Source organism: Dicentrarchus labrax, unplaced genomic scaffold (assembly GCF_905237075.1).
Source record: "Dicentrarchus labrax unplaced genomic scaffold, dlabrax2021, whole genome shotgun sequence".
Lineage (NCBI taxonomy): Eukaryota > Metazoa > Chordata > Actinopteri > Moronidae > Dicentrarchus > Dicentrarchus labrax.
In genome coordinates this window covers 13,566,063-13,627,010 of record NW_026136717.1, presented here as the reverse complement: position 1 = coordinate 13,627,010, position 60,948 = coordinate 13,566,063, and the positions used below count along the sequence as shown (strand labels likewise).

The window sequence follows — 60,948 nt, the reverse complement described above, 5'->3', positions numbered from 1 at the left end:
CTGTTAGCCGGTAGGTTTGCAAAAACTAGTCTACTGCGGGATTTTTTTTATTTTTTTTTATTTATTTATTATAATTTTTAAAAACTTGGTGCATTTTCCAGGTGACACCACACATTTCTACTTCTGCTTAAAAAAAAGACTGATTCTTATTCATTTTGACCGGCTGTAGCTGTGTGACACAAATCTTTTTTTTTTTTTTTTTGTCGGGATTCCCCCCCCAAACACCCCCCCCCATCCCCCACCACCACCACCACCACCACCTTGTGCTTTAAACCTTCATCCCCACTCCCAGTCCCACGGATACGAAAGACTACATTTTTTTTTTTACCTCGTGTTTTTTTCCACCATGAGTTACATCCACAAGGTATTGAATGTTTTGCTACGTGGACTCGTCATCTATGCGGTACTGGGCTTGGAGTGCACTTACTCGAATGATCTACCCAGCCAGACATCTGATGCTGCAAACGTAGCCACCACAGGTAAGCAGTAATCCATGTCGGATACAAGTGTCTCCTATGTATTTACGCATGTACAGTATTACCCCCCACCTCCCTCTCCCTCTCCCTCTCCCTCTCTCTCTCTCTCTCTCTATCTCTCTCCCCTCTCCCCCTCATCATCCTGTTCCCTGTGGCTTTCTCGGGAAAGCCGAGGAATGCCCTACGCAGGGGCTTTAGTGGAAAGTGATGCATTCAATGTCGACATACACCTTTTTTCCCTTTTTTTTTTTTTTTTTACCTCCCCCCATCATCCTCTCCCCCCCACTGTACATTGCTGAGGAATGCATGACATGACAGGAATGCAGGATGCATCCTCACAGAGGGCACGGGTATTTTACTGTAATGGTGCCCTTCATGTGTCACCAAGGGTGTTAGTGGTGAGAGATGGGATACAGATCTTCATGGGATCAATCCATAAATCCATGCATGTCAGGTCCCTTCTAATCAAAGGGAGCCCCGGCTAAATGCCCTCTGTTTACATCAGTAGGTGCTGATCATTGCCAGGAAGGCCACAGGTGACCCCCCTCTGAAATTGTGCTATTGACATAACCTAATGAGAGGAGGATTTCCATCTATTTGCATCTGTTTCAACCAGGAAATATTGATTGGTTGTTCGCTTAACAGGCTTTTGTGCATGCCAGGTGCCTCAAACCCACGATCAAAAGCCCAGGAATGGAGAGAAAAATGTGTAGAAAGCTTTATTTCTTTTGTTTTTATATGTTTGATTATTTAAGAGGGACGATTCAGATAAGCATTGCTACACGGGTAGACGTTTGGCAACAGATATAATGTAGACAAGGTATGTATCTGAAGCTAATTTGCAGCTCATGTCCGTGGTTTTGATTTTAAAATGTACGTTTAAACATGTGGATAAGGCCTATCTTCAGGATACAGACCGATACAAAGGATGTGTGCATGTGTAAATGTACATATGCACACAGTCGTATACATTGACATATAAGGCCACAAATAAGTGTAAGGGTGTATGTATATATGGAGGCATACATATACAGTGCAGTGTCTGATAGTGTGTGAATGAATCAGATACTATCAGAGATATCTGAATAATGCCATGCTGATATGTTAGTAAGCTAATGTTTCAGTCTATTAGCGGGGGTTTGTGTTGTTTTATGTTATTTAAGATGTGGATTGCTTCCTTTCCTTTTCATCGAGGTTCTGCTTTCACTACGGGAACCACTTGTTTTCATCCACACAGAGACGGCCTCCATTATTGTCAGTGTGATTGAAAGTGACTATAGACTAAGGTCAAACAAGACTCAAGGTATAACTGGTGGATAGGAAACAGGATTGGACATTCATAGAGATATTTTCAAAAACGCCATTTTTGCCAACCTATTCTGACAACCCTGCAGAGATTTTTTTTTTTTTTAAGGTTGTACTTGAAGCTTTTTACTTCTTTTTATGCACGGGACGGTTTGTTACAACTCAGCTGTCTTTGTTAACTGAGCTCCGAAACAATACAAAGCTCCAAACACAAAGCAGGATCTAAAGGAATAGTTTGACATTTTGGGAAATATGCTTATTCACTTTCTTGCCAAGAGACTATTTTTTAGCTGAGACCAGTTGCCGGGCAACCAGAGGAGAGTCCAGGAAGTCGCCGGTCCCAGCCAAGAATTAGACGGGGAATTTGCGTATGCACGGATCAAAAGAACAATATAGAAGGTGTTTTTGAATTAGTGAGCTTTAGAGGTGCAGGTAAAATTGTCTGTTTCCGGTCTTTATGCTAAGCTATTAGCTAACTAGCTGCAAGCTTTTAGCTGCATCTCTTGGCCTCCATCAGAAGTTGAGGTTTGCTCACTTGTCAAGGAGATGGTACAGCTGACTAGCCTTGAAAAGAACACACCGATTATGATCTCCCCTCCAAGCTCCACCCACTGATGAAGGTCAACCAAATGTCGCTTAAAGACCCAGAACATTTCCAGAAGAATTTTCTCTCTCACAATTTCTGAGACCAAAAACAAACCTTCAGGCTCAAACCTAGTTCTTACTTATACAAGTGTGTTTAATGAAACATTTACCTGCAGCAGATCCGTCACTTCCCTCCCCTTACATACCCTACCCATAAAGGATAAGTCAAACATGTCAGTTTTTTTTTTTTTTGCATAGATTCAATAAAGGTAAACTTTAGCACTTTGGGCTGTTTGAACAAATACAGGTTGTATTTTACTGCCAACATTGACAGAACACAGTTAGGCGCTGCAGCTAAAGACACACAAAAGCCCTGTAAGTGGAAGTCTGTAGACTCATCTCTATATTCATGTTCATCTAACACATCCACCCCTGCCTGTCTATTAAGGCTGCTGGAGAAAGCAATAAACCTCGCTCCAGATAGCTGTTAAGCATTCATGACTGTCCGTTTACAAGCACGAGGCGGCTCCTGAAAATAAACCGGGGATATATACATTGATTAATAAGGCAAACGTGCACACAACAGCTCGGCAGTGTAAACACGGCCAGGGGACGATGCGAGCCCTCTCTCCCTGCAAACAATGAAGTGCAGTGGAGATAGTGGTGACTTAATACAGTGTCAGTAAACATGACCGCAGTGTTACCCATTTCCCAGCCGGCTCCCTGGAAAGGTCAGCTGCCTTTTCACTGGTCTTGGCGTCAGGAGAGGAAAACACAACTGTGTGTGTGTGTGTGTGTGTGTGTGTGTGTGTGTGTGTGTGTGTGTTCATGTAGCTCCTGTATATGCAGAGTTCCCTTTATTAACGGCAGATTAACAGCTGCCTCGGTGAATCTTGAATTGTGTTGTGTTTTTTTTGTTTTTTTTTAAAGCTTCAGAGGATGACTGTGTAACTTTTGAGAGAAGAAATAACTCATTGTTCCTCTTACAAATGAAAAAGTTGAATTCACTGGGAATGAAAGGCACCATTGCTCAGTTCAATACACTGAGGGGGTTTTGTTGCTACGGCCTCAGTTTGTCTTTGTGAGCGTTAGTTAATGTAAGCTAGCTTTAGATAAATCTTGTGCTACTGTTGCTGTGGCTTAGAATTTCAGCCAAATGCTAAAACTGTAGTTTAGCTGAACTCTAGTTTAGCATGTAGCATTATAACTTATATAGTGTGGCTTTAATGATACGAGTAACACTTACTCTTGTATGTTCAGAAATGAGGTTACATTGCTGAGCACTTATATTTGCGAATGACTATTCTTTTGCCTGCAGGTATATTTGCACACACGCACACACACACACACACAGACACAGACACAAACACACAAACACACACACATACTTCAGTGTGTGCCATCCAGTAGTACTGAAGGGATCTCTTGCCCAGGCAAATGAGGTTAGAGATGGGGCTGTTGTTGTCATTGAAGCAGTTAAGGGTTCAAAGCTGCCATTTAGCATGCTGTGAGTGGTCATGGGTTGAGACCCTTGGGGGCAGGGGGGTTGGGTTTAACATTTGGTGGGTCAGGCCAAGCTCCCTTGTGATTTAGGATCTTCAAAAGAGCAGAACAAAGACATAAAGCAGGGGATGGTGATGGAAGAGTGCAATTTGTTGTACATGAGCAGTTGTCATCTTTGATGGGAAATGAGTGGTGTCAGGTCTGAAAAGTGTACAAATTTGGATATAAAATGTTACATTTTAACACCAACATGGCTAAAGAGTCATCCTTGTGTAGATTAGATTCAGATAATTGTACCATAGTTAATAGTTGGTTATTTCTGCAACCAAAACTAGCTGAGGTCCAGAAGAGATATGTCATTTAAAAAAAGGAAAATGGCAGATTTTTTGGTCTTTCAGGAGCAAAGACAAAGATAGACAGGCGCTGAAGTAGTAATTGATTTCAGTGTTGCAGATAACCAGCTGCACATGATTTGAATCGAATGTCACGGCGTAGAGTTGTTTTTGGGCTGGTGTTACACTCATTTTGCAGTCCATCAGAGTTGAAGTAGTATGACATCTTTCAGGCCTTTGTTCCTCATAGTGGGCCTTTTCGGTTGCGTAGGGGTTCCTGATTTATTGTAAACCCACTTGCATGCACTGCAGTATGCATCAAATTGAGTGTTTTATTTAAACATGGGCCAAATTCAGAGCAGATGCAAACAATATGAATCATAAATCATCTCTGTGGACCTTGAGGAAGAAAAAAGGGGGTTAGAAATTTTAGACAAAACATGCTAAAAATTAAAAAGAAGATGAGGCATTTGTTGTTGTTGGATGGGTTGAATGTGAACGTGGTCTTCCCTTGTTTTAATGGTGGTGTGTACTTAGCTTGTTTGGCGTTTCAACAAACAAAGCCCTTCCCCCTGGCTAAAGGGAACATCCAGTTCTCAAGTAATGTGCCTGCTGGATGATAGTTGTCTCAGATACAGGACCTCCATTTAGCATAAGCTTTACGTAACTTACAGATGCAGAAACTGACTGCCGCAGGTTCAATTACAAAGACTCAAATGCAGTAAAGAAAACACGAGGAGACCTTTCTCACACTCTGCTTGTCACACACTGTCCTCACTTAATATTGTTTCGTTCATATAGCTAAATCAGAGGTGACATTGGCTATCTCAGAGCAGAGTTACTGCATTAATAAAGAGATTTGTTTGGAAAGGGGGGTGGTACAACATTTACCTATCTCGCCAGTGCTTGCTCAAGTACTACAGGGAGCATAGGGATTTTGCATTTTGTGGTACTTCCGTCGCTGCTGGCTGGCCTCTGTTCCATCAACACACACACACACACACACACACACACACACACACACACACACACGCTTGAGGGAAGCCAGGCTTTTCCTACTTACTGCCTTAGAGTGAGTTTTGGGTTCGCTCCGGGGGCTAATAGTGACAGAGTGTCAAGAGCGAACGTGGAGCGAGTCATAATGTCCAGGTTCTGTGTTGCACAGCTCAACCAGCAAAGCCACTTCCTTTCCCCGACTAGAACATACTGTTCTGAAGAGTTCTTCATTAGCCAAGAAGAAAAAAAAAAATATGACTATGCTTCAGAAATCAAACTTTACCCAAAAGCCTGCAACTAAGCCAGAACAGCTACTTTTATGAGAAGTGAGCTAAATGCATTATTTTAAAAAATATTTGCAAATTTCATTATTTAAAGCTGCACTAATAGATATTTTTATTACAACAGTGGATCAAATTGTTATGTGTAATAAAAGAGGTCGCAGAGAGAGAGAATGCAGTTTCTCTCAGATGACAGATTCTAAAACGCTCCATACTTTTAGCATCTTTTATGTCATTTTGGTTTTATGGACAGCAACTTTATATATACTGTATATACCAATATTTGGGTTCAGCCTCACCACTCTCATCAACCTCGTTCACAACCACAGTGGGTAGCTGTTTTTAGCAAAAAAAAACCCTCTGATAAACCCACTGTACGCTATCTGCACAGCACCAAATGGCAGACAGGCAAAGTTAGCAACTAGCTGTTAGTAATAGCTTAATAGCAGCGCATTTAGAGGATTAAAAGACGGACATTTCCCTCAGGTGGAGACCAAAACCGAGTATTAGACTCCAGAGATTTGGATTAGGTCCCCAGAAACATGATTCATGATGTCAGTATTGTGTTTACAGCTTGTTCCTGCCCCCCCAAAAATCAATTAATACAGCTTAAATATGAAATCCACCTGTCAAAAGAGAGCATGGACTCAGTTAAAGATCATTAATAACCTCAAACAAAAGGCCGGTGTTGCACTGACGCCGCTCAGTTGCCCAGTCGGCTTCACCCAAAAGTGGACAGCTGCTGCCCATCTCAATCAGGGGCTTTAGGGTGGTGATCCAACCTAATGAGGCCGGTCACCAATCAGAAAAGACCCCCCCCTCCCCCCCGGTGTATTTATAAAACCACTGGGAAAGGTTTTCCATTTGCATTTTCCATCATGCTCCCTGTTGTGGCTGCTGCTGACCCAGTACTGACATTGACACGGCATGTTCAGATTTAACTTATTATAAGTGAGACCAGCCTGACTTTCAACTGGGCTCACCGGGGAGATAATGGAGCTTAATTTAATGGTTTACCCCACTGTGCCCACTGTCACCAGCCATGGCAGATAGCAGAGATTGGAGTTGAAGTCACTAACAAGTGCTGAGACAATCAATGACCTGAGTCACTGACATGTAGGCAATGTTAAGTTGCTTTGAGGAGCTATTGTTCATTTTTTTGCTTCACTAAGATGCAGCTATTTAATAGTGCTGCTGATGATATTAGATTTTTGCCAATATCCAACATTTTCCAGCTCATTTTGGCTGATACATGCACATATTTTTTTCAATCTAATTGCAGAGACAATCAAGACTCTCCTGTAGTGGAATTAACATATTAATATGCCTACTCCTATTGTGATTGCAGGGGCAGACATAAAATAGATCCACACATTCACATTTGAACTGTTAACATTCATCCCACATGTCTCCCTGAAACAATCCTGATAACAACCGGAGCAAATCTGACCTACCAAAACAAGTAAATCATCAGGGATCATGTGATGGTAAATGAAACAACACCGATGGACATAGTGTGCTCTTTTTCACGCTGTTATATAATAATAAATGAGCCCAAATTAGTAGGCTACACATGCTTTACAGACCATTGCTTCGACTCAATAATGTATTAACTGAATAAATTGATTCCAAAAGAGGATGACACCCCTCAGGTAAGGCCACATCCAAAAGATAGCTACGATTGGGGAACATGTAGTGGCTGAACGTAGTCCACAAATCCCGACATCTTCAACTATTGAAAAACGGCTGGCTGTCTAGAGCAATACACTCCATGAGTTTCTGATTATGCCATTGGTCCTGGGGTGGTCACGGTCATAGTTTTAAGCTTTGTTTAAGGACTGAAAAACGATGTTAACGACCGCGATGACAGCTCTTAAGGCGAGTCATGTTGAAAGAATGGCCGACGGTGCGCAATCATTGCAAATAGCATCTTTGCTATCCGTTTGGGAAACTTTTTAAAAGACCTCCACACTGGAGACTTGTGGGCACCCTCGTGCTGGCTGACACAGCGTCAAGTATTTAGTTAAAAGTATCATTAAAACGTCAGCGTATCAGCATGTCACATCAGAAGGAATGGCTTAATTTTGAAGCCTTTACCGGCCGATACAATGGTGTGCCGATATCAACGCTCATCCCTACTTCTAAGACATATTAGTTGCTTTAAATCAAAACTTCCGTTGCATAATTTCTTCTCAAACTTCGTGTCAGTGCCAGATAACTTGCGCTGAAACAAATCCTTGTTTTATACTTTCAAATCTCTAATGTATCCTTTTGTAGATAATTCATTCATAAGCAGACAACACTAGCAGTCAGTAAGCTGATTCACTCATGCAGAAAGCGCCTCAGTAAGAGATGTAGGTCACTGTACTCAGCTGTGCAGTGTTTCACTGCTGCGAGTGGCCTACAGTAGCATAACTGTCTGCCCTCACCGAGTCCAGAGGGGGCTATTGTTGTCCTGCCCCGCCACACTTCAAGGTGTTGATCCCCCAAGTTGGCAATGCATGGGCGCCTAGCTGGGTGAGCCCTTCGGAACGGATGCACCCAAGCTGGCAACACTACATGCCGATGGGCAGAAATTAAGGATATTTAAATGCAAACACATATGTTGAAAAATAAATTGGTCTAGGTTCCCCTTTTCTTTCTCACTTCCTCTGGCCATTTTTTTTTTTTTTTTTTTACAGTTTTCTGACATTTTATACAGTACACAACGAATGGTCTTATTGTAGCAGTACCCGTTAGTTGCATCCATAAGACACAGAACGAAATTCACTGTTTCAGCTCTACGCGTTTACAGAATAAAAGGTTGATAGGGGTCACAGCCTCGTCCTGTTATGTGAGTGGCATCCTGCTGTGATAATACTCGTCACCTTAACACAGGAAGAAGCCAATGCCATGCCCTTCACAGAGGCCTAAAAGTGTCACAGCGGCTTTCTCGCTTTGCATGTCATTTCCTGGCTAATCACATGTATTTACTGAAGCATTTGTATTCTCAGTGCTGCAAGCGAAATATTACATTTTATTTGTTTTGAGCTTCATGAGATTTAAGCTACAAATTCTATCTTTTCCCTTTTTGTTTTCCAATGTGAGACTACCTGTGGAAGTCAGTGAAAGATGAACAGATTTCACATTTTAGCGACACAGCAAATCAGCCGAGCGATTTACAGATCTATATTCTGTATACATATATATGTATGTATTTGGGTGGGATTTAAAGTTAGATTTTGGAGTGAGGACCAGTCCCCTCTGATTTCAGGGACTTTCCCTGGCAAAGGGCACGTGATGCTGGTGGCTGGGCAAAAGGGGCAAAGAGCGGTGTGGATTTCTTTGGTATGCCGTCCCTTCTCAAGTCTGTCTCCGCCAACGTTGGTGCGCTGACCTGTGCTCATAACAAGCTAATACACAAGTCGAGACCAAACATAATTGGGAGACCCGGATGCAAATGTAATAAATAAAAAGCAGCGTTAGGATGCATTCTCTTGTTGCTTCTGAGAGCATTCTTATTAGAGTCTACTCATCAGTGTTGTATCCAGATGAAGCACCAACAAACAAGAGACATACAGAGTTAGCTGGTGAACATAGTGGAGCATTTAGCAGAACAGAGGCCTCTGGAGTTGGTAGAGACCAAAACACAGCAGAAGAGCTAGAGAGTGAATATTTGAGTATGTTACATTAGCCATAAACACAACTTTAAACAAATGCTAATTTTGCTCCACATCTGCTGGATGTGTAAATAAGTAACTGTTTACTTATAATATGTGCTGGGTTTAGCACGTCTTTCTGCTGCCCCCACATGACCAAACATATCAGTTAATGCAGCTTTAATGTTTTATAGGATTTCCAGGGTTGCTTTCCATTGATTAAATAGATTCTTATTGATCGCATGAGCTATAAAAATCAGCCTTGAGAAACTCCCAGTGAATGTAAACTTGAAGACTAGTAAAAAAAAGAAACACGAGATCCAACCATCAAGCAGTTGTTTTTTTATCCTCCCCCCCCCCTCATGTCTTGGTTGGACTGCTAATCCGTCACAGTGCTGCTAACAGTAACATGTCCGGACCAACAGGTGGGTCCTCAGGAGCCACTTGGCCTTCTCTTGAGCTGTTCCCAAATGAGCCCAGTTTATATTACAACATCAAAGGTCCCGATAACAACAGAATGACTTTCATTTGCTTTCTTCTCCTGTCTCTTCAGCAGCGAGTGGGTCAAAGGTCTACCAAAGGTTTAGGCCCTTCTGTCTGCGCATGATTTGTTTCTGCTCTGTTTTACATCAGAGACAGTGGCTCAGGTTTTGTTGTGAGATGCAGTTGGTAACCTTATTGCCAGTAACAAACACAACATGTTGACATTTTGTCTTTGTGTTGCCGCCGTTAATCCTCTATATTGCATAACTTGCATAACTCAGCTGCTTTCTTTTGTTCAGATTTGATAGGTATCGTTGTTTGGATTTAACTCCGCGAATTTACTTTGCTATTGTCTGAAGTGTGCCGATTATTCTTCGCTTCCATACTGGCGTCCATAGTTAGGAGCACTGAGTTTAAAAAAAAAAAAGAAAACCCCATCAGAATCCTGTCAAGCAGGAAGGTAAAAGACATACACAGGAAGCTGGCGGAGATCCAAACCTGCTGTCTGCTGTCAGCTACAAATCTCCCGACCGAGACATTCCCACGCTAGCACGGTGACAGAAGTGTCCAAAACCATTAGATTCATCTTCTAGGGGCCACTTTTAAAAAAATGATAAAAAAAAAAAAAAAACCTGTGTCCTCGCTCACTGAGCACTAAGACATCAGCTTGTTTTGACAAACCTTGTAAGCTTAAAGGCAGCAGGGAAAGTTTGAACAGGCTGTTCTCAATGTTTCTTTCCTTCACATAAATGTCATTTTAAATCTTTCTTTTTCAAGGCCATGCAGAGGTCTGAGCCGTGGGTTCTGACAGTCCAACAACATATCCGACAAGATGTAAACATTAGTCATAATAAATCTTACACTAAGCAAGAGCAGTGTGCAGTATTTTGTTTCTTTAACCGCTCTTCACCTGCTTTTTTTTTTTTTTTTGAAGGTGCAAATATTTTCCTTTCACCGTTTTCATGCCACTAATGAGCTCAGGCTTCTTTTGTGACAATGTGCTTGTAATATAATACTTTATATCTGAAAGATAGGCCTGATAAACCAGGAGCCGTGTGGTTAAAACTGCAGTTGTCGGGCGCCCGGTTAGCTCAGTGGGTAGAACTGGCGACTGGAGTCCTTGCTGCAGCGGCCCAGGGTTCGAATCCGATCTGCGGCCCTTTGCTGCGTGCCATCCCCTCTCTCTGGCCCCCTTTCCTGTCTATCTTCAGCTGTCTTATTATGACATTAAACCACTACTGAATGCTAATGTGGAAACTGACTGCAAATACTACAGAATGTAATGCTTGAATTATTTTACACTGAAAACCATCTGTTTTCATTTTCAAAAGCTTTTTATCTGAATTAGTGGTAGATATTTCAAATAGGATCAATTTATTATTATTTAATAACAACCAAGTTGGTCAAATGATACTGACCAACTCGATTGTTCAAAAAGGCGAAATTAAAAGGCAACATAAATTCCAACTAGGGTGCTTTTCAAAATAAAGTATTTGAATGCTATAAATTTAGTTTTGGTTCACATTTAGGGGTAACTTCAGTTTTTTTTTAACCTGGGCATTGTTTTTTTTAACTTATTTTCGGTTCTAACTGACTAATGCATGTTAGTCCAGTAGATTGCCTTAGCCGGCAGCTGAGGGGACAAATGCGTCCGTCAAAAGTACGTCCACTATTTTGGCACGGTCTGATTGTGTCAGACAGCGTTATTGAAAGTATCCCTACAGAAATAGACCTTTTTCGTACCTATTAGTTATTTAGACTCCTATATATAATAACAGGGCCCAGATTTAAAAATGACCAGAATTACCCTTTAAGTATTCATTACTGACTGAACTTCCCAATTTGGTGTTCAGCTGTTTATAAGATTGAAATGATTACAGATGGTATTTGCTCCCATACACGTCCGGTTTGTTTCTTTTATTTGTTTAGGCAATTTTTGACAAGGTCAGGGAACACGAGGTACCATATCCTAAAAGAGAGGCTTCTCAGAAGTCCAGTGGGAGAGTCTTAACCCTCAGCTTTCCTTTCCTCAGGCTAGGACACACATGGGGAACACTTAATCCCAGTTGGGGTTATCCAGGCTGCATTTTCCTTGTGTGTATGATTTGGATTAAAATAATTGATTTCGCCTGCTAAACACTGCTTACACAACGTTGCATGACCAGTGCATGTTCTTCACAATGCTTTTCAGTGTGCATTGTTAAATGTTGAACTCTAGCTTGTGATCTCTTTCTCAAGCTAACCGTCTGCTCCCCGTCTCGCTTTCTATAGACATACAATCCATTAACCTTCTATCCGCAAGAGCATGTCGGAGGCCGAGCAAGCTAATTAAACGAGCGCTCTGCCTCTTTTCATCCTCCACTACTGCTTTTTTTTCTCTTCCTCTGGTGCATATATCACACATCTCGTGTCCGTGGCTGTTATTGAAACATTCCTGGGACGCCCGGGCGCAAGGAGCGTCTCCTTTTCTGGAAGTTTTTAGATCAGACTTGATGGGCCTCCACACGTTTTGCTCTTTTAAGCTGTGGCCTAAGCAAAGGATTACTGATGCCCATTAAGGTGGTTTAAATGAGTTAGGGATACTCTGTTTCAGTGGAAATGACTGGGTTCAACAGGTCGAAGACTTAGAGCTCCCTATCCCTTATTGAACCCAAGATAGGGAAGCAGAAGGCTTATTATCTGTGAAGTATTTTATGTGTTTTGGAGTCAACTTTTAGAAATCAGATTTCTATTCACATGCTGAAACGTCACACTAGTTTCCCTCCTTCGCTGCCCCGCCTGAGTTGATGCAGCTCTGCCTCCACCTGTACTGTTTGCCTCTTGCATTCAGTAAATTGCGACAAAGATAATACAGTTAACAGTGGATCAGGTTTAGTCGAGACATGTCGAACGGCCGGAGCCTGGATGCATGTAGCTTAGTGTGTGTGTGGTTTTGCAAGACTTTGTTTTGGCTGGAAATGGGACTGGCTCCGTGTAGGTGGCTCTTAAGAAACCTGTATCATGTTCATTGATGCTTGTGGTTTAAAAAGGTTTTGACACCCACATGAAGTAATTACGTGTTAACGTTTTGGCAATGTGCTTTTGTGTTTGCTTACCGATGTCATGCCCGAGGGGAGTTCGCAAGCTCACCTGGCAGCATAGCAGCAAATAAATGATATGAATAATGCTTTCTTTTTGAAATCATGTTTGATTTTTTCTCCCCCCCTTCATCAAAGCCTTGAGCTTGTTTTTTTTATGTTTCCTGTGTCACTCTGTTGAATAAGTGAAGGAGGTCAGTTTTAAAATGTGCACTCGGTTTAAGAGCTTGTGCAAACTGAGAGTAACATACAGACACTTTCTGTATCTTGTTTCTTCATCTTCAACTTTTTTTTTCTCTCCCTTGCCCTCTCTCCCCCTCTTCAACTCTCTGTGATAGCTGGTGGCATTTGTAGGCAGCTAATGATATTTGTGTCTTATTAATGGCTGCTGATGAGCTGAAATGGTAGACTCTCCAGAAGCTTTATTTACTTGCCTTTAATACTGACCCGTCAGCTTGACTTATGACACTGCCATATGGGCACTGGTTACAGGGGACAAGTCTGGTGCACATTGACATCACATTCCTCCGCCCCCTTGACTTTCACACAATTTAGAGCATCTAATTATGTGTACTGAATACAGTGCAATTACGGGTTTCTTTTATTAGCCTTATTCACGAGACTCACAGACATATGACTTTTAAATAGTCGTTAGACGGAGGGGCAGACATGTGAGCAAAGGTTGCCTAACTCGTGGCTGCTGAGGCAATTAATAAAATACAAGACTTTATAAGAACATACACCTCCCTCATCATCCATATGGTAAGAGCATACATCATAAACGCGTCGAAAGCTGATAGGAGTTTGGCACGGTGGCTGTGGATCTAATGAACTGCTGACACGGTGTGGTAATATACTGTTTGGAGGAAGGTGCACTTCGCTGTGCAGAGAGCTGGGCGACATCCAAGCTGCAGGTCGCCTCAACTTGTAGCCGCCATTGTTACATCAGCGCAAAAGGGGTCATGTAGCGAGACTGGAAGAAGAAAAAGGTTCAAGGCCAAGTGTCTGACATGCTGAAGTGTTCCTGATCGAGACGGCAGATGTTTTCCTGAGAGAAAAGACACATTGTCTTCAGAGCTCAAAAGCATTTCGCTCTATTCTGTTTCCAGCTGACCTGTATTGTTAATTGCAGAATATCTGGCATCGTCTGTGTCACCATTATAGAAATACACTGCATTTCTCTGGATGTTTAAAGGTGAAATTGAGTCTTCCAATAATTGACCAATCGTAAGCTTCACATCCAGTTTACCCAACCTGAGGAAGCTGCAGTAAATTTAATCTAAATATAAATTTTGTGACAGGGAATATGTTTTCAGGTGCCAATTTTACCTTTTAAATCTTTTTTTAATCATTTTTTGTTCAAATCAACCAAATGGGATTTTCTTATGAGGGTTAGGCCTACATCTTTTTATTCATTTTACTCTTTGCAGTGTCTTCCTTATCTGGTGGCACATTCACTTATTCCTAAAAAACACTATCTCTAAGTTAAGATTTTGGACACATCTGTTAAAGAACCAATGTAGAGTCACACAACATTCATTTTGTTGTCTATAAAATAAGATACTGTGGGAATTTTTGAGGGCACTATATCGCAATTTCACACAGAGAATTAGGACAGCCAAATAAAATAGCTGAAGGTAAATATAGAGCGCTATATTGCGGCTGTGATTGGAGCATTGAGTGAAAAGAGGACAGGGCATAGGATCATGTTAGTCTTGCAGTCTGTGTGAAGCTTTGAGGCTACATACATGCTGGAGCTGCCCAATTGACTCCTCATACTGTATGTATGAGAGCATATGCACACGCTTGTTGGGGGAAAGAAGCATGACATATAAGGTTCATTTAAAATAAAATTCTGTTATGGCTTTTGGGTGTTTTCAACTATATTTAAGATTTTTAAGGCTAAAACTGGCCTAATTAGGCTTCCACCACTAAGAGAATGACTGTTTGACCCCAGCCTTTGTTCTGTGAGTATCTAAGATATGTCAGAAGGCTGAAATATGAAGAGGTGAAACGGGGAGAGTGAGCTTACTGTCATCTGTTTTAGCCATGTGGCATGTTTGCTGACATGTTCCTGCAATCTGCTTCCGCGTTACTCCATCCTGGTCCGACTCGTTGAGTCTGCCGCCGGCTGTGCTGCCATTCGGCACCATGCTAGACACTCAAGAGCACGTATGTGTGCATGCAAGGTCTTTGATGTCTGTGACATGTCTGCTGTGTCTGTTCTCATGAGAGGGAGACAATGTGTGTCTGAGTGTGAGCAGGAAATAGCTGAGGACACGGAGAAAACTTGAGCAATTTGCGGGTAAGAAGAAGCCATCAGCGCCCCCCCCCCCGGCTCCCCAGAGTTGCATGTCAACCCCATCATATCCTGCTGTCTTAATTCCACGTCGCCTCTGCCCACACCCGCCCGCTCCCGTCCCACCGCACAGATACTCTTACACTGAATCTGGCTCCTCATCCAAGATCGGGTTTGAAGTGGAGAGGGGATTTGTGTCCTTCTTCTCCCAGATGGAGAACTCACTCTGCTACTGTTGGAGCTCTGAGCTCGGCTTCCTCTGTGGGACCAAGCAGCTGCACTTATTTTGACTTAAATGATTTAGACTTTTTGAAAATGTTCGGCGTGAATTCCAAAACTTCAATCTAAGTTTCATCCCTTATATTGTGCTGTGCATTTCTTCTTCTAAGAAGCATATCAGCAAAATGGTCCATGAACATGCAGAGGAACTGACACAACCTCTTTACTGTCTCCTTATTGTTCCTTTATTGTCAAGAAATCTCTCAGTACTTTTAGACTTACCTACACTGCCTGTGGCAGTCAGTCAAGCCTATTCGGTTCTAAAGAAAAATTCAGTGGGACGCAAATATTTTTTTAAAAAGAGTTGTAATTTCCTGTGACAATTAGACATTAGTTTTACTCATCAGTAGTACATTGCATTTGTTGGGGACTACTTACTGCTGCGGGTTAATACACATTTGGTGCATTACTTTACTGAGTGTTCACAGAAGCAGGGCGGTGTGTGTGGGATTGACTCAAAATCTAGTAAACTACAGTATATGTCTGTTAAAATGAAATACTTAAAAGAGTGAACTGAGTTGAATAAGAGCACATAAGATAATCTGAATGCAAGAAAACTAATTTTACTCCTGTGCTGTCACTCACATTGCCACATCAAACCTGCGTGAGAAAGCGTCTGACACTCTGTGAAGATGTCGTTCTCGAACACTTGCACACACCAAACACCCAGAACGCAGTGGGCTTGGTGAGCTGTGAGCTATCTATTCAGATGTTTAAGCACAATGTCCGCATGTCTCAGGGGATCAGGTTCAAGGAAGTCCCTCCAAAAAAATGACTGTAAAGCACATCAGACAAACATTCCTCCATGTCTTCTTGTCCTGTCTCCTACTTAACAGCTTTCAATGAAAATAGAGACAGAACCTTCTCAATGGCATGCATATATTGTGCAAAAAAACCCCGCCTATTTTGAAGTGTTGGGATTCACTTTAAAGGTAGCAGCTGACAGGTAAATGCTTTTGTTATCAGATTCTTTTGAACCAAACCTGCCGCCCTCTGTGACAGCTCGCACACATTTGTGAGTTATGGCAAAGTGAATTACTGTACAACATGCTTTTCCTGCTTGTGTTTGCCTGCTGTGCGCTCGTGTGTGTGTGTTCCTAACATCCGCTTATGCGTGTGTTTGAGCAAGGGAGACCTCTGCCATTGTTGGGCTTTTACATCCTGACAAGTGGAAGCCTGATGGGTTAAAAATAACCCAGCGCTTTCCAATTTTGTCATCTTTTGGGACTGCTTCGCTCGTCTGTTTTGATTTTTTGCGTGCGTCCCCCCGGAATGCTGCGGGTCACTGACGGCCACTTCCTGTCACATGGTTACTCATTGTAGTGCTGGCAAATGTCCCAAAACATACTGAAACATACTCAAAAATAGGACGGCAGGGAAGGAAAGGCTCGTGCTGTCACATTTCTAAAGTGCACACTAGGTAGCCCAGCTTAAATACTGTCAGTGAATGACAGCATTACTTTTTTTGTCTTATCTTCGAATTATCTTTTTTTCCCTCTGAGCTTCAGAAGATAAGTTTCATGAAGGGTTCTACACACGTGCAGAACAGAATTAGGCCACCGCTATAGAAAGAAATGACATGTAACAAAAAGATCAACATCATAGAAAGTTGCTTATAAAAGTATGCTGTTATCAATTCTGATGTCTCTGCAAAACAAAAGACTTAAAGTTAAACAGAGATTCACAATAGGATGTGCAGCCATCTTTGTGTGTGTGTCTCTGTGTGTATGTAAAACACAAGGAAAGCATGTGAGTTTTGTGCCTGTTTAAATAACCAAACAGCCAAATAGATGTGCATGCTATGCAAACAGCAGGCTATGTAAACTGCACTGCCGAGCTAAGCAAATGCATTATGCAACATGTTCTGGAGCATCAGATGCTTTTTGGCTGCAGACAGACGGACTCTGCTGAAATAAGGCTGATCTTAAATAGCCTTATTGTGTGGATAATCTTTCCTGTGCCTGATGGATACACATTTTAATCTAGAGTGGCTACCGTAAAGCAATTTTTTGCCTGTTGACAGGGTTTTTTTTGGTCGTTTTGTTTAAGGCCGCACAATTAATCGAAATATTATCAAAATCGCAATATGGTCAAATGCAATATGCAAATCGCATAAGCACTATGTAAATGGCAGAGGCTGCAATTTTCCAATAGTACTTGATAATATTAGATCCACAGCCACTGTGCCAGTACTGTAGTGCTGTAGAGATGCAGAGATGCCCTGGGCCAAGCTTCCACACCTGACCTGGTAGAGGTCAAACAGGCCGGTTCCTCATTGGTGCACACTATGTTGTCATATCAGGACGTAGCTGCTGATATTCTAATTGCAGCAGCTTAGTCAAAACACAAGTTAAACATTTTGTTCAGTGCCACCCACATCATCATGTTAACAGGTGGAGATTTTAAAGCCTCTCCAGTTCCACTGGCTCCAGCCAACCTGCTCTATCTGTTTACACAAAAAGCAAATGATCAGTGTTATCCAACCTCCGGTACTGTATCTCCGTGAGGCTCGGCCCAGCTGAGAGCCCTTTGCCAATGCTGGTTTTCTCCGGTCAACGTGGACATCCTCCCCAGCGTCCTCTCATCCAAACTTAGCCCGGGCACACGTCCAATCAAACGTCTCCTTTTGCTTCTCCTGTGGTTTGCCAAGTGGCAACTCTATAACTAACGTGTCAAGTCTCGTTTCAGTAAGCAGATCCTACATCAAAAAGACACAAATGCCAAAATGCCTCATGGTCGCCTATACACTATACTGTACAGGCTTATGGATACACATTCTTTCTTGAGACTTATTTGCAACCTTGTGAATGTATTTTATGATGTGCTTTTTGAGTTTGATACTTACGGATATTTGCTTATTTGCAGAGACTTACATGAGAAGATTGATGTCACACTTGTGTCTTTGTGTTGTATGGAGCTAAAAGCAGGAGGCATTTAACCTAGCTTAGCATTAAGACTGGAAACAGGGGCAAACAGCTAGCCTTTTGCCTCACACTTTGGTTTTTTTATGGGATCATCAAAAAATATATAATATGTTAATTAGTGAGCAGTGCTGTTTTTTGGACAGAGCAAGGCTAGCTGTAGCCTCTCGTTTCCAGTCTTTATGCTAAGCTAACTGGCTACTGGCTGCAGCTTCATAGTAATTCTGTACAGACATGAGAATGGTATCAATCAACTCATCTAAATGTCAGCAAGAAAGTGAGCAAGAGTGTACGGCATGAGATTATTTGTACATTTTGTACTCTTTCATCCTTTTTGAGCATTCAGAAAATGTCTATAAGTAAAACATTTTTTTTTTAGTTTTGTGCATCCAAAATCAATATTTTTAGTGATTAGTGAAGTGGACATTTTGACATTAGATCACCATTTTCATGTTTGTATTTTTGAGTTTTCTGTTGGCTTTGTCCAGATAGCCTCTCAGATATACTACTTATTGCCAGCAGCAACTAAGAGCTGTCTACTTGTTGTTTGGGTGTTGTTGTGTCTCCCTTGGCTGCTGTGTGTCTTTTTTTTTTTTTGTGGTCTGAAACTGCCAGACAGGGAGCCTCATTATTTGTTGGACTTGGACAGGTTTTTGGCACTACTAGGATTGACATTAATGGTTGATGTCATTTTGTATCCAGCTTATGGAGTGATTGTGACTTAGATCTTCTTAAAATGTGGGTTTGAGTGTCTGTATATATGTGTGCGTTTGTGCACGAGCCACTGTTTCTGCGGTGGTACGTGTGTGTGTGTGTGTGTGTGTGTGTGTGTGTGTGTGTGTGTGTGTGTGTGTGTGTGTGTGTGTGTGTGTGTGTGTGTGTGTGTGTGTGTGTGTGTGTGTGTGTGTGTGTGTGTGTTTTGTGGCTCCGCTGAGACAGTTTGGCACCCGGCCAGCTCAAACTGTCCGTCGCTTGGAAGGCTGGAAGTAATGGGCTCATTTCCCCAGTGTGGGACGGGAGGGGGACTGAATAAAAACAAGCGGGGGATGCCTGTGGACGCTGCGGGAATGACAACAGCACACAAGAGAGTCCGGCAGGAACACTCGGTGCTCCAAAACCCATTTCATAACTCGTCCTTATTCCAAATAACACAAGGAAGTGTCGAGCATTTTAATAAATGCCTGGAGGTCAGCCCCTTGGAGGCGGGTGGAGCCACGTTAGCACAAACTTCCCGTAAGAGGTGCACACAGGAGGGACAATGAAAACAAATACTATGTTAGGGACACCAGCATCTTAACATTCTGTGTCTCTAATCAACGGCTAGTGACTGTATCATCCTAAGAATCAGAATCAGAATCAGAAATACTTTAATGATCCCAGGGGGAAATTATTTAAGTATGTTTTTATTACCTCTTTACAATCTTGCAAAACCAGAAGGTTGTATGTGCTGCTGCTGTTTTGCAGCCATCAAAGACATCTGGCATTTAGATGTGATTAAAACTGTTTGTGTTGAATGAATGCCAATAGGGTTTCCGCTAGGGATTATTTTCATTGTTGATCATCTGCAGTTTATATTCTCAAATAATTGATTCATCGTTTGGTCTGAGAAACACCAGAAAACAGAATCTTTTTATCATAATGTAAGACAATAAAAAAACAGCAAATTTCAAAATGTTCGGTCTTACTGCTGGAAAAAATGACTTATCAAAATAGCAGCTGTTTAATTGTGTAGTTGTTGCAGCTCTGTATACCAAAAAAGACAAAGACACATTTGGTTAACAAAAAAAGTGACTTCCTTGAGTCATCAAATATTGCGCCACAAAACATGGACCAACTTAGCTGACTCATTTATTTTACTACACCCCTAGTGTTTGCTCTTTGTGACAACTGTGTTTGCATTCCATTTTGCAGCACGTTTCATTTCTGTTGTGGCAAATATGCAGTTTATAATGAATCTCATGCCAGCAGTTCCTTGGAAGTAATGGTATATCTAATTAGCATCTGTGGTACAAACTCTGCAGATGCAACCTTCACATACAAGTATATCTAACTGTGCACAGTGAAGTCAAGCTCGGCTCTCAATTCGATTTATCGTAAAAACAGCTGATGGCTCAGCTGATTCCCTTCATCCAATTGGCAAATGTCATTCAGGGCGCCTTATTTAAGTTGCTTTAGCACAATCTACTCTTGCTGCTACCTCTGCTGTATCTGAATTAATCAGTGTTATTTCTGTTGTCATTGATGATTGCTCTGTTCTGTTTCCTGGGGGCCTTAAGCTTTCCATGTATGCATATGGAAGGGCAGGGAGGTGTGCTCTCCCTGCCTTAGGTTTTCCACGCATGCATGTGGAAGGAGGTCCCAGAACAGAGCAATACTGCCAAATATAACATTCCGCATTTGGTTTTCTTTTGACAGGAGTGGTCCTGACTGAACTGTTATAACTAAAAGTGACACAAAAATAAAAGAAATACACATATCTGCTAATCTCTTTTGCTCCACACGCAGTCACGGCACACATAATCATTCTGTAAACCTCCTCCGGCTACTGATTTTTGTTTTTTGTCCCCCGTTAGACCCCTGTCTCATTGTGATGCCGCCATGCATGGGCGAGGCGGACCGCTTCAGTCTGGAGGCGCTGCGGCACATCCACAAACAGCTGGACGACGACAACGACGGGGGGATAGAGGTCAACGAGAGTGTGGAGGTGAGCTTTGTGAATGTTGCAATTTTTGGGTGTAAAGGAGGACGCTCAGCTTTCAGGACTGATGACATTGCACATGGGTTGTAAACAGCAGGTAATGCAAAACCTCTGACCTTTTAATAGTAATTTTCAACCCGGGGGTACCTCCTGACGGCCATTAGATGATTAAAGGGATAAGAGAATATTTAAGTATCTTTTTATTGAATTTTATATACATTTTATATACATTTAGCCATTTTCTTGTGAAATACTGAATTATTTTACCTATGAAGGCCTCTAAAAATCTGTGCAAATGCAATAATTTAGCTCTTTATCTTTTAAGACCTTATGATTAGTGAGTTTGAAAACCCTTTCTGAAATTGATTGGTCCTCATGCTCCGGTTCTCATATTGTGGATATTTGACCAATATTTCTTTCTTTCTGATGTTATCACCTCAACAAATATCTAATATTTTGTAGATCATTAGGTTAACTAAACCAAACCACTCGTAAACGCTTCGAGTGTTGACACAAGAATCCTCGTCTGTCAGCTCTGAAAGTGGATCGCCAGATAAAAGTAAATATTTACTTCACAAAGCTAGCAGTGAGTCACGGGTTGTGGCAGGGGGGTCAGGCTGTGTAGCTATCCTAAAAGTCAAATCATATTTTATATGAAGCCGTTACCGATCGGAGGAGAGAGCCAAGATGGTGGGGGCAATTTTAACATAGAGACACACAATCAGTGGCATTTTTACAGACCTTTTACTATCATTAAAAACTGTTGAAAGTGTAGTTTTATTTGGATTTTAGTTTCTATGCACGCATGCACAAATATATATATACACAATGACATAAGTTGAAATGAAGTTAAACTGAACCGCTAACAGACCCATAAAGTTGTCGTACAATCTGCTTGAAGAATGCTTGTAATGACAGTGGTAGTGTGTGTGTGTGTGTGTGTGTGTGTGTGTGTTTGTGGGGGTGGGGGGTCTGGAGACAGAAGGGACAGATATCTGTGAGTGACTGTGAGGGGTAGAAACGACACCTGAGAGCACTCTGACCCGCGGTGTCCTCTGCGTCTCTTGGTAATCAACAACCTCTTACGTTCAAAAGAAACCACTCGGGACCATGGTCACATTCTGTATGAGTGTGTGTGTGTGTGTGTGTGTGTGTGTGTGTGTGTGTGTGTGTGTGTGTGTGTGTGTGTGTGTGTGTGTGTGTTGGCAGGAGTCATTTTTAACTGTCTGAGAAGTGCTGGTGTGAGAAATGGTTATACCCTGCTGCCCTGCGTTGGCCCCTCAGTAAAAAGCTGGTTGCTGTATGCGTCCTGACTAAAGACCCCAGAGGGCTGCAGTGTTAGAACTGGCCCCCAGCCCGCATTAAGGCTGATGTGTGTCTGTGCATGTATCACTGATGCCTGTATGTGCTGCACTGTATAGGAGTGTGTTACAGATTGCCTCCCCCCCCTCCCGCCCTGTTTTCACCCTTTGTCTTTATAAGGGCAATGAGTCGTGTCAGCCCCAGTTGTTTTTGGCCGCTGCTCATTAGAGAGGATTTCCAAGCTTCTTCCCTGGGCTCTGGTGGCGGGCGGAGCAGGGTTTCATAACATGATGGATGCTCCTTTCATCAAATTAGTGGCTGTCTATCAGTTAGTTTTATGAAAGAAGGACTCTGTTGTGTGACCGGGAGCGAAACAAGTGGATTTTTTAGGTTAACTGATGTTAAGTGAAAAGCCATGTCTGTATGTTGCTGCCGGGGTTTTCGTCTGTACACTGTTGTAGATACTGTACACTGCATAAAATCTGTTCTGTGCAGCCATTTTGAAAACTTGTCACTTAATAATTAATATTTTCAGATTAAAAAAAAGCTCAAAATTTCAGGCTTAAAACATAGCATTTAATTCCTTTAAATATCTCAAAAATAACAAGATAGTACTGTTATTAGTCGTATAGTGCCGTGCCATCATTAGTCCTCTCTTGTATTGCCTGAACCCAAAAGCAAATACCCTTTGCATACAAAGTCCATCCAAGCGCATCAGGTGATTAAAGACACAGTAACAAAAGCAGACAGATGATCTGAGCTCTCGGACTTTAAAGCCTTCAGCGTGGGATTATGAGATTTACTGTATGTTTTACTTGACAACACTCAGTGAAAAATGTCCTTAAAAGACAGTTCAGCAAAAAGGAGGATGCAGCAAAAAAAAAAAAAAGCATTTTGTAGAGTTGTGGGTTCGAGCCAAAACGTCCTTGAGCGAGACGCTGAACCCCCAAATTGCTCTGCCCGTGTTGGCGTGTGAGGTTAAAAAATGTCACTTCATTTCACTGTCTGCTGTTTACAATGTCAGTCTCATCCTGGCAGCGATGAGTTGAAAGGAGTGACACGGTTACGAGGGAGGGTGACGAGCGCTCGCCCCTCAACCACCTGGCTGAAACCTTATACTCAGCCAACAAAGATCTCACTGGCACCTCCTGCTTCTTTCCCTTCTCTTATTACCCCTGCACACACGCACACACACACACACACACACACACACACACACACACACGCACCTTTATCCAAAAATCTGAGAGGATGACTAAAATGCGAGTCATATCTGTAATGTTATAGCTGTGATCAGGATATCCAGTTTTTCATTGCAGGCATTTCAGAGATTCTTATGCTGGTGGTAAAAATGACATTAGTGGTTTTTGGCTGATGCCAGATTACCTATTTGAGCACATTTGAGCTGTAAAGGTAATGATTTATGAATATTTTTACATTGTTTACATTATTTTTAAAGGCATTTCTGTTTTAAATCCAATATACTTTTGTATTTGAACAGGAAAGTACACAGTGGGTTTTTTTTTTTCAAGCCAAACTGCAAATAATTGTTCCATGTTCTCAAATACAGAGGTGGGACGTAACAAAGTACAAATGCTTCAGTACTGTACTTAGGTAGTTTTTTTTTTTATATCTGCACTTTGAGTATTTATTTTAACTTAAACCCCCTACATTTTTACACAAATGTCTGTACTTTCCTCTCTTTACATTTCAAAAACAGGCTTGCTACATCGTTATTAATGCATTTGAGGGGAATTATTGATCCTAATCTTTTTTACGTAACACAACAAAAATGCAGATAACGGCGTAAAAAAGATGTAGCGACGTAACATGATGAAAGAGACAAGAGAGGGAGACATGACCCTGTTTGAAGTTTCAGGTAAGTTTGCACAGAAACAGCCGGTAGAAAATGTCCTTCAGAGAAAGCAACAGAGTGCTTTTTACTTTTATACTTTGATACTTTGAGCACATTTCAGAGCCTGTACCTTTTTTTTTTGTAGAGAAGTTGAATCAAGTACTTCTACATTTACCAGAGTCACCAGTATCACAAGTATCTGTAATTCTACTTAAGTAAGAAAAAGCATACTTAAATAAGTGTACTTTTGCCACCTTTGCTCAAATGGATTTCCTAGTCGTTTATGATAGTAAAGTGTTACGATTATTGAAATAAAATGGCAACAATGTATAGAATAATCAAGAAAATAAACAGCTGGTTAAGTTATGGGTTGCAGCCATAAAGGTTGTGGGTCTTATTTCACCACATGATACTGTGAGCACATCTATGTACATACGTGACTCTCGGTTCATACATATCTGCTGTTCGAATCAAAACAGCATTAGATTGTATTAATGAGGCCCGCAGAAAGAAGAAAAACAAAGCCAGATAAATGCGACATTTTCAGTTTCTCTTTGTTCAGTCAGGCTTCAGACGGAGGTGCTTTCTTATCTCTTAGCTCTGTCTGGTGACCTTGCAAGCATCTTCAACTCGCCCATGAATTTTGGCTGCGATCCTAGCAGTTTGTTTGACATTATTATTTATTGTATTTTGATTGCAGGTAATTTGTCTGTTTTGCTGTCATGACAAGTGCTCGGTGGATAGAAAATGGCCTTATCTGTTAGTCGTGAGTTACCTGGTAACGCTGAAACATAAAATTTGTTTTATCCGTAAAGTTCATCTGTAACTATGTAATAACATCCATGGTTGATGCACTACAGGGAAATGAACCTTCGCAGACATGTTAACATCTACCCTTGTTTCACAGTTTATATCAGATAAACTATACACACACAGATGATTTACAGGTTGCTGAGTCACTGACATGAGTTGGATTGGTCACCGGCAGCAAAATGAACCAGAGCACTTGGCCTCTGCACCCATTAGCATGTGTACACACACATATTGACACTCTCCGTGGAGTGGCGAGGCGAGGAGAGCAAACAAGGAAGTGGCAAAGGCCGACAAGTATCTCGGTTCCCTTTTGCAGCTACAGCACACACTGACATGTCTCGTCACAAAGTTATCAGTCAGGATGTTGAACCAAAAAAAAAGGCTGTGGCTGCTTTTGAAGTTGGAGCTGAGTGTCGCTGCGGAACACAAATAGCTTTCGAGTGAAGCGAAAGGATAGATTTTTGTCAGAATCAGTTGGCGTGATGAGTGGAAAAGGACGATTTTGGCAGTTTTTTAAGCTGCACTATGCAATTTTATCAGAATTTCCCCACGCTCTCATGATTATATGGTATTTGAAGTTGTGTGAAATAGGTGTATTTATAATCTCAGCCCAGAAATCTCCCAGAAAGACCTTTGACAATGAGTACTCATAGTCTCAAAATCAAAAGTAATCACTTTTTTTTCTTTTTTTTTTCTACAGTCCTCCAAACGCATCTGTAATTTAACTACTGTGGAAGAATTTTATTAGGAATTAAATCTAGCTGTAATCCCGTGGAACACGATCCTGTCTCCGATGACTCTGTGAGTCTGGGTGTCTTCACTGTGGTTTTGAGTGACGTCCGGGGCGGGGGGGTCTGTTGCTGAGCTCTGTCACTGGGGGGGACGGCAGGTGCGCGCTGTCTCCTCAGGGTGCTGCGCTGCTCGCTGCCAAGGAGACGCTCGGCTGGATCGCGTTGCATCACTTTGAAATTGCAAGAACCCCAACCGGCTTTCGCAGCGGGGTGGCGATGGCGCTGCCTCTGTGTGGACTTTATTAGTTCTTGACAGACCGTGCATAACAACATGGCGGAAAAATTAAACTTGCATGCGAGTTCTACATCTGTGCGAGTGTGCCCGTATATAACTGTATATGACTGGCAGGGATGAGCAGAGGGAACTTGAGGAGGCTCATGGAGCGTCTGGGTTGTATCTGTGGAACCTCAGAAAGTTCTATACTTGTTTGTTTATTTGTCTGGGAATGTTCTAGAGGAAAGAGATTTTATTTATGACCTCTTACAGCTTTGAATAGAGGCATAGATAGGGCTTGAAATGAACTTTAATCCTCTGTGCCCTGCAACTTTCAACTGTCCCTCACTCACGCTGGTCTGCCATGGAAGCTCTGCTGGTTGTTCCCTGCACTTATATGTGATTTAAAACAAAGGAAATAACCCTAGGTGTCTGGCATCATTGGTCAAGTTACTGTTTGTTGTTTATTTCCAACGTTTATTTCCAAATCAATAAATGCATCACTGAAAACTGCAAAACACTTTCTGATTGGAAGCCAAATAATCACAAACTCACTACGGGGCCGTGGTGTATTTGAAGTAACAAAGTAAAACCAAAAAATCTACAAGGGGGGTGTGTGAGTGGAGAAGGTCAAACACATTTTTTAAATATTTACAAGCTCAAACAAACAATTTACATAAGCTATATGAACAACATACATCCGGAGAGAAAGAGTGAGAGAGAAGGTCCATTATTACCAAAGAAATAGTCCCTGTGAAAACTTTTGACAGCCTGTTCTATGGATTATCCAGAGTAAGTAAGGTTTATACATTATACTGTTTATACAGGGGTAGCTGTCCCTTTAATGTCTCCAGGCGTTAACAATAAATCATTAAACAACGGTGCTTTATTGGAATATTGGATGATTTTTGCATCAATGTAGGCCTTCATTTGTTAGGGAACTCATTTGTTGGATTAGATTTAATTAGAAATAGAGTATGTGGTTATTTTTCACTTGATTGTCCAGAAACTTTACTATAATGCATGTTGTATTGCAATAAATTACACATACTGTTATTTTAATTATATCCACCACCCAACTCAAAACCTGGACAAATAAAACCAAAACTATATACATGGATAGATTCTAAAGTCAAGAGTTATAGACCACTGCTGCCCTGTTCATGTCACAAAATCCCCAAAACATGTAGTTTCAATTTAAAACAACAGAGCACATTGTTAAGCAAACACACCCACGTTGGTTTTGGGCAAACAGGCTCCACTGAACTCCTTCTGGAAAGCACAAGGAAGATTTTATCATACGAGCGATGGTTTCGCTATTGAGACTGCCCAGCTGTCAAAGTGTGATAAATCAGTAATTTCATAAATCATATCCAAGTACAGCAAACGTTTTGTCCCAAACTCATAACAGATAATAACAATTAATCAATCCAATAATCCTCCTCCTGCAGTTTCACATCGCTAAATGGTCCGATTAATGCTGAGATAGGTTGGTGAGTAAAGAATTCACTTTGGGTTTATGATGACAGATAAGCGATGGATTAATAATGTTCGGTAAATTAGATGAGTAGATGTGGACAGATGGGCCGATAGAGCAGATATCAGGCAGTCACAGGCGACTGTTGGAGAGAGCAGAGGCTCATGGGAAGAGTCACAAACTCGAGCCAGCTTGCACCCTATCTGGAATCCGATAGGAACAAATATGTCTTTGTCCGCTCCTGCCTGTGTCTGACTATGTGTCATACCCTGTCTGTGCTAGGCCTCTGTCTGTGTACGTATAGAATATTTGTACGTATTATTGTCTTTTCAAGGCACAGTCAAGGCTTTCTATCCCATCGTCAGTCCAGCACTTTTGCTATAAAGTGTAAACACAATCTGAGGCCACTATATTTGTTCTTCTCGGTGGAATTTGTTCTCGTTTGACATTTCAATAGGCCGTAATTACCACAGCTATCAAGCTATCTAAACCACCGAAGCTGCACAGCTCCCACACAAAGACCTATCTTTCCATGTGCGGCTCACCACATATTTTATGTGACTCCATAAAGCATTACAAAGCTGTCTTTGACCATATGCAAAGCTGCTCTGCCAGCATGCCCGCAAGTAGAAGTTTCATAATGAGATGGCAGCACTTGAAGCAATTTACTTTTAATGCTCTAATTAAGCAGCTTTTTGAGGACAGTAGTCTGTCTTTAAATTGGCCATTCTACATAATGAGTAATTTTACTTTTGCTACCTGGTAGCATAATACTTTTTCCTTGTCATAGAGTATTTTTACACTGGTATTGCACACTTAAGTAAAACATCTGAATACTTCTTCCACCACTGATTATTTGTACGTTATCTATTACATACTATGTATTTAATAGAGGTTTTGGATTTCAAATAAAATAACTGGTGGGAAAGTAACAATTACAAAACGTCTCACACTTGATAATATTTAAATTTACCGAGTTTAACTTCTAGCTTTAGCTCTTTTACAAACGTCTTAAAATAAATTGGAATAGACGGAAGACAGTTGAAATAATGAACAAATATAGACATTTAATAAGGTTTTCAAAAAATAGGTTTCTTTCATGGCTATAAAGAGAAACTCAATCTGTCGGTTCATTCATCAGGCCTTTTCTATTCTTGTTCTTTTGGCAAAAGTCCTTGAAGTTTGCATCCTTGCCAACAGGACTTCATTTCTCATAAAGTACAGTGAGCATTAAGGGCTTTGCGAGACATTTGTTTGGACTGGTATTGCACACATTGTGGTCTCTCCGGTGACTCAGCAGACAGTTGGTTCCTTTAGTTGGTTCCTGGCCTTACGTCAGTGCGAAAGCTCATTTGCATTTGTATTGTGTAAGAAGAATGTGAAGGGGGGAAAAAAAAGCTGGGCAGTTTTCAGGCTCCTTTAGAATATTTTGTCCACTACTGATGTGCTGAAAGAGCTTTTCAGACCCAAGAAAAACCTTTGACGTAGGTGAACACAAAGCTACGACAACAACTAAAGAGTTACTATAGGATTATTTTATGTTCAGTATAAATCTGTAGTTTCTACAACCCTCCTTCCTGAATACAGTGTCTAATATACGGAGTCTAATAAATCTCTTATGAATGGATGACAAAATGGCTCAATCCAACGCTTTGTTCCAAACTAATATATTGTAACTACTGGATGGATTGCAATGACATTACAGATATATATATATATATACTCATTGTGACCAAAGGACGAATCTCAATGTTTTGGGTGATCTTCTGACTTTAAATCCAGCGCCACCAGCAGGTCAAAGTTTTCAATTATTCAGTGAAATATCTCATATTCTAGTACATGGATTGGCACAAACCTTTAAACAGACACTCATGATTCTCAGAGGATGAATCGTATTGACTTTGTTGATCACCTGACTATTCCTCTAGCACCACCAGCAGGTTGACTTTCTTACTTATCGCTACTGTGAAATTTAGTGAAGGCGTTCATGTTGCTCCCAGGATGAATGGCCATAACTTTCTAGCGGTGTAGTTGCAGATCAAAACTCCCCTGCTTCACCCTCCCCTTCCATGTGCTTTCTTTACGTTATACAATGTCAGACTTTTAAATGGTATTTCTTAGTTGCTTCTAATTTTTGATATAAATAAAAAAAAAACCTACACATTTTATTCACAAAGCAGTTGGCTCCCACCGAAAGAAACAATTTGATAAAGGCATTCAGAAGGTTTTGGATTTATTAAGCTCATGTGATACTGAATTCAGATTTGATAACCTTACCATTAAAACCAAACCGTAGTGAATAAAGGCAAGAACCACCTGCAGTGTCTTACGGGTTAAATATCCAGCCAAAGAGTTTGTGGTCCCAGGTCTTGGGATGAATTTCCATGCCAACTATGTTGCCTCATGACTGGCTATGAGTGGTCACATGCAGGTTGAATATGTGTTTAATACCTCATACCGGGTTTCTGTTGGAAGGTTTATTTGGACTGCTGATTAAAAAGCACTTTACATCAGCGGTTGGCGCACCCTCACGCCACAGGCTGGAGAATCGGATTCGTCCACGTGAAGGAAGGGATCTAGAAACACACGATACATTCCAGGCATGAATCGCACTTACACTGAACTAGCACATGCATGTTCACCTTTTAACAACGTCCGGTAATTCCTCCGATGTAAGAGACCAGATATTTTTTTTGTCCACGATTTTTTCTTCAGTCTGACAACTTAAGTATCATCCCTTCCTATGACTTGAATGTGTGATTAGAATATGAGCGAGTGCATGTGCCAGACGTGAATCTCACAGACGACGTTTTCAAACAATTTCTTGATCACAGAGGGAGATTTATTTTTTTCTGTGACAGTAAAATGCATTCACAGCTGGAAACATTTCTTTCAGGCAGCCTCTCAGCACCACACTGCCGTTTTGTATTCAATGTCTAACTCACAGCACGCCTTTAGACTCTCTGTGCACACAGTATAGATGTGTGAAAGTGCTGGTGGATTTTGAAAATGATGGCCACGTCTACATGCATGTCTGTGTCATGATAAATACACTTCAAGATGCATCTTTGAATGCTTTTAGGACTATTTCAAAGGGCGCAGTCGAGCAGACATTGATGATAACGTCTGTCTTTGTGCAGGCACATGACATTTCTCAAGCTACGTTTGAAATCTGGGTGTGCTGTTTTATGAAGTCTGATGTGAAACCCATTGATCTGTAACTGACTTGTAATTTATTAATGGTGTGAAATGTCAAAACACCCTCCTCTGCAGCTGTAACGTTCAGTTAATATTGTAGTCTCGCTTTGCGGCTGACTGAGGCTTTTCTCCTCTAACAGCGGTTTTGTCCTCCAGAGTCAAAAAGGAGGCTCTGAGTTGGTAGCACCTTTTGTCTGCTGCTGACACGAACAGACAGCACTACACATGCGGCTCCCCAATCATCACACCATGGTTGAAAACTCAGGGACTTTTAATTCCTCTATAAATTTGCATTTTCGCTTAGACATCTTTACGAGTGATTCTACCAGCTAAGCTTCACTTTATGCGTCCCTTAGCGACAATAAACAGCATCCAACGGCAGCACTTCCTGCAAGCTTACATTATATACGTCATATATTTAAATTAGATTGTTGCATGCAACTTCAGCGTAGTTTCATCTATGAGTAGTCCACGGGATGAAAAAAACAAGCATTGGGCAGGTTTATTTACTTTATACACAGTCCTTAAGGTCCAGTGTGTTACATTTAGGAGCATAAAACTACATAAAAATACTCATGTTACTTATTCTTTTATTTTTTTAATCAGTCAGATCATATTTACTGACATAAAGTAGCACTAGGAGAGCAATCACTCATCACAGTTACAGTGTATGCTTGTAGAACAGCATACCTTACTGTAGTAATATCAAAGGCTAATAGTTATTATCTAAAGCAGGTAGGTTGTGTAAATTAGCGAGGAGGTATAACGTTTATATTCTATGCCAAGGCCACACACACACATAGTGCTACAAGATGAATGCTTTGAGGCGTTTGGTTGTCAGCCACGGTCCCTTCTCCTTGTTGTTAATGCTGCTGGTGTTCTGGCAATTCTTTGGTGGGTTTTGTTCGCTGAGGCTTTCTCTGCGGGAGCATTTACTTCTGAGCTACCAAAGGAGGACAGCCGGAAACTGAAAGCACACACGCACACACAGGTGGAAGTGGTGGGTCTCTTTCTCTTTTCAAAGTCCCTAAAAGGAAGAAAGTAGAGCGAAAAGAAAGTGTGTGTGTGTGTGTGTGTGTGTGTGTGTGTGATCCAAAGCCAGACTTTTAGGCGAAGCCAGCTCTCTACAGCTCTCTGTTAAAACCACACATGGAAATTCACAGACAAAGAACAGCCATCTGTATCTCCCCCCTGAGTTCATAGTAAAAACAAAAAAAAAAACACTAATTTTAAAATGTTAGAAACAAACAAAACTGTATGTTTTGTGATGCCTCTGGAAAAACTAAATTCTGCCTCTCTCTTTCCTTTCTAGTTTATAATAGAAGACATGAAGCAGCAGCAAACCAACAAACACAGCAACCTGCACCGCGAAGACCAGCACATCACTGTGGAGGAGCTGTGGAAGGGCTGGAAGACCTCCGAAGGTAAACGCAGGCCAACTGTCTCCACCCCAAGGTCACTAACGCAGACACCTCTACATTTATTGTATTAAGCTCTAATCGAGGAGGAAGAGGGGAGGAGGAGGAGGCGTAAAATACTAAAGACGGCAAAAGTCCACATTTGAAAACATCTGTAGTGAAGCCAGGTTTTTGGTGACAATCCCTAAATATGAATCCCCCTCTTTGTAGAGCTGCCATTTTGGTGGTTGTACAGGGAAAAATCCAACAAAGCTATCTCTGTTGAGTTTCATTTTAACGGACCTTCATGCTGTGCAACTGGAAATCGCGCCTTCGTAGATGGCGAAAAAATAAAGAAGAAAACATATAAAAAAGATTCCTCAGGCTGCCTATGTAGCAAGCCACAAACTATTATGTACTATATAAACACACTGAATCACACGACAGAGGTGTGGTTTCTAATGAGTAATCAGCAAGTGCAACATCCTCTTGACAAACTAATGTGAACAAGCACTCATCAAGTACCTTTTTAGGTGACTTTCTAATTCTCCAGATACTCAAGTGGACTTCTGCGGGGTCGACGCTTCAGGCGCTGAGTGAGGGAGCGAGCGATGATGAACACTCAAGGGCGTATTTACCCGGAATGAAGTGTGATCTATTATTTGCTCTGCAGAATGTATAATGATGTAAAAGTATAAGTAAACAGACTCTCATTAATGTTTAAAGGAATTCTTTTTTTTTTTTTTTTTTTCCAAGGAAGCCATCTGAGTAATTTCAATCACCATTCACTGCTATTATTTCAATTATTATACAGCTCAAGGGGAGAGTGCTGTTCATTGGCATTTTGATCACACAAACCTTGCCCCCAAGCGACACCGTGAAGTTTGATTCAGTCATATTACTGTGAAGAATACAGCTTCAGAAGGTTGTTTCCTCCACTCCTCTCTCCCTCTCCGAGTCTCTTATTTGAATTTCAGATGGGGGGGACAGAATTTGACCCAAAGTCCTCTTCCTTTTCTAACACATCTGTGTTTTATCTTCAAACACGCACCTCCCAATCTGTCATTCTCAGCCTCTTCGTGACAGTGTTTGTTTATAACTCTGAAAATATGTGTGGGGCTACAGTAAGTGGTTGCGGAACATGCCTTTGAACTAGCACTTGTGTTCCTTAACATTTGAAATAAATACAGCCTCTGCAGAATATACAGTAAACATTTTAGTTTAGTTGTTTGATTGAGACATTTTTTTAACCACAGTGTTATACAGACATTTGATGCTTTTCTGTCTTCAGATGTTTGTCATAGTAAGTAATATACATTATGCATTTTATTATATTAATCATATTGTATTTAGGTTTCTATCATCTTTAATGGCTCTGCTGGATTTAGAATAACGCTGGCTGTACAAAATTTAAACTTAAATACAATTTTGAGGTATTAGAGTGTTTCCATTGTATGCAACTATTTATTTTTAGTCCACCATCTCAGAGGGAAATGTACTTTTAACTCAATTTAATATATTTACTTATTTATCAGATTAAGAATTTCCATAAAAAATAGATAAAACCAGTGGTCTATATGTTGTTAGAGCTTCCATCACTTCAAACACCTCGGATGGTTTCATTTAAAAAAAACAGTTCAAAGCTCAAGGAGATAAAACTCCTCATTTCCTCATAAATGGAAAGGTTAGAGGGAAATTAAAAAAAAGCATACATTTGCGTAGCAGCACCATTTTCTTCTTCTTTCCTGCCAATTAATCATCACACGAACCCGTCAGATTTATAATGTAAGGGTTAGTTTGGAAACCGTTGAATAAAACTACCCAACAGTACATATAAACCAGCTCCACCTCAACCAGCTACATCGGTAAATTTACACTTCAGCACTGCTGCAAAAACCTTCATCTCCTCCTTTTCCTCTCTCCTCATCAAGTCCACAACTGGACTGTGGACAACGCGGTGCAGTGGCTGAAGGAGTCGGTGGAGCTGCCGCAGTACGAGAAGAACTTCAGGGACTTCCGGGTCACAGGGAACACCTTACCTCGGTTAGTACGGCTCACCTCAAGCATCGACTCACTCACTGTACTTCATCGCTCACAGGAGCACTGCCACGACACATATCAACACAGTTTGTGTGTGTGTGTGTGTGTGTGTGCCTCTAATTAAGATGTTTTACTTTGCTGCTGGTGAGCAGTGAAGTGTGTTTATGAACAGGAACACTATTATGGTCTTTGTTACAATACCCGAAGGCACCTTTAGATTTCATTACTCTGTTTAATGCTGCCCACTGCTGGTCATAAAAGGCAACACATGGGGAAGAACACTCAAACAGGTAGATTCTTCACCTCAGTGTCTTCTCCTATGGCTGTATTGTAAAGGGTGTTTTTCAAAGGCAGACTCATCACATGCAACCATTAAACCATTAAACGCAACCATCAGAACAATATGTAAATGCTTTTTTAATTGAATCCTTGATGTTTAATCTTTCAAAAGAGGATGAAATAGTTAATAAAGTCATCTGAGTGCCCGACATTACAGGAGAAACTCAGACGCTGGTGGGACACTTGTGGAATGTGACCCGCTGCAAACTGCATGTACGGCATGAGTAGACAGAGGGGTGGGTGAGTGGGTTATTGAGGGGTTTCACGTTACGCCACGAGGCCGATGGGCGCTGACTCATGAAGTGATGTCACACTGAGGGGGTACAGTTTCCACAGGCTGCCATGTTGTCTGAGCCCTTTAAGATGGTGGTGGTATGTGACCGCTGGTTGTGGGAAGAAAAAAAAAAAAAGAGGAGATGCTGGTGTCATACAGGTCGAACTGAGCACATGAGAATAGTGAAGAGTTTGTGTATCCTTCTTACAGGCACACAATCATGCCTGTACTTCTCAGGAGGATTTGACTGATATGTGACTTATATTATAAACAAAGGCCAAAGGCAGTCTGGATTCAGTCCATCCATCCTGATTCTCCAGAATTTAATGACACCCCCGGAGCAGTATGGGGCACCAGGGGGTATTTACTATAGATTTGCAGCCCTTTTAGGCACTAAACGGCCAAACTGCATTGATTGTTATTTACTAAATGACCTATACAAGTCAAAACATTGAAAGAAATGGAGAGAAATGTTAAAACAACGTCTTAAGAGTCCAGCCAGTGAAAACACTTCAGTGACAGCAGTAAAGAATACTGCAGCCAACTTAAAGTTCACATTCTGTAACACTTCATATCATCCTTATTGTGTATCATTACATAGGGTTAACAACAAGCTCTGACTCCCAACACTAAAACGTTTCTGTGGAGAACAGACTCACACAGACAGATACTTAAATGTCCACAGAAAGAGAGTCATTTTAACGCACACTGGAAGCTGAAATAGTTCTGACTAGAAAAGACAGACAAGATTCAATGCTGATTTTTTTGTTCTTCTTCACATTTCAGAATAGCGGCAAATGAACCGTCGTTTATGTCGATGCAGCTGAAGATATTAGACCAGCGGCATAAACAAAAACTAAACCTAAAGGCACTAGATGCAGTGCTGTTTGGCCCTCCTCTCCGTAAGTATGCAGCATATTTAGTTTGGTCCCAACTTGGATGTTTTTTATGCAACATTATGTAACAACTACATTTTTGCAACCAGAAAACAGAGTAACACAGTATTTGCTAAAGCCACCCATCTTCTCCTTGTCCTCCTTCTCTCTGCAGGTCCACAGCATAACTGGTTGAAAGACTTTGTCCTGATGGTTTCCATAGTGATTGGTGTTGGGGGCTGCTGGTTTGCATACGTGCAGAACAAGTCCAGCAAGGTGCACATCTCTCAGATGATGAAGGATCTGGATAGCCTGCAGCATGCCGAGCAAAGCCTCTTAGACCTGCAGAGCCGGTAAGAGAAGGAAATGTATCAGATAGACTTAAAATGTGACAGAGACATCATATTCCACACTGGTCATCTTGTCCGTTTCCCTCCTCATCTCCCAGGCTGGAAAAGGCTCAGGAGGAGAACCGGACGGTAGCCGTGGAGAAGCAGAACCTCGAGCAAAAGATGAGGGATGAGATCACCGGGGCCAAAACGGAGGCTCACCGGCTTCGAGAACTGCGAGAGGGCGCCGAGTGCGAACTCAGCCGGCTCAAATACGCTGAGGAGGAGCTAGTACAGGTAGGGCTTCCCACTTGCAAACTGATTTATCATTATTTATCATCAAATGTTAAAATGAACAGTCTTCTACTCTACCCAGGAGGTGTATAATCATTGTATATAAATCATTACTGCTGCTAAAACACCTGAAAAACACCTTAAAACGAGAGGATTAATTTCACATTTTTCATCTTAAATTTTCATTTCTTCCAAAGCCACAAGATTTCCTCATTTCCCTTCACATAAAAAATACAGCACCAATATGTCAAAAGTTCCTCTTGGTAATGAGTTCTCTGCTCGCAGACGAGCCGGGGTTGGACTCATTTTTACACAGCAAATTCAGAATTTAAACAGTAAATGGAGTTTCATTTGAAATTCAACAAGTGTTTGCCCTCACTTTCCAGTGTTTGATCAATGATCTCACGGGGGGGGGGTTTAAATATTTGAAAGTGAATTTAAGCTGGACCCTGATGTATCACATTGCTCCTGCGTAGGTGCGAAAGGCTCTGAAGCGAGCGGAGAAGGAGATGCAGTCGGAGCGGTCGGTGCCCGAAGCCCTTCAGAAGTGGCTCCAGCTCACACACGAGGTGGAGGTTCAGTACTACAACATCAAGAAACAGAGCGCTGAGTTTCAGCTGTGCGTCGCCAAAGATGAGGTGACTAACGTTTATCTCCTTAAGTGGCTTACAATACAGAGAATGAGCAAGCGGGGGTCGGTCAGCAGTGTTTTATAAATCACGAAAAAGGTGCTGAGTGGGTTTATTTAATGTTCAGCGTGCTCGCATGTAATGGAAGTGAAAAGAGATTAGGTCTGGCAGAGGTTTCACTGTATTTGCATTGCATGAATCTATCTTGCTCATAAACCACCGAATGCACTTGATTTCAGGTGCTATTTGAATTACAATTTATTTGTGTAAAAATAATGAAAATGCTTATATATCCACAGCCACTGCAAGAGACTTTTATGTCCTGGGTGTTGACTGTCAGGAGCCAAGCAAATCAAAAGCAGGAGAAATCAGACCCTACCTACTTCTTTTTTCATATTTCCAGTCACACACTAAAGTACACAGAGCTGCGCCTTGCTCATCTCTTTTTGTCTCTGCACGTTAAAAGAGTAGTAAATCATGTTTATTGCTGCTACCAAGCTACTAGTGCCGGGCTGCAGAGGGAACATCAGTCTGCACTCTCGCTGACAGCTGGGATTGTTTAAGAGCAGTGTAACGCAGCCTGGCTGGCCTATAGTAGAGGTACTAGTATATAAGGATAAAAATATCACTTCTGTCATATTTTTGCTGGTCAGAACAGAAGAGTGAGGTTATGGAAGATTGACGGAAGGAAGTGGCAGTCTTCTGATTAACACATAAAACAGAGAATTGTGTCTTAAAGATGTAGTTAAATTATGTTTTAATTACATTGCCCATTTTAGTTTTTCTTACTTCCATCCGGCAGAAATCTCAATTGCTGAACTCGATTAAATTTCTTTCTTAAAAATGTTTTGTGTGTTTTTTTAATCTCAGGCAGAGAAAATAAAAAAGAAAAGAGGCTCCGTGTTTGGAACGCTTCATGTAGCCCACAGTTCATCGCTGGATGAGGTGGACCACAAGATACTGGAAGCAAAGTAAGAAAAGAAAAACTCACTCAATACAAACACACTCTCACACACACATATATTACAGCCGTCAGCCAGAGAAACATGTGATCAATTCATTGTCCTTGATCTGTGTATGTTATTAGCCATACCTAATGATTTGCAATAATGTCAACCAATCACAGTGCTCATTGATGTCCAATGGTACAAGAAAGGTTGTCATATTGAATAGCAGATCATGCTGTGATGGCATGTTATTGATATGGCGGTATGGGAATCTTCAGTCAGTGTTAGTGCAGCAGCTGTATTGTTGCTTGCAGTGTGTATTACTTAGCCCAGATACGTTTATACACACACACACACACACACACACACACACACACACACACACACACACTACTGTTATACTGAAGTTTTTCTTCTTTTATTCGATAATGGCCGCTTTAACTTAGCTTAAAAACAGTATAATTCAGACACTAGAAGTACCGTTTACTTTTTGTCCCCAAAAGAAGAATAATTCGATGATTAAAGCTTCCAATTAGCGGATGTCCCCACAGTGTTGCACAGGGAGAATACTGTTTAAATGTAACCATTTTTCCCCTAAATACCCTTCAATTTTAAATTAGTTTTCCAGTCCAATAAGTGACCCTAGATCATTACTGAACCACAACGGTGCAACTGGGCTCCAAATATTTAGTTTTTGTCTTTGGGCCCTCTGGAGTCCACTCAGTAATTATACTAAATAGGGTTAAACTGTGAGTCCATAGTGTGTTCAGCTGATATTCTGTGATCCAGTTCCAATAGTGGTATCCCTAGACCAACCGGTGATTTCCTATTTATCTTGTGTGGCTGTTTCTCAGCCATCGTACTGCTTTTTGTTCTCCATGTACAAAACATTTGTGCAAACCCTTCATATAAAATAACATAAATATGTAAAGAGAACTTTCTAAAAACCTAAAATCATGAAAGAACATTCAAAAGTATAGTGTAGTCCTCTCAGCCGAGTGCCGAATCAAGCTTTTGTGGCAGGAAATTGCAAACTTCTGAACAGTAATGTGCGTACTATTGGCTTTTACATCAACAACGACTTTTGTTTTGTTTGTTCACTAATTAAATACTTCAGAAATCTCACCGCATTGGAAAAAACCTACGCAGTGACAATATCTGACTGCACAATGTCACAAGTTCTTGCACAGATATGACCACATAATACTATTACATTTCTTTGGTTGTGTTTTATTCCAGATATATTTAATATATTCCAAACATGTACAGTATAATCCAGGTGCTGCCACTGAGATAAAGACTCCCTTTGTGTTTAAAGCCAAAAAGGGGGGGCAGGGGGAATCACATAAAAGAGAGAACAAAGTAAAAATCTTCTGCACGAGTCCATTATCATAATATAACCAGCTTGTATGCCAAAACTGTCTAAATCCTGACGAATCAAAACAGAGAATTTGAATCCGTATCAGAAACAGGATCACCCCGACGTCTGCCACCTCCTCATTCCTCTGTTTGTTTGTTTTTTTTCTGTTAAGGAAAGCCCTGTCAGAGGTAACGGCGTGCCTGAGGGAGCGGCTGCACCGCTGGCAGCAGATCGAGAAGCTTTGCAACTTCCCTGTAGTCAACAACGCGGGGCTGCCGAGCCTGACGGCCAGCCTCTACTCAGACCACAGCTGGGTGGTCATGCCGCGAGTCTCTGTGCCTCCCTACCCCATCGCAGGGGGAGTGGACGACCTAGACGAGGACACGCCTCCCATCATTCCGCAGTTCACAAGTGAGTGGTGGAGGATTACGACGCTTTCCAAGTGACATAAATTAAATAAATATGTAGTGAACTAAACTGTGATGTCGATTTTTTTTCCCCCCACAGCGACCACGTTGATCCGGCCATCCCTGACTCGCAGCAGCAGCCTGTGTCGGTCCCGCCGGAGCCTGCTGAGCTCGCCACAGTCCTCGCTGATGTCCCCAGACCCCGACCTGCTGTCCATGGCCAGCTCTTCCCTCTCCTATCGCCCCGAGGCAGACGACGAACATATCATGTTCAGCTCGGATAGGAGGGGGTATGTAGCGGTGGCCGGAACGCCGCGGAATGGTTTTACAGTTTGGACTCACAGGTGTTATATTCAGACATTCACACTGACGCTTCAAGCTTGGGGGTTAAACGGCGGAATCTAGTATGTGGAGGATGCATGCATTAACCTCTACATGATACACCATAATTAGTTCATGTCTAACATGATTAATTAGATAGATAAAAATGATCTCAGCTCCACTTTAATTTCTGCACTTTGTTCCCAATTTGCTTTACTAATGTGTCAGTAAAGACTAAACCCCTAATAAAACTCAAAACAGTGGTCAATGTGACAAATAGTGGCCGGTAACTAACATATCTTTTAAGCACCTGAGAGGAGAATCCCTTTAAAAACATAGGGCATAGTCATTAATATTACATAGTGAACACTAAACAGTTTCTGCCCAAGACAGAAAAATCTCACAGAATCTGGGTACTTGCTGACAAAAATAAATCACACATTTACATTTACCAGATTTACTTTATATTTATTTTGCTTTTGGGCCTTTATTGACACACCACCCCCACTCACTACCTACTGCCCCCTGGGCATTATGGATGATGTATCATCTCCAACTCCTTATCAAGTACAGGGCAAACAGACTATACCTTACATGCCACTTTTATTATGTGCCTACTTTTACCGCTTTAAACTTAACATAGGAATCTGCCCCGTGTAGATTAAAGTAATAAACAGGTTAAAAGTAGATTCAGACACAGGGACTCCATGAAAGGGCTTCAAAATTGCAGCTCCTCCCTCAGTTTATATTGTGCAGAAGCAGTTCAAATTCCCTTAAAGATATAATGTTAGTAATATGTAGTGTATTTATTCTTATGGGATTAGTATTGGGACCTCAAATATCTGGTCACGAGTACACGGTGAGATTAAAAATTAAAGTAAAAGGTCATAATTAAATTCACTGTGCCTCCTCAGGTAAAACATATCCCCATCAGAACAGTGTATACCCAAACAAACATTTATGAAAAGGTTCCCATTAATTAGGTTTTATGAAGAATTGTGCCCAAAATACATAACATGACAGACTTTTTGTAGCTAAACAAATTAGCTACATTTCCGAAACTCACTCTAATTAGTTTATTTTTATGAGTTTTAACCACGGTGCGTCTCCTCTCCTCTCTCAGGGAACCGGTTCAAGAGGGCAGCTCCGACACAGACTCTCTCAACTCCTCCATGGGCCGCAAGCAGCTGCACAACCCCTGCACGCCGGGCTCCGACACCCCGTACCGCAAGATCTCCCGCGAGGAGCTGCTGCTGTTGAGCCAGAACCCGGAGCTTCCCGCGTCCACCGCCGCCACCTCCACCACCCACACCGCCAGCAGCAGCAGCAGCAGCAGTCTCAGGGACTCCACACCTCCCCCTCTGCCTCCCACTCCGGCCACCACCCCCTCCGGCCCGCCCTCCACCTCGCCTTCCCCGGCCTTGGAGCACCATCCGTTTGCACACAGAGGCTCGCCCGACCTCACCCGCATCATACCCGAGTCCCAAAGCTTAACCTTCTCACAGGGGAGCGCCACCTCTCCGACTGGCAAGGGCATGTACAACGGCATCCTGGAGAAGTCCTACAGCTTCGGCCAGCTGCCCGCGAGCATGCTGCCCAACGTGGGGCGCCACCCGTCTCTTACTTCCCTGGACTCGGAGGGCCGGAGCGTGGGAAGAGAATACAAGCTCCAGAGCACCTCCTCCCAGGACTCCAGCGACAATGGAGAGAAAGTCAAGCGCTCCTCCTCTAAAATCAAAAGCTTATTTAAGAAGAAAAAATAAAACTTGCAGAGTGAGATAGTGTGAGACAGAGAGAGAGAGAGAGAGAGAGAGAGAAATCAAATATAAAGAGTTGTTTTAGCCCTAATACTAAAATAAATGGACATCACTGTAAGCTAAAACATTTCATTTTCTCTCTTATTTTCTTCTTTTTGTCGTCAAAGATGGAATGTAGCTCAGTCCAGGTGCCTTTAAACGCCCCAGACTGGTAGCCTTATTTTTCAATAATGCCTTTTTATTTAGTTCACTCATAGCCTCACAGGGAAACCTGCGACGGTCAAAGAAAAGTCAATGAAAGGTCAAAGGTCATGATAGTTGTCATCCAGACAACCGAAAACACATGGCCTGTTCACTGTCTTCTATTTGTTTTGGTTCGAACCAAAAAGCCACTATGGGTAAAGGGTCTAAAGGTGCAGTCCATAAATGTATTCTGAAGCACACAATGTGCAGCGTTTCACTGTGGATGTCCAGAAGGATGTTTGCTGTCATTACTGAAACTGTTTGAATCACACTTTGAGTGGTGACAGCAGCACACGAATATCACAGAATTCTCTCAGTCAGTTTCTTTTTAACCCGAACTACCCCCCCTCCACCTGCCCCCTTCAAATTATGGATTGCATCCTGTGAAGTCTTTGAGTCCTAAACTCGTGTACTTGATTAATTTCCTTTTTGAAAAAAAAAAATATGAAAAAAAAAACCTGCTAAAAGTTTGTTGCACTACTGCTTTCCTGGTATTTTGGGAAAGAGCCGCTGCTTGCGGAGTACATATTGAATAAAGTTATAGAGATGAGAGGAATACATGGGCAGCGGCAGTGGAGATGCAGCACATAATGCCAGAGCCAAAATTATCTGACGCGTCTTCAGTGCCACTACTTATGGATGTCTCAATATATATAAATATATATATACTTTGTTTTCACATTATTATGTTCTTATAGATGTTTTTAAATAGATTTATATTGGTGAGGGTTCCTATGAACTGATCTTTACTGAAGAAGGTTTATTGAATATGCAGATTTTAACCGCACCATCATTTCCCCTGTAATCTAGCTGTCCCTTATTACTTGATTAACTGTCTCCTGTAGCCACACCAGACATACCATTTCCATTATTTGTCTTAAATACCCTCTAGCCCTGGTGTCACTACCGGATTTCGGTCAAATTGTCTGTGCAAATAATTCTTTTCGTGGTTGGAGTGCCATATTCATGCCCATTTAAGGAAGCAAGAGTGCCAGGACGTGTAAGACAGTTGCAGGAATGTCATTAAAAAAACAAAAAACAAAAGAGAGTAGTATCTGTAATCCACTGCTGACTACCCCATCTCTACTGTACTGTCATGATGTGGCCTGTACCATCTGTGTTTCCGGGCTTTTTCTTAGAGACAAACACTAAGGATTATCTGTTTAAAAAAAAAAAAAAAAAAAAAAAGGAACTATTTGATCCAGATCTGATCGATACACCAAGACCTGCCCCCCCTCCTGCCCCCTCCCCCAACCCCCACACACTAAGCTCGAAGCCGACCCATGCAATACGGTCCTGTTCCTCACCTCTGGGCCCGCACCGAGCGCACTGATGTCAAGAGCTCCTGCTTCACACTGTGATTTCTGCCTTCTTCCCTTCATCCTGGACCTGGCTGTCACTGCTGCAATTGAAACACGACGGGTCATGTGACAAGCGTGACGGAGGCGACGCCACGAAATGTCAGGGGGGGCGATGCCGTTCACGAGGTGTGTCTGGATGACAGGGCGACAAGAGGAACCAGTGGCCTGTTTTTAAATTAATAAAAAAATATATATATTTGGAAGGTTGTGGCAGTACAGCACACAATGAAGGAAATAGAAGACAGAACTGCAAGACGAGGAGAAAATGAATGTTTACGAGACATTAGGAGTTTTTTGAGAACATTTTGTGTGTGAATATTTGTATACTGTAGAAGAATTAATAAAAAAAAATGGAGGCATTGTATGTTTCAGAGTCATGATTGCTGTAGTGTTTTATTCTTTTGATTCAATGATTGACTGTTTTCTATGTACTTGGAAAAATAAGTTAATTATTTTATTTCTAACTGCTTTTCTTCAAATTTAAAGGGGCATCCTGCTGATTTTACACTTAAAGTTCATTGTCTTAAAGAGTAGTTTTCAGCCTATAAAAACAGTTGTATTATGTCATGAAATGGCAAATTTAAAACCAAAAGCCTTCGTTACCAACTGTAATGCATACAACATACGACAAGGTGCATTGTGAGAAATGTAGTATACTTAGTTTATGAATAAAAGTCAGGATATCTTTGCCTCTGTTGCTACAATTTTAAAAATCAATTTCTTGCAAGTAAATCCCTGGAATTCACCTTTTTAAAAAATAAATAAAAATCAGGACCTATTTAAGGCAGCAGGTTACTATTATTTCCATTATCAATGAATCTATACATTTTAAATATGTAAGAAAATATTGAAGAAATGTCTTCACATTGCTTGTATTATGCAGCAAACCGTCCCAAACCCAAATATTATAATAAAACAATGATATAAAACAGAAAACAGCATCAAATTCTAACATTTAATTACAATTTTATTTGAATTTTTACTTGATAAATTGCTAAAATGTTTCACTTTGTCAGAATTGTTGCTGGTAAATTTCCTGTTGATCTAGTACTATCTAGAATATACATTTTTACATATTTTGAAAAAATAATGTTTCTTCATATGCAGTATGAGGATCCATCTGCTCGGAAGCTGAGCTCTAAACAACAGTCGTGACCCACAGTTTGGAGCCCGCATCCTCCTCACAGCAGAGCGCAGAAGTGTGGGGAAAAGTATCATTCTGACACCCCATTTGTCTTGGAAACCGTGATACACAGAAGAAAAGCATGCATGATTGCTTTATCAATATAAAGTGAACGTGATGAAACTTGTGTTGATAGTTCATCAATTCGGCACACTAGGAGAGGAGCGGGAGCGTCTGCCAGTGATGAATGTGTTGTTTGGGCACCGCTATACACAGCAACAAATCCCAGCCTTTCACACTGGCTCACCTTATTGGCCCCGGTCCTCAGAGGTGCAGTTACTGTGACGGCCACATGGTGTCAGCAGAGCATCAGAGGAAACCAGCCATATCAGCCACTCCCTGACAGTGAAACCTACAGAATCAAGTGCAGCATTTTTGGTGGAGTATGTATATTCAGAGCTTTCTTGGACATAGAATTGTCTTGTTTCCCCACATAGAAGCTTAAATAATACATTATATCCAAATCACAGACATCCAACCCAGTCAATCCAGCATGCTATGACATACACACATCAGTGTCCATATACTTCTGGCCATTGACTATATGATACAGTGCTCTAAGGCAAAATATAAGTAGACACTCCTGTCAACATAAGGGCTTCTGGATGCACAAAGCCAGTGCTTTTCTGTGTATGGCGTTGAAGACTCACTTAACTGATCGTTCTGACCTCAACCTCCAATCCAAACACCTTTAGGATGAACAACAACAACACCTAACATTAGCGCCTGACCTCCGTAATGCTCCTGTGGCGCCAGTTCACAAGGTCTTGTGGAAAGCCGTCCCTGAACAATTGAGGCTGTCACAGCAGCAGATTAACGGCCATGGTTTTGGAACGAGATGTTTAATAATCCCACACCACCCTTTATCGCACTGTATGGCCAAAAGAATGTAGACAGCCCTTCAGTGCAGTAAAGGGAGGTATTGAGCTATATGGCCAAAATTGGTGGAAGCTTCACACCAAAACCCATGTCATTATTAAGATGTCAACAATCACATATGAGTGTAGTATTTGGGTGTCCACATACTTTTGGCCATGTAGTGGAGTGCATTAGATACTTGCTATTTTAAAAGCTTTCACTGCAAATTACCTCAAATGGTGCGCCATACATATTGCATATTTGAATTGCAAAATTTCTGCAATGAGATGTTCCATAATCACTCACTGGTGTAATGTTTCCACATACTTTTGGCCATATGGATTAAATAGATAATAGGATATTCATGCAGATAAAAGGTTAACAGACCATAGTTTTGTCATTAGGTCCTTGACACTGTATCTGCAAATCTGCATTTTGGACAATATATGAATGATTCACTCTAAATGCCCCATCACCAATAAACTCCTCATTTAAAGTGGTGCATATGATTTCCATACCCATTCTTTCACTAGTGTTACGGAACTGTTACTGGATTATGAATTTCTGTGACAACCACAGCTGTAACAAACACGTTCACTAGGATCTGATTCTGGAGCAGTACATTTAAAAACTGCATTCAGCGGCTCCTTTGTCCCATATTCTCATCCTGCACTTCCCTCCTCTCTGCTTCCTCTCTTTCCTCACAGGAGCATTGCAGGTTGGGGACACGTTGTGGATATTTATGGCCCCGAACCGCACCGCAGTGTTGTAATTGGCCCCACAATGACGCTAATGCTCAGAGAGAGGAGCCGTGTAGGAGCAGAAAGTGATGCCGCGATCTGGCAGAAGATGGCAGATCCTCCCCTTAATGAATGCTGGTAGAAGAGGTAATGAATAGACAGAGGGGCTTAAAGGCACACATACGTAAAGTGAGTGTGCATCAGTGAGGCTTTTACCCAACCTGCCAATGTGCTTCATCTCACCCTCCTCAGTCTACCACTTCTCTCTGCCAAACTCAGCCTCTCTCCTTTCTTTATCCCCATCACTCAACACCCTCTCCCTCTCTCGTTTGGATCCCATTCCATTGCAATGTAATGGGTTTATTAGTGTGGTTAATGCACTGTGACCTACTGGGGCTTGCCGTCTACCTTTTTCATGTGCAAAAAAGAAAAAGAAAAGGTGGACTGTTTTTAAAAGGGAAGCGGTACAGGAATGAGGTATAAAAGGGCAGCACTAAAGAAAGAGGGAAAGACTATTTTAGAAGCCAAATTATACCTAAAGAATGAAGAAAATGTAGAAATAATAACTGAATTTAGAAAGAGGACAACAAAGGCTGTGAGTGCTGGAATGCCAGTGCAGATGTGCACATTCACGACCACTAGAATAAACTGCAGCAGAGAGTTGGGTTCCCAAACAGCCCGGGCTAGTCCATGTTTATAGCTGCTATGTTTACCCAGACTGGGACAGACAAAGTCAGCTTTGGCACCAGGCGTGCTCGGTGCAAATGAGTGTTTCTGCTCCAAAACTCTGCCAGAGAGACTTGCAGCCAGTTTGTGGTACAGTATAATGAAGCCATTTTCAGTCGGGACTGTGGTGTTCCTGCGTATGCAAGATCTGAGCCAAAATAGAGGCTTACAGAGTGGAGGCTTTACCCGAGAGAGAGTTAGGGTTGGAACAATGAGACGCATCAGAGCGCATCTTTAAGGCTTGATTGAAGAGCTTTGACCATTCTTTGTCATGCGTTGTACACAGAACATAGACCAATTTAAAGATGCACCACCAAATATTTTTATATATGCAATGTAAAATATGACTAATATGCAGCGTTCGTAGTGACTACTTATCACTCTTTTAGCATCTTTCAGCTCACTGTCTCGATTTTACCGCTCACATCTTTACTGTTTTTGTTCACTCTCAAGGCTCTCATTACCGTTGTTTTTGGCCAGCAGCAAAAATGTACTAATAAACCCAGTGTACGCTGCCCGTCCGGCACCAAGCAACAGATAACTGGTGGAGCATTTGGCAGCTTAAGAGCCAGATATTTCCTTCAGGAGTTGGTCTCCACCAAAAACATGACTCCAAATAAAATATGCTTCTGCATGTTTGCTGGATGTGTAAATAGGCAACTGTTTGCTAACATGTTGGATACATCAACTTTATAAGGTGATCAACAAGGTGTCAAACAAATCCCATACATTAAGAGCATCCAAGTAAGTACAGATCTGGTGATGTGCATGTCATAGCACATCACGATTAAAGCTTAGCTAAAATTGGTTGAAAAGTAAAAGTATTTTATACATCTTTCTTACGTAACAGCATTGACAGTAGATTACTGAATGTCAGTTAGTAGCAGGTCCCAACAATATGTGGAAATATAGAAATTTTAATCCTGTTGAAATAGCTGGTACAAAAAACCCCCCCAGAAAATGAAGCCCGTTTTTAACTGTCTAGACCTCTATTGACCTACAAATCACCAGAATCATGCTTCTATGGGATAGGATTATGAATAAATAATGCGTTACTACTCGTGCTTGGGAGATTAAGGCTGAAAAAATGAAATAAAATAAAAAAATCACTGGGTAAGAAAAATACCAAGACAAATCCAAAAGACAGAGTATTTCAGACTAATAATACAAAAAGATACAACATGCTTCAAAAGTGATCAAATGAGATACTTCATCAGGGCAGCACGCACCATTCAATAACCAGCACATTGGGAACTATTCAGCTTGAATTTCCTCCTTAATTTTTAGCAACGGTAGGCTTGATTAAAACTTCTAAAAATAATATCACTACCCTTAAGCGCGGCACACACTTTATTAAGCTATTATGAGTTTCATTTGTCTGGCCTAAAGCGGCTGAAATAGATCAAAGGCCTCATTAATATAAATGAACAAATCATAAAAATGTTTGTCAGGACCGGAGTCGTCTAAAATGTCTTTTGACTTGAATGATAGCGCCTCTGATTGATTGGGTGTGATTAAACAGGGCTTAATCAGATTTGCATAGGTGATCACAGCAATCACATCAGCAGAGCCTTTCGGCAGCGTGACTTCAAATGATGCTTTTCTCCGCTGTTAGTCCTAATTTACCACATGCACCTGAGTTTAAAATCTAAACTTGTCTGATTTATGCAGTGTACAAGTTCCTGAGGCCCTTGTAATGACAAAGGTGGGACAATTTTATCCACAGTGTGTTCATATTTAATGCCAATTAAATTCCTGACCCCTGCGCTCTGCCTGTTGAGCTATACATGACGGAAAAATATAACCAAGCGTTCTACTGGGTGGCCACTGGGTAATTCCAGTGTTTAATTAATTGAGAGTGGTGAATCCCCAAGTGTGCCTGCGATAAGATGAAATATTTTAATATCAGGGTGGAATATAAAACCCAACATATCACTGCTGCTGGATAAAAAATTACACATTCCTTCCTGTATTGCTGCCACCACGACAAAAAAGGGCTCAGTTTCTTGATATAATGATTAAACGTTATTGTTTTTGCAAGGACCTTTTCATTTTCTAAGAACATAATGTTACACCTTTCTCATTCCTTTTTGTGTGTGTGAGTTTTAATGCTTTAGTCTGTCTGTACGGCAGAAAAGTGTCAGCTCTATGATAGACTGCTGAGCTACGCTGCAGTGAGGCAAGGCCAGTTTATTTCAGCCTTTCAACAAGGCAATGTAAAGTGCTTCACATGAGATATAAAAAGCATTTAACCAAGATAAACATAACAAACATAAATATGATATATTATATATATCTATATAATAAAATAGAAGAAAGGCTAAAATTGATAAAACAAGATACAGTGCAAATGCAGTGCAAGACATGCATGAAGTTAATTTAATAATAAAGACGTGTGTTTAACAGTAAAGTCTTAAGCCTGTTTACTGGGAATTTGTTCCACATATGCAGAGAAACTAAGTGTAGGTTCTCCAGGTTTAGCTTTGACTCTGGGGACAGCAGACAGCATGTCCCAGATGACCTCATACTGTAGAGTCTGGATGGTTTATAATGTAGCAGCAGATCAGAAATGTGCAGGCTCTAAACCATTCAGGGTATTTTAAAAACAGTTCTTTGACACATACATTGTTGGGGGATTTTTTTTTTTTTTTTTTGTTTTGTTTTGTATGGTATGTATGGATTTTTTGTATTTGTTCACTTTTGCTATATCCTGTAGGCCTATACATAAGAACCCAGACTGTCTGTGGTTTAACATAGCTCATATGACTCTGCTTTAAGTTTTTTAAATATTCTTTTGCACCCTGACATTTTGACAGTTTTGGAAATGCACCACTTTTATATTTTATTTTCTTACGACTACTGAGCGATTCCTTCTGCTCTCCACCCGCTCCCGTTGTACATGTTTCTACTTATGATTCGCAAAAAGCTGAGTCCTAATTGTAGTGTTTTTGCCTGTCAACTCAAATTATGCTCGACAGTTACAGCTGAGCTCTTTGAGTGACGCCACGGTTAAAAAAAGTAAGCCTCGACCACATATCAAAAACCATCTTCCAGCAACGGAGTCTAATGGGTGTCAGCTTCTTTTTTCGGAGGCAATTACCTTGTTGTTATCGTCAACACTGTGTCAGAAGACGTGATGAAGTCCAAACAGTTAGTTAGAACTGAGTTGCGCTGAGGTCTAACAGATGTGACACCCAACGGACTGACTGACTGACTGACTGCGACACCTATTCGATTAACAAGGACACCTTCACTTAGAGTTTGAAAAAATGCCAGCGACTTCAAATGTTGCACTCAGTCAAACTGCCTCCAAGCACTTTCATCCTTCATTCCCATTACATCTTACACTCTGGGTATTTACATTGAGTGTAATAACAGGGCAAGATTCCATTTTTTTTTCTTCTTTAGATCACGTACATTACATTCAACTTTACAGCGACATTGGCTGTACACCACCTTGTCCCTGGCTAATGAGGGGCCTGGAGATGTATTTTACATAATGATGTTTGATCATAAACTGCTTAGAAGACAGAAACACTAAAGAGTGATCGTTTCTTTCACCTCTCTCCGTCTACAATTACAGAATATTGATGTGTAGGTGTATAAACTACCTTTTTTTTTTTTTTATACGCAGGATGTTTGGGTTAGAAATCATTATGAGATGCTGGTGCTGTTGAACTCTTCCAGACGGTTCATTGTACATAACAGCAATGTGTTACGAATCTGAATCTTGCTGCTCCATTGCACTGTAATGGGCATTCATTAAATGAGACTCTAAAAACGTACAAGGTGTGCATTGGACTATACAGCCACACTTTTTTTTTCTGTTAATATATTTATTTATTTATTACCATCGTGTGGGGGTTCTTGTTTAGTTTGTTCTGTAAGAGTAAGTTGCTCTTTCGTAGCACACAGCTGCCACGTCATAAAGATCAGTTCAACTCTTCCAGATGTAAAACATTTCACTTTAAACGTGATCTTGTTATACCATATAAATGGTATATAGTTATAAGAAGAGAAGGTTTTGCTTAAAACTGTATTACAATATAAAGTATCACTTTATGAGGTGAAAGGTTTCATGCTATAACAACATAAGTAGTATACCATTCTTTAACAATGTACTACTTATCTTATATAACAAGACACGTTTCTTGTAATAACATGATGAGTTATTATAGTCATTATAACTACTAACCCTTACCCGTAGTCTTCTTTCGAGATACTGCCAGTCATTTCTAGAAATTGTATATAACAAGGAAATTGACATTGACAAGAAAGGGAAAATATATTTAATTCTTTACATTTTTGTTATTATCTTTTTTTCATTATGTGACATTTTTTATTTATATAGTTTGTCTCTGGATTTTATTTAAGCATGCAGTTTGAAAGTTGCGCCATATAAGGAATCAAAATCTGCTGTCAAAATGTTATTTATCTCCCATCTCTTTCATGGGGTTTGCTGTTTTGTCAAAAAATTCAAGCGCAAAACAAGAGGACCAGCTCTCATCGAAATATAAAAGGATTCTGCACTAGCTTCCAGAAAGAAGTCTATGTTTCTACTTACTGTGCTGTAGTGACAGTATCAGGCATTTTATTACAATAACTGGTTGTCACAGGAGTTGTATGGCTCAAACCTTGAGTGGGAGTTGAGAACTCGACAGCACTGTAACTCTGTGACATTGCTGCAGTGACCTCGATCACATTATGAGCCCGGCTGACACTCGAAGTCGCTGCTGTGATACGCGAAGTGAGTCTAGGGGGTTTAGTTTAATTTACTTTAGTTGATGAAACACAGTGAAACAAGACAGAAGATAAAATGAGAACAAAAGAAAGTACAAAAAAATGAAAAGAGACGTGTTTAATAAAAATTCACTCCTAATCATTTTCAAATTCCTGCAGGGCTCGGCTCGGGGTTTATTGAGCACTTATCTAGCACTGAGACCTTTCTGGCAATTATTCCATTGTCCAATCTTGAAAGTGAAAAACAAATCCTAAAATTTTTTGCAAGTCACATCTGACCTCGGCGTGCGCGACTCAAAAAGTATTTGAATTTCTTTGACAGCAGGAGATCAGAGTGGGAGAGAGGAGGGATGGAAAAAATCTGAAAGGAGAGTGGTATGAGAGAGAAACACACAGGATGAAAGAATTGCAAACAAAACAAGTGAATCAGCGGGGAGCCAAGGTCACCTGAATGTGAGAGCGGCTGACTTATCAAGAGACAACGCCGGAGCGGATTGTGAGAGGGAGTGAAAGACTGAAAGTGAAACAGAGAAGAATAAAAGGTTGAATGCGAGATTTTAGATTACAGACGTTTTTGATGGAAATCATAAGTTTGTGGAGAAGATAAACATGCTCGGCTCTTAAGCTAATTCTACTAAAAGATACTTATTAAACCTAAAACCATCACCTTGTCCTTTGCTGAACTCATAACTTTCTCCCTCCCTTCTTCTTTTTCTTATAAGTCTAAGAAATCCAATCATTTCTATATGTGTCAAACCCCAAGCTTGATCTCTCAAACAAAGGCGGGCGAATTTGATTTGAGTGAATTCAGGAGCTTTGTGCCGATGAATAAAACATCGCTTCTCCTTGATGTTACCCGGACTTATCAAGTCACAGATTCCCCCTTTGAGCTCGGTGGTGACACAGTGCAGGAACCCCTGCGCAGGATGAGACAGAAAAGATGAAGCTCCTACTGTATATCTTCAGCTTTGGCTTGCGAGGGAAGATAACTGTGAAGATATACAGGTATGTGCAACATACGTGGACATGATGGAGATTGATTTTTGATCAGTTTTTGATGAATAATACACTTGGTGAAAGAAAGAAAGAAAGAAAGAAAGAAAGAAAGAAAGTGAGAAAGAAAGAAAATAAAGTTGATGTTCGATTTCATCTCGCGCAAATCCCTTTCAATTGTGCAAAAATTGGATATGTGGGGATTAAGAAGACTGCGTGGGAGTTATACGATATATACATTCTTTCTTAATCCACAGTTTCACTTGCAGGCGCGTTGTGATTAGTGACTGTGTGTGTGACATTCATACATATTAAAGCATAATGGAAGCTGCTGTGGGTCAAATTAGTAATTGAAATGGGATTTACTTTTTCTTAAAGTAATCACTCAGTGGAATGAACAGCTTTGGGCCCAGAAATTTAAACACCCACGCAGAATAGTTTAAACTGATTTTTTCAGTCTTTTTCCTGCGTATTTGTCACTGCTGTGGTCGTGTAACATGTAGGTGGTTAAATTGCTGCTACGATGTTGAGCAATGGAAGAAAAACACAGTAGTGGAATAATATTCCCACTGGAGCTCTACCTGTTTCACCCTCATCCTACCAAAACACTCCAAAACTGACTGTAAACTGCTATAATTTTCTTTTACTTTTTAGGTTTCACTGGAAATATTAAAGAGAAGATAGGATATAAGAAGACAACAGATTAAACACAACATGTTAGATGAGGAAAAGTACAAGGCAAAACCACTCATTAACACGTCAGCGTACAGTTTACAAGTGTTTGTGTCTGTGCCCAAATCAGGTGTTAATAACTATTTGTGAAGTGTTGGTATTTTAACACTGTAACAGAATAATTAAGACTTCTCAAACCAGTGTTAGCTCTTTTTAAAGCCATGTTAACAGCCCTGGTGTTCCCCTAACAGCACCATGAGGTTGACTTTTGTGGTTTTTAGTTAAATGTGTCGTCTGCCGGATGAAAGTTTGGTGCAGACATTTATGTTCCCCTCAGCATGATTTGCAATAACTTTGGTGACCCACTGACTCAACACTTGCCAAACTAATGACTACTAATGACATTCATCGGCCTAGCTGCACTTTGGGTTTATTGCTAATTAGTGAATGTTAGCATGCTACGGCACACTAAAATGGTGAACCTGGGAAACATTATACCTGCTAAACATCAGCATGTTAGCAATTAGCTCAAAGCACTGTAGGCTCTCAATGTGCAATGTTAGAAATGAACTCTCAGACGGTGTCATTCTTAACTACCTATGGTTTACTGTAAGGTGCTAATATAAAGTAAACAATGCTAAAAGGAAGAACATTATCGTGATATTTAAATATATTAAGTCTGTAAATCTAGTAGCTACAGGCTGGTATGTTTAGTGACACTGCTTTCAACAGTGAGTCCTCCAAACTCAACTTAAGCTAGCATCCATTATGCATCTACAGTAAATGTAAAGCTGATAGCTTTTTGTTAGCTTAATTTCATCAGAAAATTCAAAGAGAAAATACTCAAAATGAGCCAATATCATATCTTTCTTACAACAAGAGTTGCAAAGGGGGAAAGAAACGTTGGTTTGAAGAACCAGAATAATATAAAACCGAAAACAGTTCTGTTATTATTTCCAGAAAAAGTTTGGTTTCCATGCTAGGCTACCTCATTGATGTGCTGTAAAACTACCTTAGAGATCAAAATATCAAGCTGTACGCTAGCAGAGGAAGCTAACTGTTAGCTAACAATAGTTGTGACACAGCAGATAATTGTCTTTAATCACACCAGGCAAGATAAAGATGAATATCTGTAATAAAAAATATACAGATAGATACAGCCAAACAGGAGAAACTCTCCTCTCTTTTTCTCAGTAGATGGCAGACTTGCCTTGTGCAGGCTTTTAGTGTCAGATAACACTCAGTCTGCTCCACTCTACATTATTAACATAGCTGGCATGTCTGACTACCATATCCACACCACCTTTGTGTGTGTGTGTGTGTGTGTGTGTTTGTGTGTGTGTGTGTGTGTGTGCATTCTAGAGAGAGACTATGAATGACAGATAGAGAGAAAAAGGATAATCAGAGAACATTTTTGTGTTATTTTTGAGGTCGGGAGAACCAGAAAACAATGTTGGATTCATGACACATGCATGCAGCTTGGAAAATTGTTCTTGGAATTTTTTTCTCCACTGGGAAATGTTAAAATTCAATTAAATACCTTGTAAAAGCTCAACTCTGACAAGACTGTGTAGTGTGAATGTTCATCTTCATAACTGATCACTTTTCCTACATTTGGACATACATTTGCAAATCATCCTTTTGGTGCAGCTATTTTCACAAATATTTTGCTTTCGGATAAGAAGATAAAGGAGAATAGATAGGCCTCCTATACTGTTAATCAGCATTTGACAATTTGACATTTGCCAACCACTGTTTCAGCCTAAATCAGAGTGGCTTTGCTGCTCAGTCCCCCTGATTAAGACAACAGCATCAAATCAAGTGAAGACAGACATTTGGCAAAATCAAATCAGCCCAGTAATGCAGGCCTCCTGTTACAAAAAGCTCGATTTGTGAACTTTGGAAAGCTCTCCTCTAGAGCCACAGGTATACAACAGTTTTCACAGGGTGTGTAGTACTCTTTGTGACAATTAAAACTGAACTTTGTGTGTAAAATTGGTGGCCCCTTTAAAAGTGAAAAATGCTTGAATAATGACAATTACACATTATAATTGCAGTTCAATGAACACAGATCACACCCTCTAACTCCTACTCTACCTTTTACATAGTCCGTTTTTACTATTCATGGTTACATTTTGGCATTCTACATCTTTTGTGTGTGTGTGTGTGTGTGTGTGTGTGTATGCGTATATAAGTACACACCTGTATTTTTCACGGTGCACACAAATCAGAACTACTATAACCTGTGAAGTGAAAAATGTCCTGCTGAAGACGTCCCCGCTCCTGACCAGTCATCTTGTTTAGCATTCCCTTTGACTGCACTGTGATTGGGTACCGGTCGCACCAAAAGACTGCACCACACTTGAAGGCTGTGTGAAAAATGGGAAAAGTGCTCTACTTTTTGTAAACTCATGAACTAGTAAGGCAGTCGAGGAATTCGTGTTAGCATTGGGCAGAATATTTTTGAATAATCCCATGTGAGTAGAAAGCTCTCTGTATGGCTCAGTTGGTAAAGCGTGACAGCAACACTAGCATGGTTAGTGGTTTGATTCCCTCCGTGGCCGAGCGTGATAAAACTGTACGCACACTTGGCACCGAGAGGTGATAAAAGCAGCCACCAAATGGTATGTGTAGTGAATGCTAATCTCCAATGAAACAGCGGTAATACATGTAAGACTCTCACAGTTTGGTGTCAATGTCTTCACTTACACGGCAACTGTAGATCAATGTAGGTATAACGCAGCGTCAGAGCCCAGTTCAAGGTAAAATATCAGCCCTATTAGTCCTGTGAAAAATACAGCTGCTCCATTCATGTACCCTTCAGTGGAGACAAAATGAGAGGACAAAAAATATCACAAAAGCAGGGGAATGTGGTTGAAGAGACAAAAAGGAAAAAGTGCAAGAGGAGGAAAAAATTATACAGTGATGTGGTTGAGCAGCTGTGTTTCTGAAAAGTAAAGGTAATGTGTAAAGGAAAAAAAGAACAAAACTTGACTCTGAGTTTTGTGGTATGAGAGTGAAGACAGGAAGACGGTGTGAATGAGTGATGAGAAACAAGATGAAGAATGGTCTTTTGGAAAAGACCATTGTGAATGTCAAATGACCCTTTTTTTAGTTAAGAGCTTATTTCAAAATTTAAGCTGAAAGGGTGAGATAACGGTGAACAAGAGGTCTAAGATCACACTGTCTTTGTATTAACAGCAAGTTAATGGCAGAAAACTGTAAGGAAAGACACAAGAACGAAGAGGTCAAGAGAGCAGAGCTGCTTTTAAGTATCTCCACACACACATCCATATAGTGTATGTAGTTGTAGCTGGTGAACATAGTGGAGCATTTAGCAGCTGTGAGTTGGTAAAGACCAAAACAGAGCTAAAAGGAGAGGAAATATTGGACTTACATTTGCTAGATGCCCACAAACACAGCTCCATATGAATGCTAATTTAAAAAAATGTTCCCTAGACATCAGGCGCGGAGCTGAGGGGGAGTAGTGCTAATATAAAAGCCGTATAGAGAACCTATAGGCTGGGAGGGCGGAATGGATGATGTGTGCTATTTCACCACCATAGACAGTGCCATGGATTTATCATTAAACGGCGATCTGCTGATATTTTAGAATTACAACTTCTGATTGGCTATTTCAGATATCGATTAAACTAGTGGGCATTCAGCGTTTGACATTCAATGATGCTGGATGCACATACAGCCACACAATCAACCAAACAGGACACCAAATTAGGCTTCAAGTATGCAAGCAATGTGTGTCCTGCCATTGCTACAGTAAGCAAACAGACACGGCGGTCAACAACACAAGCAGCAACAAACAACGCTACTTTTGGCCATTTAATCAAAAATGCCAGATAGCCTGCATCTTCGACAGCCTGTCATCACAAATAATGATTATGAACAACTTACTAATTATGTTTTCATCCAGCAGCTGTCAGTTTGAATTCAATCCAGCAAAAAATATAACATAAATCCACTGTAGGCTTTATGAAATCTCCGAACACGCTTCAACACGACAAACTCGACATATTCCTCCACCATCATCTTCATCACGTTTGCTTTCAGCTACCTGCATGGTGCAAGCGGCTGCTCCTTGCTAGAATTTCACCTGTTTGGCTGTTAGAGCTAACAGCAGGACTCTGACAGACATGGAGGGTTGAGTTGTTTACTGAGGAGACGTTTGTTAACGGAACACATGAGGCACATTCTTCCTCTGCTCTCTGGACTTCTTTTTGACATTTTAATTGTAATAAAAGACAGCAAGGTTGACAGATATACAGGCTGCACTTTTAAAACTCCCGGTGTTGCAAACTGACAGGGGTGGGGGCCCTATTAAGGGGGTACTGAGGGGGTGGAATCAGCGACAATACAAACAGGCCACAGTCCCCCCAGCAGGAGCTGGCTACTGAGTACCGTCGAGAACCCCCTGGCAGTGAAGAGGGCTGCCTCTGCTCTTTTTTGCTGCAATCAAGACACACAAACACAAATTTTATTCAAAATATTCAACTGAACAACAAAAATGCATGTTCAGATGCAGAATGGACCAGAGGAAGCTGCACCCTCTCCCCTTGCTCCATTACATCTAGATATATATGCTAATACGCAACTGTTTGCTAGTACGTTTGCCAAAACCACTTTACAAGGAGATTATATGTCAATGTTGTGGTTTACAGCTGGTTGCACTGCCCCCAGGTGGTAAAAAAAAAAAATCAGTGAATGCAAGTTTAACATTTTGCTGTGTGAATACATCTTGATAACCTGAATCCTGATGGCCTTGCTAGCGAGCACTGTTGTTTATTGATGCCTCATAAATCAGATTCATTCAACTTTAGATGTGCTGCACATTTCCCCCCCTGGTTATGAGAGAAACGCCATCATTAGTAAATGTGTCAGAACAACCTGTGTTTACTTTCATCTGACAAATACCTTGTAGCATAAAACCTGTTGCGGAGGTCGGGGTGGATGGGTCAAACAACTGCTATTTACATCTCATCTCCACCAACATTGGTTTATTTTAACAATGATTACAATCTTTTTTCTAACTGTAACCAAGCAGTTGCCTACACCTAACCAAACATTAACCATAGCAGTAGCAACAGTTTTGGGAGATACTGACAAACAACGTAGTCCTGATTAGAATATGCAAATATGGTTCACTGTGGAACGTAGTGATATACAAAGTATTTTGTCCCTTAGTTTGGAGTCATCTGCACATGCTGAAGGCCCCTGATAGGCCTGCCCTACAGTCCCTGAACATATAGAGGACGGCTGAGCAGACTATGGAGGAGTGTGTGCACTGCATGCCACAACAGTGATAGCATGCTACAGTGCCAATATGATCCTTCAATGAATATGAATACAAATGCACAACAATCCTTCTATGTGCAAGAACATCCATTCATAAGATTTAGTACATGTGCTTTACTAAATGCATACACAGTGCATTCAGCTCGTCTATTCACATGGCTCATGCGTGGCCATCCATTTATAAGTTCTGCTATTATGTTTTTCTGCATTTGCGTTTATTGTTTTGAGCTTGTTACCCTGTTCGCACTGTGTTACCGCGCTTGCTCTCCATTATTCCCATAAAGCCAGCCCTTAAATCATTCAGGAAGCCTATTCAATTTCAAAAGTGAGCACCATTGAGGTAATTTAGGGGCTCATTTATCGACCCACTGAGGATTTCTACATCCTGCTTCTTCCTGTGCTTCAAATCGCCGGTCTGATCAGCAGTATTCACTTAGCTGAACATCCGAAAAATTGGAAAAAAAAACATTTAAGACCAATGAAACTAGTGTATTAAAACAAAAACCTGCCGGATGCAAGCACTTTATGCTTTATCAACTCCCAGACCTGCCTAACCTGGTTAATATGTATTTAAACTATTTATATGACAAATGAGTGGGCTTTAGTATGGACATTACAATTGCTGCCAGAAAATACAGCATCTACATTTAAAGTATATGAAAGGGAATAATATATGTGGCACTATCTGCTTTGACCTGATATGGTAAACCCCACCCATCCATTAAAAAATAAACTGCAAATACGACTGAACTGAGGCTTTTCAGTGAGTGTTAAAAGTGGATAGTTTAATTTCTACCCGCTACATGGATGAATGAGATGACTGCACACATACTATTTCACCAAGTTCTGCTTTTCCTGAGTGTGTATGCATGTCACTGGTTTGATAAAAGTAATGCCATCACACCATGAAGATGACATCTTTATAACTCGGACCACTGGACTGTCAGAGACCATGTGAAATATCACTAAGACTGGTTTTGCAATATAAAATGCCTCTTCCCAATTTGTATCCTGACACTTTGATGATCGACAATGGATTCAGACGTGCCTAACATCGGTTCTTTGTGTTACAGAATCCTCCAGTTCTGTGTTAACATGGCTTTGCAATCACCAGCCGTCCCCGTTTGCCTGAGTCTTGGCAGCCCCTCTGCCCACCACAACATCCTCCCTTGTGACAACTGCTTGACTCGCAGCAGCCGCCCGCTCTTACCTCCTTTGCAAAATCTCCTCAGCAGTATATTGTGGTTTGCACAGTAATGGCTCAGCTGTGGAAAATGTGGAGTTAAAAGTTGTTGTCCATGAAATATTCAACACCGACGTTTGCCTCTACTGCCAGTTTGGCAGACTTTTGAAAAAAAGCTGAGCTGGTTGCCTGTGTGCCAGCCTTCTCCGAGTCACCTAACAATGGTAGATCTTTAAGGCTATAATGCAGCGTCGGCCCCTGTTCAAGGTAAAATATCAGCCCTATTAGTCCTGTCAAAAATACAGCTGTTCCACGGTCCATTCGTACCCTTCAGTGGAGACAGAGAATGAGAGGACAAAAAAAAATCACAAAAGCAGAGGAGTGTGGTTTGAGAGACAAAAAGGAAAAGTGCAAGAGGAGAAAAAATTACGCTGTGATGTGGTTGAGCAGCTGTGTTTCTGAAAGGTAAGGGTAATATGTAAAGAAAGAAAGAAACCTATAATAATTTTTACGGTATAAAAGTGAAGAAGGTGTGAATGAATGATGAGAAAAATGATGAAGAATGGTCTTTTGAAAAAGACAGACATTAATGACAACCATTGTAAATGTCTAATGACCTTTTTTGAGTTAAAAGCTCGTTTCCAAATTTAAGCTGAAAGAGTGAGAATTATAAAAGGTGAACAGCGGGGGGGACAAGAAGTCTAAGATCAGACCGTATTCACATTAACAGGAGGTTAATGGCAGAAAAAGACACAAGAACAAAGAGGTCAAGAGAGCAGAGCTGCCATGTAGTGCTCCATCAAGTATCTCCACACACACCCATATACTGTATGTCATCCATTATTCTCTCTGTGAGTGAAGGTGACTATGTTTGTACCTCACCCTCTGGTTAAGCGTCTCCAGGAGCAGGGGGGAAAACACCGGTTGGCATGAACCATGCTAAGTTTGCCTGTTAGCTTGTCTGTGGATTGCTTCAATGCAGGGGGAAATGCAATTAGGGCAGAGAGTTCTATTTACAACCACGAAAAGCAAACAGGCTGAGAAAGCAAAACTAAGTGGTGTGTTCTGTCTATCTGTCTATCAATCTCCCTCCGCTCCGTTTCAGGAACCATGGACAGTGCGGCTGCCATCCAGCGTAATTTGAACCATGGTGGAACATCTAGCTGCTTAAGAGACAGATATTTATCTCAGCAGTTGGCTAAAAGCATAGGGAATATTGGACTTTTGGATGTAATTTTGATCCCAAAACACTGACTTCTGGTCAAAAAGATCACATTTTATAAGTTTTTGTGTACTATATTTTGTACAGATTCTTCACAACAAGATGTTCAAGAGCACTGAGAACAATAACTACTCACTTTCCCACCAGTAAAACCTCGGACCTATCAGTCACAAACCTTTCTTTGTGCTCTGTTGAAAAGCTTTGTTCAGAAAATGGCTCCATTCA

The 60,948-nt window shown here is 41.0% G+C and overlaps 1 protein-coding gene across 2 annotated transcripts; it reads left to right on the top strand.

Moving 5' to 3' along the window:
* The first annotated feature begins 228 nt into the window (after positions 1–228).
* Positions 229–43,460, top strand: stim2b (stromal interaction molecule 2b). 2 transcript variants are annotated; one of them, XM_051375441.1, is made up of 12 exons: positions 229–479; positions 20,749–20,879; positions 31,836–31,947; positions 33,852–33,963; positions 35,360–35,475; positions 35,624–35,801; positions 35,897–36,074; positions 36,548–36,709; positions 37,571–37,671; positions 39,180–39,418; positions 39,515–39,704; positions 40,859–43,460. In XM_051375441.1, the coding sequence occupies exons 1-12, from the start codon at positions 347–349 to the stop codon at positions 41,496–41,498; spliced, it is 2,292 nt and encodes a 763-aa protein (XP_051231401.1). In that variant the 5' UTR covers positions 229–346; the 3' UTR covers positions 41,499–43,460. The 2 variants fall into 2 exon arrangements, with proteins under 2 accessions (XP_051231401.1, XP_051231400.1); XM_051375440.1 differs by having other exon boundaries at positions 39,515–39,758.
* Positions 43,461–60,948: the final 17,488 nt, after the last annotated feature.

Coding starts and splice junctions, on each gene's coding strand:
- stim2b (XM_051375440.1), top strand. CDS start 347: ATGAGTTACATCCACAAGGTATTGAATGTTTTGCTACGTGGACTCGTC. Junction 20,880..31,835: donor AGGTCAACGAGAGTGTGGAG/GTGAGCTTTGTG, acceptor TTTCCTTTCTAG/TTTATAATAGAAGACATGAA. Junction 39,759..40,858: donor TTTACAGTTTGGACTCACAG/GTGTTATATTCA, acceptor CTCCTCTCTCAG/GGAACCGGTTCAAGAGGGCA.